Genomic DNA, 63,360 nt, shown 5'->3' on the forward strand with positions numbered 1-63,360 from the left:
TTTTACATGAAAATTGAAATATAAAATGTGATATAAGAACATTCAAGTCTAAAAATAGTTTAGTGGGACAGAGTGTAGTTTATCGATTGGTCTATGTGTAGATTATTCCTAGGTTAGGTTAGCTAACCTAACCTAACCGATCCTAGACGATTGTCATTAATATAATTGTACGTACAAAATTGTTTTTTTTTTATTTATTTTATAACCTTACCGGTTTTTTCTATTTTACTTTAAATTATTAATATATTTATTATTGGCATTTTTATAGTCTTGTTTTAATTCCCCCCCTAATTGAAATCCTAGCTGCGCCATCATGGTCGTTTGTATCACGCGTAGGTAGATTTTTACTTTTGAACGGTCTCATATAATATTATTATTGTGCCATGTGTACCTATTATGTGTGATGGCATAAAAAGGGTTCGTGGACCTTTGCTAGCAATAGTAAAACATATTTATCCGGCTATCCGCTAATCGTAATGTAGTATACCATTAAATGCTATGCATCATCATATAATAAGCGATTATTAATGTGTATGATGTAGCCTTTTAATGTCTGATTTTTCCATATTAGAAATGATAATTTTTAAATTTAATTAAAATTGATTAAAGCGTTTTGTGTGTCTTCGACGTAGTATATAGGTACTTATGCAACATATAATTTGAGCTTAAATGAGGGTATTTCAGTTAACTTATTTGATGTGATAGGACGGGAGAAACCATGATAAAAATTGTCTTCACCTTAACTTTATATTTTGGCTGTATGTAGCCTCCAAAGCTCCAAATATATATAGTACCTAATATAATATTTCATATCAATATCTCGATTCAATTCAAACATAAAAGGACTATATCACCATCACCCACGCGTTAAATTATTTGAAAATACAAACATTGTTAACTATTTTTGATATTGATTGTTTGCTTAAGCTAACACTTATATTTAAATTAATTACGCGTGAATAATACATTATAAGTGCATTCAATTATTTAATAAGTACATATATATCATGATTATCACCGTTTGTTTCGCAATTATTGTCTAATACAAAAATAATAAAAATAAACGGCTTTGTTCGATATTGCTTTGTTTAATATATTCCTATAAATATACTAAATAATATAACATATACTCTCATATAATTGCAACGTATATTAATGTATTATATTTGAAAACGACTCGTAGACCTGAAGACGACAACGAGAAAACGAACCGTCCACGAATATATATTTTTTATAGACCTGCAAGTACCTAATATAAATATAGATACTCAATACTCTACTCATTTGTATTTATTTTATAGTGTTATAGTTTTACCTAACTGCAGTTCCTAGCAGTGACATCGGTTATAGTGTATAGAGAGTATAAAGTTATATACGCAATCTTTGTGCATAGATTTTGACCGCGTCAATGTAGACATTCTGGCGTCTACCACTCTACCATACGCGTAATCGTCGATTTTGACTTTAGTCCTACCGAATACGCAAATTGCACTCCATGGTTATTTTTTAGGTTGAACAATATTGCGCTAAATAACAGCGTAATAGTATTTATTTTATTAAATATCACATAGCTCTATTTTTATTGTAATACAATGAACACGAATGTAGATATCAAAAATGATTATATTATAGTTTTATAAATTTGTTCTTCAATTTTTCATGCGAAACAACTATAATGCGGCGAATGAGACCGGCTTTCGGGTGGTGAAGTGCGCAACGAGCACAAAGCGAAAAGTACGAAGCTCGAAACATCTAATGCGCCCTTTAAATAATGTATAATTTTTGTCGTTTCACATCTGCCAGGCGTCCCGTGGCGGCTCACTTTTTTTCAATTATTATACAATGACCGTCAATAATGGTAAGTGCATTTTCTAACCTACTTAGTATGATGCAAATATATATTGTATAATATAAGCATCGCAGTATTGGTATATTGACCGGAAAATATGAGCAGCGCAGCGTAATAAATGGGTATACTCACCCTGGAATACAAATGTTGTTCTAGGCGCAATTGGTCCATGCCCCTATTGCAGGAATATATAAGTATCATCACGGGACAGTCGACTGGCCGTTGAATGAGTTTCCGTAGGAATAGTTACGTACAATGTAAATATACAATATAAACGAAACTGCTACAGCACAATAATACTTCTTTCAATATATTATATATATGTCTACCTATGTCAAACTAATAATCGTGTCATACGCCATTATTATTATTATTATTATTATAGTATATATTAATTTATTATTATAAAATTGTTATTCCATCCCATATGGTTACATAGGTAGGTATGCCTTTTGTAAATAGTTATATTGTTGTTCACATTAACACGGTATACAATATTTAAACGACAGATTCGATTATTTTGAAATATATTTTTATAAAGCACCTGGATGACGAATATGGGTACTTGTCGATTGAGAAAAGAGTTGAAAACAGAGGGGTGTACCTATATAGATGTTGGATAAAATGCTTTAGACAATTTTTTTTTATTATTATTATCATCGAGTCTATCACGTCACTGTGGGCGTCTTACAAAGTTACAACAATAACAAACATATACTACAATAGAATCCGTAATACAGACAGACGAGCATGTAAACATTAATCATATAATATTATTATCTAATATTTTTAATGAACTACCTAACACACACATATATATATATATATATATATATATTCTATCTTGTATGCGTTATGACGTCGATATTATTATTACACGCGTGTATAAAGAAACATAATATTTAAATTAAATAAAAGTCTGAATTAATAATAATAATAACATGTCACGACGAGCATATTATAGTGTGTAATAGGCATATTATAGAGTTCTCGTAGGTATACAAACCGATTAGCATTTCGTAGGTAAAATGATTTGTTCTATGTATTATATGGACACCGCTGCAACAGATTACGACGGGCATATATTATTATTATTTACGACAATGTAATAATAATAATGACGATTTATTGTATAAGACGATATTTTTGGAGCCACCCCACTACTAATAGGTACAAATATTATTATAAAAATCGCTAGCATTTCCATTACCTACTCTATTATTATTTGCTCTTGTATTTTTAATGTTCAAATTTCTGTTCAAATGTTCAATATAAAATAGCGTTTCCATCCAGGAGAGAACAGATCATTTATTATAAATAGCTAGATCCAGAATAGTTCACTCTCACATCATTAACTCTCATCTAATAACCAAGGAATCTCAACCCTCATGCGGCATATGCAAAACTCACCTTACAATTGCACACATCATTATGGATTGTCCTAAATTCTCAACTACACGTACCGCTCTCAATAATTCAAGTTCATTTGAAGAAGCCTTCAATCAACAAAACTCCGTCAACATTTAAAAATTTTTCAAACAAATATATTTAGATAAAAAAAAAACTGACATATTATTATACTTTTCATTGTATTCCAATAATAATAATGATAATGTCACCTTCTACATTGTAAACATATTTAATTTTGTAATTGTAGGCTAATAATCCTTGTAATTGAAGCCTTTATGTTAATAAAAAAATAAATAAAATAGGGCATGTACAAGTTGTTCCGTACAGGAATTGTTTGAGTGGACTGTATTGATGCTGGTTCAGTTGTTTAGAGGATTGTTACGGAGTATCTGTACCGTGTGAGTGTTTTATACCGCGCAAGTCTGCCCGTGGTGGGTCTTGCTACGGCGTGGATGTGTCGTGTCAGAAGGTCCCGAACCGCGCAAGTCTGCCTGGGTAGGTCTTGCTACGGTGAGGTAGGACTGACTACTGACTGATTTTGTGCTCCGCACTCCCTTTTATAATCTTGGTCTCGCCTGCTGCGGCGCTGTGTACTAACATGAACCGCCCATGATTGTCTGTGGTTGGTTATTGCGTACGGTCACGTGACGGCGCTGGGCAATGCATTGGTTGTTGCCACCTTCGAAACCACGCCCACAGCAGTCAGATTATAATGCCGTTGTGTGTATAACGGTGTTGTTGCTGTAGTTGCCTAAATGGTGGTCGGTGGCTGGTTGTTGCTGTCGTAGCCACGCCTACCGTGATCTTGTGATTCGTTAAAGCGCTTGAAGATATGCAAACGCCGGCCTGGGATTCGCTAAGGCGCGCTGGCGCGTCCGTTCCGTTACAGAACACGGGACCGGCCGTTTTGCATGTTATGGCACCGTAGCCGGCGTGCAGACCCGTGCTCCTGCAGAGCGCGCGGGTCGCCGTACGCCCTTTGTTATGGCACCGTAGCCGGCGTGCAGACCCGGGCTCCTTTAGAGCGCGCGGGTTGCCGAACGCTTCGTCTTTGCTCACCGTGAGCCCTCATACTGTTACCAGTGGAATGAGCATTTATGACATTATACATAAATAGTCTTCGCAGAATACACACGGGTCACCAAGAATAGTTCGATTGGGCAAGTTTGTAGCTATCGTGTACCTTATTGCGACCGGTGCTCTGTGGACCAGTCTGACCCGTGCTCTACATAATACATAGATCCGGCCGGTACAGTCGGTGGGAGGTTGGTAGCTCATGTACGCCTCCCGACGTCAAACGTGCCCGCCGTTGCAGCGTTTATTCGCGACGATCGACAGTCAGAGTGCCGACCGACTGTATTCCGAATCTCATGCTATTATGCAATCGTATTTTGGCCCCAACGGCCCCGTACAAATAACATACATATATTTAATAAAAGAAACTATATTTGATAATATTACCTGGGGAACAACACGACCCCGCGTGGCGTGAACACCAGTTGCTCCCAAAAAGTACCTTTTTTATACCAATTCCCCTCAAACTACCTAGAGAAAAATGCACCAGTTGCCCTCAACTAAATATACCAGTTGCCCTCACATGTTAATATATACACGATTACAATATATAACCCGTAAAATAGGGGAGGTGAATATACAAATAATAAATAAAATATAAAATTATTTATGAAAATAAAGTAAAATAGTATAAAATGATTGAATCAAATTCATATGATTGGAATTACATATAATATTATATTAAATATAATATAGTATACAAATAAGATGGATAAAATGAAAAATTTTTTAAAATAATAATAGCCTGCTTGGTGCAAAGCTGTGGATGAAATTTCCAAACGCTCATTAAAACTAATACGTGAAGAAGTTCAATCAAACGTCGTGGATATAACATTAAACGATGTATAAAGTCCATTCGCAGAAGCATTTATCGTGCGAGAAGAAAAACACTTCTACCACTACCAAAATCTATTTCTGAAGTTCACTCAGCATTAACACTGTTACAATTAAATACTTACAAAGGTATCATTTTATAGTTGTTTTTTATTTTTTTTGACAAATTATCACATTGAGTTTCATAATTTATTTATTATTTGTATATTCACCTCCCCTATTTTACATGCTATATATTGTATTCGTGTATATATTAACATGTGAGGGCAAATGGTACATTCGGTTGGGGGCTACTGGTATATTTGGTTGAGGACAACTGGTATATTATTGAAATTCCGATAACAGCAGTGGGGGGCAACTAGTCAACACCCATAAAATAGCGTTTCGTCTTGACATCATCGCTACAACGTTAATTGATAAAATAAAGTTTGTTGAAATTTTACATGCATGATGCCTATAATTTACCTGATATCTGCCATTATAATATATTGGCTAGATCGGCGCCTTTCACCACTCTCGGCAGAAACTTTTAATATACGCACGACTATAATATTGTAAAATATTTTGTGTTAAATTTATGATTTCCTGAACCAGCACAAAAATTGTTGCGAATAAGTAAAATATTATCATACCACAGTAAGTCATTTTTTATTTCAATGAGTAACAAAATAGCAATTTACGTAAGTAAATAATGTTTGCTTTATATTGTTTTATTTTGTAATCGCTCCGTTATTACTTATTACTTTATTAGGTATATTGTCATATAACAAACTGTAGAAAATTTAAATTATCTTACAATGCTGTTTATTTAATATACGTACAGAAATATTAAAAAGGAACACATGATATTAAATTATATTAAAAATTTATAATTATATTATAATATTAAGGTACAATAGGTAGGTAAACGTTTAAGATCTATATTATTTATGTTCGGAATAAAATCCGCATTACACAAGACAACGCATAGAATTCTAGACAAAAATATAATTTTGGTTACAAACCAACGTATATTATTTGATTATGAATTACACGATGATTGTCTTTAAATTAATTTTGCCTATTATAGTTATACATATGTATATATCAACGCATACATGCATAATATGTGTACGCACATACATTTAAATTGTAATATAATATAAAACTTTAATTGTATCATTCATCACGATTCGCTCAATAACGAGTGATATCTTCATATAAAATATTGTATATTAATCATAATCACTGTATGGTAGTACAATAGTAAAGTATATTGCAAAGACTTATATATTATAATATGATGTATTATGTGAATGTTTTGGCCTTTATCGGTAAACGAATATTACGTATTGTGTGCGAGCCGTTTAAACAATGTTAAAAATAAATAATTTTTTGCGTGTATTGTACAACATTATTGTTTAATATTTCGTCCGTCCAATAAGGTAATATCTGTTAATATAGGTACACACGACGAGATGAGTTAGCTGGAATTTGAAGATGGCTCACGCGTGAAAAAAAAATAGAAAAATAAGCACAAGCGCATCTTAAATATTATATTTTAATATATTATATATATAAACAATTTATCCGTGGCTCAATGCAAATATAGGGTTAATGTTATTTTTGAGCAAACGTTAAAAAAAATATCTTATCTGAATTTTTAACAGATTTGGTTCCAAATAAAAATTAAGTGTCCTAATATGTAACTGTTTGAAAATACTGATACATAAATAGGTTATATTATTAATAGACTACTACTGTGATTTTGCGACCAAAAAGTGGGCCAAAATTTCGTCTACTCCAAATCGAATGTTGTCGTTCATCGTTTGACGAAAAACTTGAACTACATTTCGGCCGTACAATTATATTTTTATTAATTGAAAAATAAATCCGACGTGAAACTCATATCCAATAAACAAAATAGGCAATCTTTAAAAGTCAAGAAGAACATATCTGATACAGAAAAGTTCATTACTGAGCAAATGAAAAAATTGAATGATTGACAAGACTGATGATGTACAGGTCGTCAAAATGCATGTCATAGGTAATATAAATGCTTAAACCACATTATTTTTGTTTTATCATTATGCGTTTCAATTGTTATCTTTGACTTGTTTGATATTGGGCAAGACTATTCCCATATTCGATTATTATGACAAATACGAATAATATACGAAATAACTCATAAGTTATACTATGGCACTGCACTGGTACACACATATTGCCTACCTAGCACTCCTCTAGTCTAAACTCCATTGTTGAAAACGTTAATTTCGACACAGTTTTAATATTACCTGCCCGTTTATAGGTGTATTACGATGAGAATAATTCGGAACCAATTCGTAAATAATGTGCAGTTATCTATAATAACAATTAATAATCCTGGAGGAACCAAAATTCGGTGACAGGCAGTGAATCGATTCACATTGGCGTCCTAATCGATGATTTACATGAATATATTATGACTCACGCATGTTTATGGGGTGGAAAAAAATCACACAATAATATTTTACGCCACGACGTGATGTGACACGCGTAACACTGGCGAAGTATAGGCTCAAGGCCGATAACAATATGTATGCTTGATTGAAATAAAATTAATTAACTTAATTTAAAATATGCTTATAGTTAAAAAATAATATTTATAATAAACACAATAATAATATAAATAATCGTATTGTACATTATACCATCCGTCATTTCATCATCAAGCGGGGCGATGAATCATCATCGTCTCTGCGTGTGGCGGAGGCGGCGACGGCGACGACGCGCGAGGGGTTCGTCGAACGGGTGCTGTCAAGGTGGATTAATCCACACCTAACAAGCAGCATAATAATATAAGAATATGATAATAATATGTACGCGCGCGCGTTCGACGATCGATGGCGATAATGTATAATAACGGATGGGCACAGTGTAACACTGCGGTGCGCGTATGTACAATATGAGTCACCGGGACGAGTCGGCGTGCGGCGAAGGGAATCTGTCCAGCTCCTTTCGTATGGCCTCGATGAGCGGCACGGCGGGATCCTGGGGGGGCAGGTTGGCGTCCGAGCTGATGAACTCGGTGCGCACGGCCGGCCGGTGGAACGGGCCCGCGCTCAACGGTCGCGGCACGAACACCGACTGGTCGGAACCGGCCCACGCCTCGCCCGGCGACAGCGCCCAGCACGGGCTGGCCGCCGCCGGTGCCGCGAATGGGTCGTCGTCCGCGGCCCGGCCGCTCGAGTCCGCCGACGTCTTTGGCCGGCCGGTCGGGTGGCCGCTGGATGTGGCGGAACACCTGCGCAGTATACGGTCACATTCATATTATCACATTAAACTGGTATTATTATTTTCGTATATTATTATATCTATTATTATGTACCACGGCGTGATCCACCTAACCTAACCACATGTTTTGGTACCATTAACGATGGATTTATTCAAATTTTGATTTTGTGATTTATAAGTATACCTATACTTGAAGACCATCATATAATTTCCGAAACACCTGGTTTTATTTTTATATGCACGATTAAAAGCGTGTGTCCCGTCGTCCGTCGAGGCGATACAAAATTACATTTTGACGAATATATATAATTATAGCGCCCCATAGTATAACTAGAAAACTGTTAATTAACATTGTGTGTCATTATAGGCGAAATAACTTAAAATTTTAAAGCATCTAAATCGAAATTCGAACGAGTAGATTTTGATTTTAAGGTATTTCACTTTGAGTGCTAACGATAATGGGTTTTGTATTACACATAACTACATAAGTACGTAGATTGGGGGCTATAATGATTTGAAAATTATAATCGATTAGATTGATCTATAGACATTTTTTAGTTTGTAAAAACTGTCCGCGAGTATTATACAAAAAAGAATTATTTTTTACCAATTTATTCTTAGATTGTTTACTTTTTTGACGGACGAATGTCATTTTTGATTTTCATATTTTGAAACAGAATATTTTCCAAGTATTTCTATGTATATGTTCTACTTTTACTAATACTAATAAGTAATATAGGTAAGTGAGTATAGTTTCAAAAATAGACAGCCCATAATCAAATATAAAGTTTTGTTGATAAATAGGTACATACTGTTAGGGAAGATAAAGTATATTACACTCTTTCGCACCACTTAATAATATAAACGAGAATGGTCTCAGAAATACTATATTTGGCGGCCCCCGTATATGTTGGCATAATATAAGAATATTCTCACCTAAATGGGGCCGATTTTGATCTCTGTTCATGGTTACTTATTGACGGGGTACTTTCACCGCTGTTCATACTCGAGTTTCGACTACCGAATAATGTGAATGCATCATCAAGTAGTTCGTGAAATTTTTGTCGCATCTTTGTGACGTTAGTGTCCATGGCGTTGAAAGCGTCAAAGCTCGAACACGAATCGCCATCCTGATCGTCTGCAATTGTTTAAAATATTATTATTTATTTATTATAATAGTACCTATACTGCTGACTGCGTCTCATTCGCTAATCATTTGTATACACAAGAATGATACACTATTTGTTTTTCATCGGAACTCACTAGTTTTTATTTTCATTTGTTTACAGTGTAAATCCCAAACTATAGGTCCGACCACTCCAGGATCTTGACCACCAATACTCTCGTGTCTTGTAACGGTACGTGCATTTTTATTTTCACTACAATCCAGTACATCTGTTAGTGGCCCAGGTATCGTATCTCTAAAAAAAAAAAAAAACATAATACGTACAAATTGATAAATATACTATACTAACACTTCACAAATTTAATTAAAAATTAGTATAAAACATTATTTAGATTGGTACGCCTATATAGTCTAGATATTTTTTTATGATTGTTCAATATTGTAGTTATATATATGTATGTATATATGTATATCTATAGTAGTATAGTTATATTTTATTGAAACTATTTTTCTACGGTTTTTATTGCTGCTATCAGCAACCCTTTATATGATACCCGCAGCTGTTGCAAATGAATTAATTTCTTTATGATTGTATTAAATTACTATTTAATTAAATTGAATAATAAATAGTTGCTGAGCAACTGTCTGGCACAGAATTATAATATAACGATAGGCGTACAACTTTAGTCATATCATGCAATTATGCCACATGTAACGTATATTATAAACCTTTTATATAAAAAAATAATTTTAAATATCGAAATACTTAAACATCTATTAAATTGATTTTTGTTTGATGAATTTTTCTTGTTGCGTGTATTTTACGTCTATTGTTTATATTATAACTCGAATTATTTTATTTTGAATGCCAATATGGGTCATATATAAATTTAAGTATAGAACTTTTTCAATCTTAATTCGATATAATTCATAATATTATACTATAGGTACCTAAGTTTACGAATTACAATACATGCAAAAATATAACTCCATTGCTAATTTGTGGTGCAGCTTGCATGTATTCTGATTGTAAATAAACTAAAAATATTAACTCTACAATATAGTTTCAATTGAACTATTATAAAAATACTTTTCATGATATTTAAATTCTACTGTAGTACAGCCTATTTTGTAAAATATAAATTCAAAAGGTTGCTGCAAATGCAAATTGTGTTACATAACCAAGTTGTAAACCAGATGTTTAAAACTTTGAACCCGACCAAGGGTAGTTGAATCGCGGCTAGCGTCTTACTATTGGATGCAAAACATCTTTGATAGCATAATATAATTATAGATATTATAATATGGAGTCAAAATTATCCCATACAAAATTTAATAATTTAACATTTTACAAATTGTATTACATTTGACATCTATTATCGTATTTACGATGGTCGAGAACCTTATTTTACCGCTCTTGGCTCTTACATATTTTTCACTTTATTATGCGGCTTACGACTCGTTTATCAGCTATCGCTGGACACCCTTGCTATATATATGTGCCGTGGTACCTATATAGACGTCTACTTTGGTTAATGTGTAGCTTAATATTCAATTGTAAATGTATTTCCATATGCTCTTATTTTTAAGAGCATGACTAAATAGGTACTTGATGTTTTAATGATTTGTACAGTTTTACAACGTTTTTATGATACGTCCGTGAAAAGAACCCGTCTAAGCTGTAATACAGTGGTAATGGTCTAATATAATAATATTATTAATACGGCGTGAATATGTGATCTCTATAAAACGATTATTACACCCGTATGTTGTGAAGTATAATTTATGATGTTCAATAAATTATAATTTAGGAAATTAAATCGACCAAATAGACTCGTAGCTTACAAAGGATTCGTAGTTGGACAAATAATAAGACTATCATATTATTATTAGCAGCATTATATCTAAAAATGGCCATATCTACGTTTGTATTTTATGTATGTGATACGAAGCTTACAATAAATCAAATTTAAGAACTGTAGTGATAAAATAACAAAATAGTGTAACCGTAACATAAGTAAATGTAGCATAATTTTTTACTAGAGATAAAACTTCATAAATAATAGTGTCATTCCATTCATTCGAACAAAGAAATTTTTAACCATAATGTGTTATAAATATCTTAAACGGAGTTGAAAGGAATACGAGTTTTTAATGTATTTTTTACAATGTGGGTACATTTTAATGACAAATTCCAAAACTAAATTAATGTAAATAACTGAAATACCAGCTATATGACATTATTGTTCGATAAATTGTATACTTACTTATGTATTGTAGTAATCATAGTTTAATCTAACTTGAAAATTTATATTATATTGTAATAATTTTAGATTTACTTGTTATAACTTATAATTATAAATATTAAATAAAAATAGATATTTGTGACTTGATTGAAATTAACATTATGACTGAACTATAATGCCAAACATTTTATAGTTGGATACTAATTTTAAGATCATAAAAAATACTAATTTTTACAGTTATGCCAATGTAAAAATATAATTTATGATATGAAATATTGTGTGTAAACTGATAAAATACTAAAATGAGTAATATGTGTCAGAATATTCGGATAATATAGGTTGTAATCGGATTATTATGTTTACATAAAAGATCTGGGATTCGGATATTGGTCATAAAAGATATCCAAGTAATATTAGTTACACTATAGTAATATTATCTCTAAAGTCGAAACTATATACAGCGTTAATTCTTTTTGAAATAACACATGACAGCATCATGTATATTTTAAATTCAAATAATATATCATATTTAACATACCTAAACATTTTTAAATAAATTAAATTTGTATTTATTATTTAAGTTAGACTTAAATGAAACAATTGATTAATATAATATATGCTAGTATGACAAAGGGACCTTATTTAAAAAAAAATTTGTTTGATATGATGATTGAGCGAGTTCATATTTTACAACAATAAAAAAATTATTATAATTACTATAACATATAACTTTAGTTCTTACTAGCATCATTTTATTAGTATAGGTACATTTATGTATTTTAAAAACCAATTTAATATATATATATGAGGTGAAGCATATAAGAATTATTGTAGTTATCTTTTACCTACTCATTTTATATGAAGATTATATATTATAGGTCTTTTTTTCATCAAGGAAGTGCATATCAAGAATTATCAACAAGTAAATAATAGTACGATATAATTATAAAATGTAAGTTTTGTCTATTTAAATAAAGCTATTAATAATTTAATTTAATTACAATAAAACAAACGTAGTTCTGAATGACTTAGTTTTTATACAGGAGGTACATACCTGTCATACCTATATCTAGTTAAAACTTTTATTCGTTCCTTATTATTTCATAAAAGAACGTGATCGTGCGATAATGTGCCGTGAAGTTATTAAATTGTGTGTGATCGCATTTGTTGTGAGTATTGTAACGTTTTATTTCTTTTTATGCGGTATAATATTCTATGGACAACGAGTATTCGTAATAATAATAATAATAAAAAAAAAAAACCACTCGTGAAATAAAACAATAAATTATCATCTGTTGTTATTAAATTATTACACTGTGTAATCCATCTATATTATAACGGTTGATCATATTAGTATAATATAATACTTCTGAGACGATTCACCCCGGGATACCAGGATGATTGTATCTATCGTGCAACCTACCTAACCGTTTAGTTTTTTTGTTTATCACGTTAGTATCATCTCAATGGCTACTTATTTCTCACTAAAATAAAACACCCCGTGAAATTGTTTACGTTAAGATAAAATCGCTCAACCAGTCTTTAAGGTGTTCGTTAAGTTTTAAATTATCGGATTTTCCTAATGAATAAATATTTTCAGTAAATATGATAATATATACAAATTACACTCGTATTATACTGGATTTTTGTTTCGTTTCGTTTTTTTTTTTTTTTTTTTTTTTTATATATACATTTATAATTTGTATTCACAAGAAAATATGTCGATTCTTCTTTTCTGTGGATAATTTTTATTTATGTACCTATACTATTATTTTTATTTAAATTTTTTTTTAGCGCAGAAACGTTTAATTCCATGCTAAATATTGACTTACTAACTTTTGAAATTTATTAACGGCTTGCATCGAAAGCAATGAATTTGAAATTTTATTTCTATTTCTCGGCTTTGGTTCGGGTGTGTGGAGAGCACCGATGTCTTCAGTAGACGTAGCCTCTGTTTTTACCTGAAAAATAATGAATATTTTTTAACAGTGCCGTCTGCTCGAATTCTTTAGCGATAAATTGTGAAGGAAATAAATATAGGTACGTACATCGTTGTGAGGCGTTTGATCTTCACAAAACGCCATGTTAGTCCTGTCGGAGCTGATGCTATTTTTTCTTCTTTTTTTCTTATGCGCCACGACAACGCCAGTTACGAGCACCAGTATAACTACACATGTGGCCGTGATGAAAATCCAAATCTCATTATAGCTTACACCACGAACTCTTTGAAACTGTAATCCGTCTAGGTAAGCTGCATGTACACGATAAAACCGATGATTTTAAAAACTAACAAAACATTATATTTCATGTTCAACCACATAATATGTTACATAACTCACGGCGGGCTTTGATTTTCACAGCGTATCCCAAATGATCTGCAACTTCCCGTGTCGTGACAAGGCTCATGTCACGTACTGCTGTTGCAGCAGACACAGGATGGCCGTTGACGCTGACGAAATAAACCAAATCCAATTTATTCAGTACGGATAGTACGTCTACTTTGACTTTAATTGGTTTTTCGTTCGTGTCCCATCTTCGATTCCGATCTGAGTTTACTTCATCCTCGGTCCAATTCGAGTTTAGTCCGAGATGCCGAGCCTGTTGTCTGATGGATAAACAACATTTATAGTGATTCAGTAAATAGTATTTATACGCAGTATTATAAGTGTAGGCACCTAAATTACGGATAAATCGAACTTAATCGCCTGTAATTCTATGGACAACTAATACGGATAATATGCGTATTTGAAGTATATACGATATTATTTTATTGATCAAACGTTTGCTTCGTAACGATGCATTATCGAAACTTCATTTCATATCTGGTGTCAATCGGCAATCAGCCACCACACATGACTTAAAATTTAATCTTTTTTTTTCAATATTTATTAGGTCATATTTACCTATATATAGTAATGACTTTGTAACTATTATTTATACGATTTGATGTAGGTACATCATCTGTAGATCACATAATATTTTAAACCCATGCTATATAGATAATAATAATTGTATTCAGTTATTTTTCGTATACATAGTTACGACCATTATGAAATATTACGTCGAATACATACGCTGCAACGTCATTGAATAAACAAATAATTAGGATTTATGTTGAAAATATTAAATACGTAACGAATAAAAACATAATACTGCCTCGACAAACAATAAGAGTCTAGATTATAATTTACTATATGAAATATTTATGTTTTTTTTTGTTTTTAAATTAATGTGTTTATAAATTGGAGTAGAAAACATAATTTTGTTTAAAAGTATTTCAATCACGTGTAACCACAAGTAAAACAAAAAAGAAATAATAATTATATTGCTTCAAAAATAACGATTAGTTTAATTAAATTCAATAACTAGTATTTGAATACCAAATACATTATCATATTGGCTTAAATTTTTTTTTAAACTATTTTGAGTTTCACCAACATTTATTTATTGTTGTACTGTACACAGTTCTTACATCACTACGGATAATATATTCGCCATCATACACGCTTGCACGTATAAAAACGGATGTTGTTTACGTACAACTTTCATATATATTAATAGGTATATGCTCTATGTAAAAAAAATATGTGTGTATATATTGGATTATTTAAATATGACGTATAATACCTAGTAAACGCAATCGTGTAGAGGATGGCCAATTTTTCTTTTATGACTGGTATGGAAATATGAACATCCGCTGGCGAGTCGAAATTTAATTCTGTTACTATCCAATATTCTTTCTCTGGTATTTCGGCTGTTTGTGGAATGTCAATAACCCCGTGATGTGGCGTAATAGACGTCGTAGGTTGAATGTTACAATCTTGCCCGCCTATACAATCCTCGGGATTTTCCTAAAATAACATTATGTTTTATCAATTTACGTTTTTATTCTATCACAACAATCACCATAAATCAATTAAGTTACTGAATAAGATGGAATTTTTTTAGTGCTGGATGTTTGTGTTGGTTCATTCGAACCATCTCCGGAACCGGACCATAAAAATATTTTCAAATTTGTATAGTTGTGCATGGAGTCGATTAGATTTTCTAAAATATAAATTTTATTTTTATTGCAAAAATTAATTATTGTTTATTTTTAACAACATCAAAGTATAAACAAAAAAATATAGACAATCGTTGTAATCTAATATTGTAACTATTACTAAAACACTAAAGTATTTTATAATATATCACACATTAAATAAACACAAATTTATCGTTTTACTTTAAGCGATAATAAGACAAAATATATGACACATAATATATCTATAATATTTAATTGGTGAATTCATATAATATATTTGTTTTGTTTTTTTTCGATCGTTCATAAATCAGTGACACAAAGTATATTACCAAAACATTGACTCACCTTCTTCTTGTTCGACGCTCTGTAAATTGCAGCTAGATAACATTATTATGTACACCAAACATAACCACCTTATATCCATGTATACATTCCAAGACAATTGTTTGCATTTGGACACGCAGTTCCATCAACCTCCATTGTATTGTCCGGGATTGAGTTTTTCGCTAGAAACGTTCGGTTTGATTGACATTTCATCCATTTATACATAGTAAAAATAAAGCATACAGTTTATGCGCGTGCGCGCATGTGTGTGCAATGCGTGAAGTAGAGTATCCATGGGCAACACACCCAAATAATAATAATTAATGTTCATATAGGAAATAGACTTCCGCACGACTGTATAGTGTAATAGTTCAGTCGCTAGACAGTATAATATGTTCTGTACACATAACACAATAAATGAAAACACTGTATAGATCAGCGGTCATTAAAACTTATACGTCATTTAATATATTATACATTATACAGGATGATTCATCAAATACGCTCATCCCCATATTTCCTTTAACAATGAATAATATTTTAAATTTTTATTTTGAGAAATTTTAAACTTATACTTAAGGAATATGTTAATTTCAAACACTTAGATTTTTTTTACAACATTTTTGATGTGTCTTTTGACAAAACAAAAACTACTTTTTTAAATGAGAACCACCCTTGATTTCTGAACATATATATTGTTAATCAAACTATATTTTGAAAAGTTTGATGCACCTGAATCGAAATTTGAACAAGTAGTTATTGAGTTATTTAATTTTGTGCACTAATAAATGTAGTCACTAATAATAGTATGCTCTAGAATAAATTCTTGCAAGCTGGTCATAAAGTAAAAAGTAAAAAAAAATAATAATAATATTATTATATTTATTGTATTTACAAATATTTTGATCGCACGATTTCAATAAATTTATTTTGTAAACAGAATTGATAAATTTGAAATTAAAATTAATATTGAAAAAAAAAAAAAACAAACATGAATGTTTATCTTTTAATGTTTAATTTTTTATGCATCAATTAACATGCAAAAAAATGTCTTCATTGACAATAGAAAAATCTATACAGTATTCTACGAATTTTCTAATTCTATTCCAAATTCTAATGTAATCAGAAAAAAATATTTTGCACTATGCCATCGGTCTTCGTTATTACCAATTATTTGTGATTTGTAATTTTATTGGAACTGCCATAGAAACTATTATAGTCAACACTTATATGAGGGGCTAAATTGTTATAGTTAGTTTTTTTCCTGGGACTCAATTTGGATGCAGCCATTGTTATCTCAGATATAATGTATCGTAAACATTTAATTTTGGTCCTATTTAGCATCGGCCGCTGTTCAGTTGCACATTTCATAAAATTCAAATTCGCGTACATAGTGATTAGCTGTTGTTACCTCTGATATCAAGTTTATTCGAATTCTGTTTTGCGAAATTTTTAAGTATCCTTACTCGAGGACTAAATTATTTTTAAATGCTTCGATTTTTTAACACTATTTATTTATATTAGTGACCCATTACATTACTAACTAATTTTTTTCAAACTCAAATCGCCCGTTTATGCATTTGAGTTTTGTTTTTGAAAATGTTGCGATATATAGGTAATATAAGTATCTACATCGAAATTCGAACCAATAGTTTTCGAGTGAATCTCTCAATCACCTATACATAACCTAATAATACATATAACATATTGCATACCCATATAAAATATTGAAATAACAATTATTCGTCAAGAGCAAATGTATGTATCTATACGTTAAGTATTAATATGTATATAAAGTATAATATAAATTATACAGCAAAGACGGCTGATGGGGGAGCTGATATTACGTACATGATTAATGATTAATAAAATAACGTCACGAAATGGATTCGTTTTGAGTGTACGGTTTTGACTTTAAGTGACTTTATATGTGCGCAGTAAATAATAGTTGTCTGTGATCTCGACGATCGATCTGCAGACTACCATATTCATGAGTTTTTGATGCATTTTTATAAAATATGATATATTACTATACACTATACCGTGTGATTCGCATAAAATTATAAAATTGTAAAATAATGAGGTAGTGGTACGATTTATTATGATATATTATACAATAATAATTTTGGATTAATATAACATTATTGCAATGCATGTACCTAAAACAAAGTGACAACGTACTATACCTGAATCTCCAACGACCTCATTGAGTTCAGATCGTAACAAAGAAAATGAAGAACATCTATTAACGAAAAATTATGGAGAAAACGTGTACGAGAACAGTGCATGGTATTCGGCTTGTGTTGGTTATATGACATATGTGTAGAACGCAGATATTTTTAAACGTTGATAAACGTGACAGAAAAATACTAACGGTACTGATCCAGTTATCAAATCGAAATTTGAAACAAATTCCGCCATCAATAGTGCAGAATGGAAAGCATACAACTGCCTTAGCCTTAGGTATATTACAATAACTATCGATGTAATAATTTTTTCAAACAAAATCATTTTGAACTTAATATAACTTTACATTTTATATTCCTATATTAACGAAAAATACTGAAAATAATTAATAATTTTAGCGCCATTAAATAAATTTTTATAAAAAATATTATTGAAAAATGCTTATTACGTAAATTATTATACAACAATATACACACGCGTAATTAAGATTTATACGGATTAATATATAAAAGTGTTATATACTTAAATAATGCAATTTCCTATGAACTAAAACATATAGGTATAATTTTAATTTAAATAAATAATAATTATGATTAAATTATTATAAAAACGTGTTATACTGCAGGTCAAAGTTTAAAAGAAATAATTACGTTCATGTAATATGGACATTCATTTCATATAACAGCACACAATTACCTATCGAGTTTTGATACGGAATTATCGATACCGATGATTTGTATTACAATATACTAATATTGAGTTTAATATTTGCTGGAGTTATCTTTTGTTTTGTAGACGCAAGTACGTAGTATGCTGCCCCATGCATTCGTGTATTTCAATACAAATCGAAATTAATTGCATTCGTTAAATAAAATAATGTACCTATATAAGTATATTATAATAGAATATGTTTTAAACACGCTGTACCGTACACGTTATTCGACTATCAAATTATCAAGCCTTGAGGTACTTGCCTATACAAATATACACAATAGTTGATAAACTTTGTATGTTTAAAAGGTCATACATATACTCATATGTTATTCTGATTACTGATACAATGTGGCTGCGATTAGGTCAAGTAAGAGATTTTAATGTTAATAAGGTTTGCCGTTTAGTATAATACACAATACAATATTGGGTATACTTAAATTATAAATTAAATTCTTAAACTATTATTTTATTTTTCTGTTATATTGATCATACAAAACTCTTTTCTAGAACTTCTTTATTAGGTTGTATTATATTATCGTACAAGATTAATGATGATGCGATTCATGTACTAAATACATCATACGAACGACGAATCCATCCTTTTACCACTTTTATCGCCAATCCCAATCTCCCTTAATATAGGATAGTAATATGTTAACAGAAAAATAAAAACCCACTAAATGGATTATCTAAAATCTATATCCATTTTAATAAATCTTTCCTTATGCTTTAAGTAGGTACCTCAAATGATTCATAGGTTTAGAAGTGTCTAGACACTCTAGACTCTATAGATAGTATAGCTACTTAATTCAGAAACCAAAAATGACAAGTTATACATATAATACAATAAAAGTTATTATTTCTAATAATTTATTAAGTTCATATTTCTCTTATTTGGATAAATTAAATATCAAAAGTAGATGCTATTACGATAGTATTCAGTTAATGCAATGTAATAAGTAATAACTAACCAATGTTATAATTCTTAATTAACATTTAAAAAAAAATTTTCGTTAATATTATTCTTAGAATTTCTATAATTTATAATTAGACGTCCAATCATAGAAATGTTTATTGAATAAGGAATGTTAATACAAGATAATAAATGAAGTTTTTAAGTATCACCTATTTACGAAGAATGAATAGACGGTCTTTTTTTTAGATTAAAACCATTTGGCATTCCTATATTACAATTATTGCAGTAGAGTAAGATTCATAAAGTCACGCGATGTCGAAACCGTGCCTGCTATTTTCAATAAATGTTTTCTACGATACTGGTATATATTTTATAAAACATAAAGCAATAAAATCGAAATCAATATTTCTTAAGTACTTTATCCTGTCAAACGTTTGTTGACGATGGCCTATTTTTTATTAGCCAGAGAAAAATAATAAACAAATTTAAAAATGTATTATTTAAAAGTAATATTTGGGACATGCAGAAATCATTTTATTGAAAACAATATTATTCGCTTCACAAATAACTAATACATGATTAGTTTATCGTTGTTCATTCAATCAATACCAAGATAGTTATTGGTTATGTTTGTTATGAACCTATTTGATAAGTAGTTCATAACTCCTAAATCCTGCAAGGAGACTGAAGTATCGACATTTTAGATGAGTAATATAAAAAAATATAGATTAATTACTATAGGTATCTACATACTATAAATATCCTAAATAATCTATGTTTTGGGCGTTCATAACTTATATAAAAAAATAAATTGTTTAACGAAAAACCGACATTTCTGAAGGTTTATAATGATTTTAGGAGCGATAAAAATAGCCTTATATAATCGATCTATACGCATATGTAGGTACTACTATACAGTGTTATAAATGGTTTGATTCATCTTAAATTAATAGCTAATATAAATTTGAAAAGTTATACTTGAAAACATTCTGTGAATAAATGGATAAGGATTTGGCATTCATTTCTTTTTAAATAAAATACCAACAAATTTATTTTGCTGTATAGACGATTTCAAGTGTATATATTATTTAGTTTCGTTCGTCGTTGAGTAAAGAGAATGTTATTTTAATTCAATAATAATTAATTTATAGTTCCACTCAGAATCTAATCTAATACATTGTCCATTATACTATAATTTGTATGGACTTACATTTTTTAAATTTAATCATAGGGGATAGACTAGTGAAGGACATTGTGTGTAGTGGTGAAATATATTTAGCTCAAAAGAAATCTATATTAAACTCGATATTAAATATTTTATTGTTATAGAATACTACATTTTTATACTTTAAAACTGAATTCCTCGTAGGTTATTATAATTAATTGATTCATAATTGTAATTGTACTGTATCAAAGTAACAACATGAAAAATAATCAAAGATACTAACCCCTTAATTGAAAATTGCGTTAAGTACTAAATACCTATAATAACGCTTAACGACCCTTATATATAGTACCTATAAAATTTATGTGTTTATTTAAAAATATATATCATTGGCTATATCCTTTTTAATGTTTGAAAAGAATTAAAAATATTTTATTAGAATATTGACAAATCAATTTGTTTGCCACTTAATATAAATATAAAATCGAAAAATAACCATTAATATAAATTATAGCAATTAGTGAGTCTTCAAATACAAAAATATTATAACAACATTATAAATTAATTTAGTTCGTTCATACGTTCATTTATTGAAAAAAATATTTATTACTTTGTTAATACTTTTTTAAGTATAGATAATTCATGATAATATTCTATTCATCAATTATCATTAGGTACTACATATATTGCCTTTGCCTATTGTGAATGAATATTCGTCGTTGCATATTTTCGTTAATTTTAATATATGAAAAAAGTAACCTCAATAATAATAACGCTCAATTAATGTTCATTGATCGTATAATTTTGCTGCCCAGCATAGCAATAGTTAATGTGACACTCGTGTATGATAATGAAATAACCTTTCAATCTATATATCTATATAGAATATAGATATATGTATGGAATAAAATAAATATCTATACCGCCTGAATTGATAGTTTATATAAATATCTACCAGAAAACGCGTATAGATTTGTGCACGCCACGAAAGAATCGCTTTTTTTTGGTTAAACTTTAGCATGCTGCCGTAATGAAATATCAGAATGGTTATAACGTCTATTTCGGTCTCAGTACGATCGACTATTATTATAATATAGGCGTATAGTTAAAATACTTTCATCGGATAGCAGAATGACATGAAATTATTCAATAAAAACCCAACTTCTATACAGGCAGGTATCTATTACATTGCGATTTATTATTAAAAACCTAAATCCTATATTCAATATACTGGCCATAAACAAGGGTTCAAGACTTAAAGCATATCGTGCTTTTAATTGTATTTTTGTTCATAATTATACGTTAGGTTATTTTTTGGATTTTGAGCAATGCGATGAATTTATTAGTTTTACAATAATTTCTGTTGATTGCTTAAACAATGGTAATTACATATTACCATAATGGATGAGTAGTTATTACATGTATTTAGGCTTATGTATACGATCGAGTATCGACTATTATATAATACTCCATAATCCAAATACTTTCATTGAATAGCGGAATGACATTATATAGAATTATTCAATAAATACCCAAATTCTAAATATAGATAATAATATTAACATTGCGATTCCTTATTAAAAATCTAAGGCCTATTTTAACACTTTTTTGGATTATAAATTATACCATATAGTTTTTCGATTTTAAAATTATAGTATAGATTATTAATACGGATTGTCTGCGAAGCGATAAATTGATTTATTCTCCAGTTTTGTGTGTCTTTGCTTGTCACATTATTATTATAATATAATATTACTAGCTACATGTCTCGTCCTACGTTGTCCGGGTCAAAGATTTGTATAGTTTTAATAAATATATCTATATAAAATAATGCAAATCAAGTGTGAACTGCCTTGGCTGCCTATATGAGTTGAAAAAATAAGATTTAAAGTCTAGTATAGTTTTTGAATCTATTAACTTCGGATGAACAAACATCCATTTTTCGCTATATAGCCCGACTTTCCTCGTGAAAAGATAAAAAATACAGCACCAATTGATATATCTTGGTTTTGTTGTACCACAGTTCACGGGCAATATTGCATCGGTTTACCTTGCTTATTGCCTCATTGGACTAATTCGATCGGAATGGATAATTCATCTTCGGTAATAGAACTTAATACACAAATTGAACGTAGTTAATTGTATTCTCTACATTTTCCTGATATCTCCAAAAACAATTTAAAATTTTAAAATTTTAAATATATGAAACTATTTTTGATTACCCTACTAAATTACAAACATGATTTTACCTCATCTGCCCTAGTATAACCATAAATAACCAATTGAAATAACTACTAATATCTACTACTATTATTATACAGTATTCTAATCTATACATAAGAAATAGGCATTTCTACAGTTATTTAACTTGAAATAATAATAGAAAAAAAGCAATTAGTTACCTGTACTCCTTTAAGACCACGGTATTCTACAAGTCATCATTGCCTAATATAGTAATATGGTTTTATACCTATAGAAATGTGAAAGTTGGTAATAAAATAATTATCATTAATAATTTATGTAACTATATTAGCTAAAGTATATTACCTTTATTTAATCTGGTCATGTGTTGGGTCAGAGGAAATCTGTTTCTCAAAATAAGTAGTATGTTGCACTGCCACAACCAACTTCAAATTTAGGTAGGTTTATTATGAAAATTTGAACGGGAAGTAAATATAAGTACATACTTAAGTTATATACAGGGACGGATTGGCAGAATTTTTCGGCCCGGGAAAATTATTGAGACCGGCCCTCTATACTATAATATCTAATGTTATACATAATATTACTCGTGTTTTTATAGGTGGTTCAACTCCCCCCCCCCCACAAATCACAATATAAAGTTTTAAAAATTACAATTTTGTTTACTGACATATTTATTAAAATAAAATTTGCACATTCATAATATAGCAAAATAATTTAATATGAGAGTTCAGAGTTCTTTATTGAGTAATGCACTTTTTTTTTTTAGACAATTTATAACAAAATTAAAAACTGTTTGCGTCCATAGCAGCCCTCAAGGATACCGGCCCTGGTTATATACAAATTCTAACGTTGCAGTATTACGATTTGAAACTATAATTCTTATGGACAAAGTTCATGAGAGCAGTACATCTTCTGTTATTATATCATTTATATACCTATTATAAGTTTATTATTATATTAAATTGTAACTCATCAATTTCAAATTGTATTATTATTATTTTTTTTTTTTATTTATATATTTAAGTAATTTACAATCCATACAACATTATGTACAATGGGCAAATTTGATAATTAATATAATATGAAATAACAGAATTTAGCATTTAGGGGCAGGCACTCAGCAGCACCGCCCGACCGAGAACATATTTTTAGATGTAGTGGGTTTTTTTTTTTTTTTTTAATTATTTTAGCAGGTCTCTAGGGCCACTGCCTTTTTAGTCTTCTGCGTACATTGCCAGGAAGTGAGGTGGAAGAAAGTTGCTTTATTAATGGATTACTGTGAGAGTTTAAGTTGGAGTGAAATTTAGAGTAATTTGCTTTTGCTAATTCATTAAGTGTAGGAATTTAATAGGTCTTTGTGAAGATTTTTGTTTGTGAAATACCAAGGAGAAGACGTTATTAATCGTAGGCAGATAGATTGAAAAGCTTGAAGAGTGTTGGTGTTAGAGTGCTTTGCAGAGTCCCATAACTGAATACCGTTTGTCCAAGCTGGTCGAATTATTGATTTGTATACTGTAAGTTTATTGGAAAGGGAAAGTTTGGACTTTAAGAGTGGTCTAAGGATATGAAGTCTTGAGTTAACAGTTTTGCGTTTAGCTTTAATGTGTGGGCTCCAAGTTAAGAGTTTGTCGAGAGTTAGTCCGAGGTATTTGACTTCGTTTGCCTTAGGAATTGGTATATTGTTTAACGTGACAGGTGGAGAATCGAGATTGCGTAGTGAAAAAGTTACTTGAACAGATTTAGTTTCGTTTATACTTTATTTTGATTTTCCATCTGTTTGCCCACAAGCTGATCATATTTAAATGGTTTTGGATTATTTCACTGGCTGTGACGTGGCTTTCGTGGGAGGCGGTTATTAGCGTGTCATCAGCGTATGTGCCTAAAGATGTATAAAATGTCTGTGCCTAAAGATGAATTGTATTATTTATTATTATTTTATTGATCTACACAGCAATGTAGCTAAATTGACTATACGGTGCGCCGGATAAGCTATAGTCAACCATTTTATTGTCATAAGCTCATAAATATTATCTCAAATGAAAAAGTACTAAAGTTTTTTATTTGATAATTTTTGCTCTACCTTGTAATTACAATGGTTGTAACATGATTAAATGCAGTATTATATAGGTATATTGGTTATTTTAAATAATAAGTATAGCATATATATTAACGTTTATTCTCAGTTATTTCATGATCGATTCGTAATTTTTAATGAATATTATTTGTACTAAATTCAAGATTATCTAAGCTCTATTATTTTCACGTAAGTTCTGCTTCTTCAAGTAAGGGGTGGAAGATGAGTATATTCGAACGTACGTGTATTCATTAAGTTGATTATATACTTTATTCTTTTATAGTTTATAATGTCCATAAAATATGTGTTCCCACGATCAGCCTATATCGCTATGAGTGACGAGATAGGTCTCGAGATGGCGAGGTGTTTGATCGCTTGAAATAAACACAAATTGAATCCGTGATGTTATTTAATAATACTCAATTGGGTCCACGGTAATATTATTTCTTTGTTTTATCATTTACACTCAACTAAAGTTTAATGACGTCCCAAGTGACAACCGAACAGTTATCGTCGGATAACATATTGAAACTTGCTAGTATAGTCAGTAAACTGACACGTGTTAAGGTCAGAAGTTTGAATTATAATGGTTTGTAGAGTTAATATTACATAAAAAGCATGGATTTAATTTCAAGTGAAAAAGGGCAAAATATTGATTATTGAGGATGGATTTAAATTTCTCTACCACAAAATGTTGCTAAATAATATACAACGTTGGAAGTGGTTTCAAAATAAGTGAAGGTATTTATTTTTTTTACCAATTGAGAACTCACCCTCTAACTTTCATGAAAGATATATTTGACACGTCGTGTGTTTTAAATTTGTCCCCAATCCAAACTATGTTATAAATAAACTGTTAACGATGAAAATTTAAAAAAAGATTATTAATCGAATAATAAGTTAATAAATAATTCACCTTTAAGTAACAAAAAACAAAATGTTTTGAAGATTTTGTGGCTAACCTCCACGTGAGGTCGGCTGGGTTACGCTAATAGACTGGACCTAACTCATGATGTTACTCGATAAAATATATCAAAAATTCAGAATCCAACTTATGTACTTGATAAAATATATCGGGACTCAACTCACGTACTCAATAAAATACGTCCAGACCCAATTCAGGCTATTCTTGAAATTTGGGACTTAACTCGAGATTATCTGTGATGACGATGAACACCGTCACTGGTTTGCGGAGTGTCTTTTTTCACGTATTTCCGTTTCCCGTTGTGGTTTTGAAATTTTTTAATTTATTTGTTCATTTCAGAGATTACTGATTTCGTTGGCCGTCTGTTATAGGTACGTCTAAATTGCGAATACATTTTTAGATTCTGAACGAAGTGATGAATGTATTGATTTTACAATGATGTGTTTTTTTTTGTTTTTGTGTCTGTGTACAGCATAACTAGTCGAAATAATGCTTCGATTTAAAACTTTGGGGGTGGTTTCCCATGTAAAAGTGAAGATCCTTGGTGCATTATAGAGGTCAAAAGTAAACATTTTCCAACATTTTTCAAAAAAATCGAGAAGTGAATCAAGAATTCGCATGAGTTATTATTATAGTGATTAAAAAATTATAAGAATACATAGGCACGATTTTTTTTTATTAGCATTTGAAGTTCAAATATTGACTTAATACGTAAAAATTACGGCAATTTTCAAATTATCTTAGATCGAAATTCATAAAAGTTTTTCTTTTTAATTCTAAGATTCGAGAATTTAATACAAGGCTCATAATATATTTTTACAATAGCAGTTGAAAAATAAAATAAATGTATAGCCACAATGTTTTTTTTACATGTATTCAAATTTTAATTTTGACAACATACGTAAAAATCACGAAAATTCGTAAATTATTTTATTCTAGAAATTCATAAAAAATTTTCCTTTTATACCTAAGATTTGAAAATTTAATACAAGGTTCCTTACAAGTTTTTCAATCTTTATCACAAAAAAAATGTTCACCGGAAATTCAAATTAAATTTTTATTAGCATTTGAATTTCAAATATTGACAAAAATTCGTCAAAACTATGAATATTTGCAAATTATTTTGTAGTTCAAAATTCATAATATTGTTTGTATTTATATCTAAGGTTAAAAAATTCGACCCTAAGTTTTCCATAAGTTTTGCTTCAAATAGCTATTATAGAGGAAATTTGAAGTGTCATTATAGGAAAAATGTTTTGAGCGTTTGAGTTTTAAATTTTTATGAAATCGCGTAATGATAACGATTTATCCTCAAACCAGGTATTCGTATATCTATGATAATATAAGGTATTATGAATTATGATAAGTATATGATAACTACACTAATTGATTAACCGTGACTTATGCAAAATGCGACTTAATTGAAAAATAAAATATTTGTTTCAAAATAGAATATATGACAATATTTAAATATAATATATCCTAGACTGACAAATCATCTCCGTTCAGAATCGTTTTTCGTATACAATAATACCTATCATTGCATTCAAATTTAATCCCATCCATTACAGTAACCTACTGTACAGCAGAGCGACATCCACGACTTACCCGCTTTTTTTTTATATATATATATATTAATGTTATTGAACTTAGATTACATATACATATATGTAATACACTAATAAATACCTACGTATAAAAGTTTATTGTTATTATAGTTTATAGTTCAGTGTTATTGAAAACTGATTAGTGATTATATATAAAAATTCCTGTATCCCTAATTTTTTTTTAAGGATTATGTATTTTGAAAAAAAAAAACTGTCATTTTAGAATTTGAGCAGAGCGATTAATGTATTGGTTTGACTACGATAATATATGGTTTTTTTTATTTCTGTTTGTTTACACGATAATTATTAGTCGAAATACTTCGATTCCAATTTGTATCTTTTCATATGGGAATGTGAATCTAGTTCGTACATTCCAGATTTCAAAGTTTAAAATTCCCAGTAGTTTCCAAAAGCATCGGGGGGGAAAAAAATAAGAAAAAACGGTACTTTTCACTCAAAATCGGTTTGACTAAATTCATTTTGATCATTGGTGTAACTCTAAAATAAATGACTGTTGATAGATGCAGTTTCACTTTATATTAGTAATTTATATATCATAAAAAATATGGCTCATGTTGAGCTATTTATAGGCATATGGAATTTCCGATAATTATTTGCTTTTTTTAAATTAATGTCGATAAAAACATTTTAGCTCGGTCAAAAAACTTTAAAATGTAATCCAAGGTTCCACGTAAGTTTTTGTCAGTGAAATAAAAAAAAAAAGTTGAGTTTAAATCCACAATAATTTTTATGAGCGTCTGAATTTGACAAAATATGTAAAAACCACAATAAAAATTCAATACAAGATCCCTGATAAATTGTTACAGTATCAGTGTAAAAATATAAAAAATACATAGGCACGAATTTTTTTTTAAGCATTTAAAGTTAAAATTTTGACAATATTTACAAATTGTTCAGTACATAAGAATTTATAAAACGATAAACTTTTATAGCTATAAGCAAGTCTCGGGACTTAAAGCATTTGCTTATTTTTATGAATTGACTTAAAATGTTGCATAGTGCTATGGAAGTATATGTCATGTTATAATACGTTTAATTATGAAGTTTGAAAGTGCTTTTTTCGATTGTTTCATCGATTTTTCAAAAAATGCATATTTCCAGTTTTTCTGATTATTTTTGCTTATTCGATCAGTATTTCTACGTTTTTATAATGTTTTCAACTATTATAAATATCGTTTACATTTCATTTTTCAGAAAATCCATAAAATCCTTATAAAGTCTCGAAAGTGAAGTTTAATTTATTTTATAATATAAAGATAAAGATTTATTTTTTGATTTTTCAGCTAGAATTTTTTAGCTTTTTGTTTTTTGATAATTATTTTTGCAAAAAATTAAGTTTTTTAAATGCTTATTTGAGTGCTTATAATCATGTTTTTAAGCTTTTTCAAGCGCTTATTTTAATGATTTTAAGTGCTATAAGTCCCGAGCCCTGGCTATAAGGAATAAAAATTTTTAGCAAGGTTCCACGCAATAGTAGTTCATTCTTTAACCAAAAAATCTAAAAAAAATTAAAGAGTTTCTTTGTATCGTCATTTTAAATTCAATTACTTCAAATTCAGATAAAACTACAAATTATACAATTTATTTTGAGTTATGTATCTAGACACTTTTTTTTTATTTTACAAAAAATAAGTAATCTGTATTATTTAATTATACTTGACATGATAAGAATATTAGATAAAAGTTGACAGGTCATGAGATTTTGATGAAAGGAGCCACCCGTTGACACTTTCTGTTAGGTTGATAATAAATTTGATTTATTTGATAATTTAATTTAATTTAAATTATAAGATCACGACACCACTTACGCTTCAAACGTCTCCGAGGAATCCCATGTATCGTGGTAGTGGACAAGTTTTTTATAAGTCGATTTGGGTGATTATTTAGATGGCATTGGAATCTTTTATAAAAGATTTTTGCTTCATCATTTATTGTTTTGTGTTTTAAGTCGGTATGTAGTGTATGATTTGACACGTACGGTGGAGCATTTCAGCATTCATCAGTATTTTAAGTGCAATATTTTGAAAGGTATGGCTTTTTGAGATATTTGTCTTTTTCGCACTGCCCCACAGTTGAAGGCCGTTGGTCCATAATGGTTTTAATAGCGTTTTGTATATAAGAAGCTTAGTTTTAGTGGAGGTGTATTTATTATTGCATAGCATAAAGGTTTAAGCAAGCGGATACGATGTTTCAAGTTAATCTTTTAGTTCTGATATGATGAGCCCACGTTAATCTTTCATCAAGAGTAAGGCCGAGGTATTTGATTTTTGGAGAGTAGGGAATCGAAAGGCCGTATAGAGCTACACCAGGACAAGGAGTGTGTCTGATGTCTGAAGTTAAAGGTTGTGGGAACTGATTTATTCTGTTTAACTTTAAACCGCCATTTTGTGAACCATTTTTCCACAGCGTTAAGGCGAGTTTGTAGGTTTATTGAAGTTATTATTGGATCTTTTTTATGGATATTAACGCTTTATCATCAGCGCAGTCAGCTATCAATGTATTGGAGTTAGTAAGTTGGTCAGAAGCAAAGATATTATAAAGAATTGGAGATAAGGTACCGACTTGAAGCAAGCCTGCATTTATAGAAGCTATGTCAGAGAGCAGAACTGTAGTGAACTTGAAAATTTCGATCTGTTAGATAGGATTTTATGAGTAGGTAGTAAGTGGGTGGAAGGAATTTCTTAGGTTTATATAAAAGGCCATCGTGCCACACCTTATATCGAAAGATTGTGAAATGTCTAGGAACACACAATTGCAATAAAGTTTTTTTTCCAGGGAATTTAGACACTTTTATTTGAAACTTTTAAAATATGATAATATGCAAGCAAATTAATTCAACTTATTGGCTAGAGCAGTAATAATAACAATCATATAAGTAAATACAATAATATAAAATATCCTAAACAAACAGTCTCTGATCAGAATTGTTTTTCGTAAAAAATAATATATAATAAATTCAAATTTAAATCTATCCATTACAGTGACCCATTTGTAACCTAACAGTCAACAGATGAGCGTCACCCATAGCTTCATAACGATGAAAAACTTTCAATTTAATTTAATCACTATAAATTAAGTAAAATATTACATTTTACTATTTTAAAACACATGAAATTATTTCCACAACACTGTCAACACAATGAAATTCGTTATATATTTTAATGAAACGTTAAATTTGAATTAGGTGCACACTATAGGCAACCCATCGTATCAATCAGCTATTAGCCTTATCAGAATTCTCTTATCAATGGTTGGAACGTTTGCTAACTTCACGCACGTAATGTATAATCAACGTCAACCAAATAGATTCAAAAAAATGTACAATACACTATTATTCGTACTGTGAACATTCTTTCGTTTTTGCTGATTAAATTTTTCGACTCAATTATCGGCTACCGAACGCTAAAATAAAATAAAATGGAAAATTTATCTATACCTACGTTAAGAGTATTATATAAACATTACGTGAACTGGGTCAGTGCACATCCTGAACGAACAACAGATCTAGAAGCTTCAATAAAGTGGATATCATACTTTTTAGCTGGTATTTTTATTCATAAATAATATAATCCAATTATTCACTATAGATTAGCGCGTATTTGCAGGTCGAATCAACAACTCGACATTACTATCTGAGCTCATATATTCCATGTCCAACTTCATGATGTTATTTAATGATCAAATTATCCTAAGTACTGCCAAAACTAACTCTGTAACTGTCAACGATAAAGAAAAGAAAAAAATATTTAGTTCTGAAAATATCAAGCGTTTCATTACTACGGTGGATTATGTTGAAGTATTTGTAGAAATATCTGCTAAAAAATTATGGGGCACCAAAGGACGATGGATTATTATTGTACTTTTGCAGACCGTTAAGTAATTATTCAATTATTAAGCTTTCTTTTATATTCTCCTCCTCGACATTGTTAAATAAGGTCTAAAATGAATTATAGGTATATGATTGCTAAGGTTTTCTGTAGATTTTGAGTTCCTAGCCATGTTGTTGAAATCATTTCATGTTTCTCAGCTATTAAATTTGTACACAAAAAATATTAAAGAATCAATCAATTTTATTAATAACATAGATGATAAGATTACAATTTCAACGTTCAAAGTTTTCCATATAAAGATATTATTATTAAATTCATATTAAAAAAGTCTATACATAGTATATAACGAGGTATATAATATTATAACCAAATAACAAATTATGTATAAAATAAACTTAGTTATTTCAATTTAATAACAAAATTATTCACCCCTAGGTGCATTAATATATATTTGAAATATGATTATTTTCATTTTTTACCACCGACACTTATATATGAAAGATATGTATTCCAAGCTAATGACACTATCTGTACTGTTAATACCCTGTATTGTTGTGGAACAATGGTGAAATTAAATGTCTGTACAGTTGGCCAAATCTATGAAAAAAATTGTTGAATTTAATATTAGATAATATTTAAAAAAAAATTATAATTAACGTATTTACCAAATAACTAGTGAACATAACTTTCACATAGTTGTTTTCTAGTTTCTTTTGTATTTGTGGCCATTCATCACCACTGAACACTCTACTCATAATCATTACAGATCCATTAATAATTGGCGATGCAACCAATTGGTCGACTAATATTTTTCTAGCTACTATTGGTATCGTGATTTTTGTTCCTAATCTGTCTAAAGTTTTGTACCACATAGTAAGTGTAGGTCCAACCGCACACCCAATAGATGTATAACGAACTGTACGTAACCAATCAATTTCATCAGGTTTGCGCTTTTCTACTACACTTTGAGCTATTAAATCACCGGCACCAAACAATACACCTAAAATATATAAAGACTATAAAAATTATATTTATATACAGTTCTAGATTGGTTACATACCTGTTTGAACAAGATTGGTGCGTATTGGATACGTGTGGCTGTAAAATCTGTACCATTTAATAAAAGATGACATTTTTAGTGTTTGTTGTAGGCTGTATGGTTTTTATTCTACCAAATCGTGACCGATTACTGTTGGTTTTCACTGCGTTATGTGTAGTTTGATCAACGTTCAATTTGCTTAAGATTTTAATGGCCTGTACAGATTAAAGTTAAACGTTTGTAGTTCACCAATTTTTTGTTTTAGTTTATTAAAACAATGAATGAATATGTAGTAGTTTATTACCACATGATCACCTCCTATTTTAATTCGATAACTTGCCTAAAACGCCTATTAATCATAATTCAGTATTCACTGTGTTAATTTAATAATTGTTTTCCAAACTGTTCTGATTGCAACTTATTAGTTAGCAAGTTTGTAACCGGTTGATTAAAATATTTTATCGTCTTATCTAAAACGTTGTCAGCGCGTATTGTGTACACTGTACAGAGCGTTCCCGATGAGATACTATATTACCGCTTTCAACAACTCTCAAAACAACACTGTTAAGACTGTGGTCTGTGATCTGACAAGTGACGTGGCCACGTGGGGGCGGTTATATTACATAATTTGATTTTTGTCGCAATATCTTATTTTGGTTAGAAAACAAATTATATATGAAAATCCGGTTCATGGCTTACCTACAAAGTACAAACATTCTATTAATTTCGCTCGGCAGTCGGCAATTGTAGGTGACCGTTTGTGTACTAAATCGTAACTATTGGTATTTTTAGTTATTCGTATTTACGTTATCTACCTATTCGATAATATTATTCGTTCGTGAACACGTCGTGCCTAGCTTATTATTCAATTTATGTACATATTATCTATACAATATAAACATAATACATATTACATTAATATGTCTTAGCATATTTAATTAACTTACAAAGAAATTTTGACGGTTGTTTAAAATTTGACTTAACCAATATTTAGTAAATGCCTTTGTACTTTATACCTATATAATTGTAATTTAGCTTGCATTTCGTAGTGTGTTATTGGGCAATGCGTGTAAAATGTTTCAATAGATATTTAATTGGAAATTTAAAAAAAAAAATGAGCGTAAATCTGCGGTAATTTTTATATGCATAGTAATATAGAACTATAGAAGTTATAGGCTGACGAAATGTCTTCGCTCAAAATTGTTTTTCTTATACGATAATTTTACAACATTAAATTCAAATTTAATATTAAGCACTTTTTCGGGTGGTAGGAGGGCTTAGTAGGATTTTTGGGGGGACTAAGCCCTCCTCCATTTCTGTCTATGCAGTTTAATAGTAGGTATTTAGTATTTGTTACAACATCAGTAGTTTGTAGTAAACTATTTTTAAATCATTCCGCTCTCCTATCGAGATTGAACTTAACCGGCTAATCCTTTATCATTATATTCATCCCCGTTCGCTGTTGATTTTATTATAGAGTACACGCAAAAGCACTAAGCTACAAGACTTTATAGGGAATTGTTGGAATTATCCACCTCCTCAAAAAAAAAAAAAAAAAAATGTTTTACGAAAAGCTGATATAATATTATATAACTTTAAATTTGTGATTTATTTATTTGTTATAACTCGTAAATACTCCCACTCTACTCGAAATGATTTTCTCACTTTCAATGTACCTAAGTGTGTGACGTGTGTCCCTCCCTATACTTGGTGGGCAAGTAGCAGGTTTGAGGATTTCAGCTCGTATTTCGCACCAAGAAAAAAACGGATATCCCAAAATCCAAATGCTTAATATTATGTTGAAATGAAACAGTAATAGTTACATAACTGAATATCTAATTAAACCATTTTTTTTTTTTTTTTATAATATATAAATACGAACTTCATCTGAACATTATATATATTGTCTTTGCAAATTGTGTTGTGCATGATAAATACATATAATAATTACTAAAAAGTAGGTAATAAACTAATAAACATTATTATTTTTTAATTGAATACCTACGTTTTACTAACGCTTATCTCACGACGAATAATTTTACAGATGCATGGCGCGTCTTTACCTGTTGCATGTGCACAAGCTCCACATACTCGAATCACCCCCAATACAGCCTTTGGACCGGAAATCTGTGGGCCTCAATTGTAACGACGCTTTCAACGGAGTCATAACGCTACCGTCAGGACGAACCATACGCAAAATGGACCATGGTAATACAAAAATATAAGCTTTGTAAAATTAAATTATTTATATTTCTCTCATTCTTAGTACCTACCTAACCATTTTATAATTGTGTTTTTAGCCCCTCCGATGAACCAGCGCACGTGGAAAGCCCCCCCAAGGGCAGACATACTCGGCGGCGGCATTCCAGGCAGAACTCTGAGTGACATACACATTGTGGCAGAGGTTCGATGAACATAATATTATTATATTATTATATATATATTCATCAATGTTCATTATGACTGTCTGTCATTGATGATGTACTAGGGTGTAAGAAATCGGAGAGAGGCTTTTATCTAGTACAAATTTTAAAAATTTTACCTATTTCAATACTCTGCGAGTCTTGTTAAAATTAGTATTAGAACTGTGATTTTAATACACTAAAAAGACCATGAAATATGCATACACTTATATATTAAAAGAATAGAAAATTATGAACCAAAACATGCAAAATTATACAAAATAAATAAAAAAATTTATTTATGACTCAAAATAAGGTGCGATGAACTAATAATAATTGAAAATATTAAAAATGTATTTAAAAAAGTATATTGTGATAAGAAGGATGTGCACCTTTGGAAAATGTTAGTTCAATAAGAGCACCCAAAAAGTTTGGAAGCCGCTGTAATACATCATTATATTATATCTGTTGAAATTATTATATTTCCACTGTTAGAAATACTAGTCCATATTAGTCTATTAACCATCATAAATACTTCACTGACGCCTGACGGGATTAAATATAAAATAATTATGAACCATTATTCTACAGTCTACACCAATATAATAATATAAAAAACCTGAAATAATAATAATAACATTCAAACTAATTTTGTGTGTATGAATAATGAATATTAATTTGGTACACAAAAGTGAATATTAAAAAATTATAATAATCGCACATAAATAATTTTTGTACACGCTCATATTCATAATTATACAAGTACCTACTTAGTATGTGAAATTTTTTTTTGAAGATTTCTATTTAAAATATTCACAATTAGCATACACTTTTAATAGTTGATAAAATGTAACAAATAATGTTATTGATTAACAAAAAATTGTTTTTGATATTTTCAAAAATAGATAATATCCGAATTGGTAATAAACATTGTTGGTAAATTTTTAGTGCAGCTTAGTGAAGGATAACGCTCAAATAAATTAATATGTATGATTCAAATGAAATCATACTTTAAGTTAAATAAAGTTCAAGCCATGTATCGAATACCTAATAATACTCATTTTCATATCCTTCAATTTTACTATTTTATATTTTCTATATTCAACCACGAAATTGTTTATTTCATATTATATCACAATTGTTTTTTTTATAAACTATTAACTAATAACTACCTATTAAGTTAACTTAAGTTTAAAAAAAAATTCTTAAAAACCTTTGCTCGAAGAAGGTAAACATTTTAAACGTTTCACTATTTGTTATTACAGACAATGTACATAATGAAACCAATTGTTCACTTGGGCAGTATGTGCATATTCGGAGAGAAATCATGGAAGCCTTGGTTGATTTCCATAACAATTGAATACATTAGGTAATAATTGTGTAAACTGAACAATACTTGCAAATATTTGCATTAAGTATGATGATTTTATTGTATTTTTTTTTGTTTTCAGTCTGCAGCGATTAAAATCTTTAAAAAACCTTTCACCTCAGCAACGTTTGGTGTTGTCAAAACGATCACTACATTTGGCCATGTATATAGTGAGATCACCATTCTTTGAGAACTATTCAGAAAAACATATCCGTTCATTCTTACACTGGTTTGTTAACTCTGTGCCGTTGGTTGGCCCACTCATGCGACCTTTCCTAGAATACATGAAACAATGGCAGGAAACATATTTTTACCTTTGGTCAGTCTAACACATTTTAGGGCATTTATGTTATTTGATTTTATACATTATTATAAATTAAAAAAAAAAAGATTGTTTAAGGGGTTACTATTAAATTATTGATCTTTTTTTATCGGTATAATTATTATGGTATGTGTTGTTGTATATGGTGATTTTTTTTTACATACTACAATTTAAATGTTTTGTAGTAAATGCTCAATTACGATGTAATTTATCCATTTAAGTTTTGTAATTATTTACTATATAAATTATATACCTACTATTCACATTGACAGGGTTCAAGTGCTTTAAATAATATTTTACCTATTTAAAAATGTAAAATTAAAAGAACAATGTATTAGTTAAGATAATTTATTGAAATTCTTCACTCTTCGTTTACAAGGTGAGAATAATAAATCCCAATATAGTTTTACGATTTTATATTATATAAACGTTCAATTTAGCAACATTGTACCTTAGTTGTTTTAAAGATGTATTGTAGCAAAGTATGAATTAAAATATGTATTGAAATAATCTTAATAAATATTTAATGGTGGGCAATCATTAAACATTTTATATGAGTTAGTACTGTTGTCTAGATAATAAAATAATATAATTAGGTAGATAAATTAGATGTTAGTGTACTTTTTGATCAAAATATAGTTCTATAAGTTGACCAAGACCATTGCATGAATCATGTGTATGCTGTATGCATATAGATAGCACTCCTAATCAATAAGACATTAAAATATTTATATATGCACACTTAAATTCTAAATTTTTTTCCAAATCATTTAAAATCTATCTTTGGTATGCATTGGGTGGTTGGGTTTAAAAGTAAAAGAATAATGTTAATTTATTTTAAATAATTATTTTTACCTCTGAATTTATTTCTGTATGAGCTTGACTTATCAGAAAATTTAAATTTAGAACTGATTAAATTATTATGGTATTATTATTTAATATTTATTATAATAGAGCATCAATACAAGAGAAGTAGGGGCAAATATACAATTGTATTTAATTGTTAATAATTGTTGTACCTGACATAATAGTCCTCGTGTTATCTATGTACAAATGAGAACGTTTGTTCATTTGAGGCTTTTTGACACATTTTTAAAAATTATTGGTGAAACGTAGGTACATGCTTTAATCAATAAAATACAAAGATGTATAAAAAAAACTGTATTATTAATTATAACTCTGAATATTTATCACTGTATCTCTGTATTGGTCAGCTCAAAACTTAAGCATATCAACTGAATTGTTGGTGCTGTTTTAAAATATAATTATTATAATTTATAATTCATTATTTGTTTGACTTAACTTGCGGTATATGTGTATAATAGTAATGCAATTTTGGTCATAACTTTTACAGAATCTAAATTATACTACAGACAGATAATAAGAAAAAAGTAACAATTAATTTATATTGAATACTGTTCGTTCATAGTCAATCTACCTTGACCACGGAATAAAACAGAAATTTCTGATTTAATTTTAGGAGATAATCTAGTATGTTACATTTTTTGTCATATGTGCACATGACAAATGTACCAGTATACTTCCCATGGTAATCATGAATTTTTAAAATTAAGAGAATATTATCATGACCGTATGTACTGTGGATGCCCATAAAGTTGGCAAGTTTATGAAGACAATTATTAAATGAACACAAGACAATTAAGTTAGAAGTAATAGTTAAAAAATAATAAATTTAACACAGTTAAGAAAAAGTCAATTAGTTTGTGGATCACACAAAGAGTATTTTGGGCTTCTCTAAACATAAACAGATTTTTACAACAGTTTATTTATTATTAATATTAAAACAAATTTACTTATTATTGAAGGTATAGAGAAGATCGACTGTATCCGAGCAAAGAGTTTAATTTTATATATTTATTTAAAATAAGATAAGCATTTTTGGCTTTTGCAAATTTATATAACTTGTAAATATATAGAATAAAACTCTTCGCTCAGGCAATTTAATCTTTCCTTTACATACTTGATGATAATTAATATGTACTTAAGTACATTTTTGACACTAGTATTAACACAATTAACTATGAATAAACTATAGTAAGAATCCTGTACGTAGATTTGTTATATTATTTGCGCAGTGGCGTATCTAGGATTTTGGGGGCCGTAGCATAACATTTTCTGAGGCCTCTTGAACTTTTAAAAATAAACAAAATATAATCTCTTCAATATTTAAAGTTGAAATTTATTTTAAATACCAAAATAATATTATTTTGTTGCGAAATCTAATATTAAAAAAAAAAAACCGGTATTTTTGATTAGGCTAGGACCCTCATCAGTTTTGGGCTCTTGGCATTTGGCCCCCTTGCTTAACCGATTTTTATGCTACTGTATTCATGTGCGGGATATTACAAGTGATGTGCCCTTAAAAACTGTTGACAATCGTTTAATGAATTTATACCTATAAAATTAATGGGTTTTAGTAAATATTATAGAATTATCAATAATGTGTACACGTATTTTCTCTAAGAAGGGTAGAATAACAGTTTAAAATAATGTATAGCTGTCATTTAATCAAGCTAATAAGAATATATTCAAACCAATGAACCAAAAAAAACTATAACACATAATATTAAAATTAATTAAAGAGTTTAATGGTGTATAGAAACATTATCAAAAGATAAAATATAATGTGTCTATATTTAATCAAATAAATATGTGCATAGTTAATAATTTTCATTTAGTTATGTAATTTCTCAAATGTATGTGTTTTTACTTTTTATTGTTTATGTAACACTCCATTAATGGTATTTATTATTTAGTTATATGTCAGTATACAATATTTTCAAAAACAGGACATCAAGTTATCTTAATAATCTTCAACAATAATTTTTAAATAGTCAGTTACATGCACTTTATTACAATAATTATTCATCATTGATGAGTAATCAATGTCAAACGAATTGGTAGTTGATGACACCAACACACCTATAATTGTTATTACAAATCATTTGACATAGTGAAAGTAGCCAGGAGAGGGTATTTAAACCAAAGACATGTCTATGATTTAAGCCCTCAGTCCTCCCCTTAATAAATATAGAAATAAGGATTTTGAGTGTGATTATCTAAAATAAGCAGTTTCAATAGTTTATTGTTGGCTGGGAGCATAGTCACGAATGCCAGTTAATGTGATGTTCAATAATATCATGAAACTTAAAATGTCAGTAGGTTTTTTCAATATTTATTTTTATTACATTTTGTCTTTGATCTTGACACTTACTCAAATCATCTTTAGTATTTCTTTTAATTAATTTAAAATGAATACATGCAACAAAATATAATCAATTAGAATTAAATAGATCATACATGAACCAATGCTAATAATATTATATTATATGTACAAAACATAACTAAAAAAATATTAAATAGTTAACAGAGTATTTTTTTTTTTACAATCTAATGGCAAATTAATATTTGTATAATAATAATAAATAAGTATTATTTATTATTAGTAAATGTTTTAAAAAAAAAAATACAATTAACAACAATTTATTACTAATAATGCATTTCCATTCAGAAAATAACAATAGCTTACCATTGTTGTAGTATCAGATACTATTGTATTATAATTAGTAACATAAAAAAAAATGAAAGTAAATAATTTAAATGAAAATCAAGTTAATTATTAACTAATGTTTTATCTGGCTCAATAATAAAATAATTAAAAATGTTTAATTGTTTAATTGTCCCTTATGTGTTAAACTAAAAAGTATCAAGTAAAATTGTTTGTCATATCCAAGTTATTCATTGTATTGATTAAGATTTGGATTTTATCTATAAAATCATGATTTGGAGCGTACTTGGACACTCAATATGTTGATCATTCCTTTGTGAAAATAATAATAATATTTAATAACTAATTTAATGAAATATTGTTAAAATATATACGAAACTATCTACACATTTCTTTGATATATATATATGATAGAGTAGATAATGCCAGTAAATTATTTATCAATAAAATTAATGGAGTATTAAGAAAAAAAATATCTTTCTATTTACCAATTGTTCCCTCAATATAACAATAAGCTTTATTTTTTCAATAAATAAATATAAATTAACAAACAATTTAAATAAAACAACCAATACTCCAAAAATATTAATTGGATCACAACATCTTTTTTTGGCAGAGGAACAGACAGTACATAGTCGATATACGTCATTATTGTTTCTTCTTTAAATATATTATACATACTATTTTATATTTTAAACTAATCAATGTATTTATGATACTGATTCTACATAATTAGCTGGATATAATCCAACTCGACCATCTTTACGTCCCTTGCACCAGCCTTGTTCATCTTCATCTTCTAATTTTTCAAACAACTCACCTAAAATAAAAATTTAATTTTAATTATAACTAACTTATTTAGATGAAGTTATATATTCAAAATTCAAATTGTTATCAATATTATTAATTTTTACCTTGTTTAAAACTGAGTTCATCAGCTTCGGCACCCTCATAATCATAAAGTGCTTTTACAGGTACACCGGGCTCACCGTTGTCCACAAGCGCACCATCGGGACCAATTCCTTCTTCCTCATCCCATTCCTCCTCTTCAAATGGGTTTGAATCTGGCGTTTGGCTATTGGATGCTCCATTGCTATTCAATATATAAAAAAACAAATATAAATAAGAATAATCAGGAATATTGTCAGTGTTAATCACACAAAAATAGAATTGTATCAATTACATAAAATATTAGGTTTTACAATTTTATCTAATGACACTATAAATTTAAAGGAATTTCTAAATACAAAGGGAATATGGAACATGTGTAATCGATCTTACCGATTAACACAGGTATGTAAGGTCCGGTGCACGGCCCCTTCATTAGGAATCTAAATGACACGACATTTAGGTGTCATTTATAAAGAATAATAATTGCTTAGCTGAACTAAAATTTATTTTTTATTTTGGTAACTCACGTTATTGGATGCGATTTTGTTCCATTTGATTTTTCTGTTGATTGCTTATGGTTGTCAGTACTATCATTTGATCGTGACAATGGAACAGTTGGCTTTTTGCTATTTATCTTTGGATGAGTTGTATGCAAATCCTAAAAATGTCATAAAAAATAAAAATGTGAATAAATTAAATATTAAGAAAAAATAACTAAATGAGTTAATAATCTAAACAAAGATTTAAATGCTATAAGATAGTCTCATATACTAATAACGACTTTTCTAACTAACATGTAAGAACTAAGAAGTTAACTAAAAATATAAAAAATGCACACTAACATTTACATGCAAATCTTCGCCAACTGCTCGTTGATTGATTAATGTTATTGTTCCAGCAGGTATAGATTCTTTGGTTTTTCCCTTGGATATATCCCGGAATTCTTCTATATAATCCTATAGAAGAATAACACGACAACACACATGCACACAAATTAGTTTTTTGACTTAACTACAATTATTATTAAAAATTTAATCAAGCCAAAACCAAAAAAAGAAATTGTATACACATCTAGTAAATAAATCACAAAATGGCTTTCTACGGTTAAAATAACGAAACAATAATACTAATTATTATATAAATAATTTACAAACCTCAAATAAGGGCCAGTTCATGGCCATATTGACACCGTGATTATTTGACCACCACCGTAAATCTTTCTCATGATCGGCATTATTGATAGTATGATAAAACTCTTCATAAATTTGAGGCAATCTAATAAATAAAAACAAATTTACTAGGTTTTCAATAAAAATAAATACACTTTTAAAATCTTACACAGGATCTTGAGAAATATTTAAACACTTATGTATTGTAAACAGAGTGTCTTTAAAAAACTGTAATCTTCTAGCTTCCGTTTCTTGGCATCGGTCAAATACAACTGTCATATCTTCCATGTATTTTGGATTGTATGCATTTAGTTCTTGTAGAGCCATTTCATACTTTTCTTTGGCTTTCTGAACTTCTTCTTTCGATTTGGCTACGCGATCTTGCATTTTTTTAACCTAATCAATTATTAGGGAAGGTTTTAAGTTTTAATTAAATACAATAACTAATCAAGTAATGCACTATTAATAGTTATATGTTATATTTTTACTTGATCCATAGATAAGGAACTGTCAGCAGATGCATTTCGTTCTTGATTTGATGCTGATTTCTCTGCCTTACATGCAATATGGTACTCATTTTTTGTTTTGTTAACCTTAGTCAATAGTTTACACCAAGGTTTTTGAGCTTTTTTAAATGATTCTTCCATTTCTTTTCGTTCTTTTATGTGTAAAACAGTCTGATGCAAACAATATAAGTATTAATAAAAGCACATTAAAACTACAATCATATTTTTGTATTAAAAGGATGTCATTATGTCATCATATTTTTTTCTCTCTATGACCCACGGGCAACATCCCAAATTTATACGTTCAGGATAATGATTATAATCATAATAATTTCTTATATTATAGTGAAATTACTTCTTGTAATACTTAAAAGTAAGATTATTATCATAAGGAATCTTATAGGTTTTTATTACATTTAAATTTTGAAGCAAATCATGAACATTTTAAAATTTAAAATTGTTTGTTCACCTTAAGATACTCATAACTTGCTTTAAAATTAAAATATAATAAAATACATAGAATCCCTAGATAATAATATTACCTACAAAAGGATATTTCATTTAAATATTAAAAATTATTATGATTATAGTTATTATTGTGATCGTTAAGTTAGAATGTTGTGCGTGGGCAAGAGAAAAAAAAAGTACAGCTATCCTCTTAAATCAATATTACTAATATCATCAAATAGAAAAACTACATAATGAGTATAATAGATAAAAATATATTGAAGTGCATACCTTATGATAATTGTCTTTTTGCCACGTCTTCACTTGTTGCATTATATCGTTACACAAGTCATCTTTCACTCTTATGTGCAAATCACATAGTCTATCCGCTTCAACTAGTACACCCTTCCAAGCTGCTTCTGTCGTTCCATATTCTGGACCTTTTTCAATAATTTCATTCCATTTCTTGGACCATCCTTTTAAGCTCTTGGAATATGCTTTTTCAATATCTGATCGTTCTTGTATGAGAGTAATAAGATCATTACATAATCTATAGCCATCTTCGATACGTTTAGTGGTGCGTTTGTGATTGCCAGGTTCCCAAAACGAATCACTGCTTGCTATTAACATATTGTCATCACTGTGATGTGACATTGTTACTGATGTTTACCTAGACACAATAATAATTTTAATTAAATCATTATCTAAATAACATATGATTCGGGGTACTTGAAACTGATAGAAGTCATTAATAGTTACATCATTATAAAATTAATTCTTTCCAAAAAACATACCACACATGTATACAACAATGGATAAATAATTATGCAATTAATAACCAGTAACCACTTATAATGATAAATTTTATAAACATATTAAATTTAAATACAATGTTTTAGTAAGGGAAATATATATTTTAGATGTCACCTGTTTTGTTCAAAGTGAAATTATTAATTTTTAATTTTTAATCATTTAAAAAATTTAACCACACATCTTACAGTTATTAAGAGGTGGTTTACGTGAGTTTTTTCATTCGAGATTATTTTTTTATTGTTGGTGTTTAAATTGTAATGCTATTTTTTTATGAACGATGATAAAAAAAAATAAAAATAAAACCCGAAATAAAATATTAACCGAAGAGGTAGGTAGATAACTGTTATAATATACAACATGTATCACTATAGTCACTACTGTTCGAGGTTTACTGTGTACCTATGCTTAACAATAACAGCGCGCATAATAACATATTATAATAGTTTTGTTTCAACGAACACCTTAAATGAATCAGTATTATTCAATATTAATACACGTGTGTTAAAATATTCTTGGCCGTGCGGCTAGCTAAAGTAACAAATCGCTTTTCCCTCCACCATGTATGGTAAATGGTAATACATAAGTACAATACAATATCATCATTATCATCGTCATCATGACGAATGATGTCATTTGGCAATTATTGGACCGTTTATATTATTATGCCATACGGGCATGGATGGACTGGACGGTACGGTACTAGGTCTCCGCACGAAATCCATCCAACAAAATATTGTGATCGCGTATATTCCATTCTATTCATTCGTCCCCCGGTCCCCGTCACGCGCAAAAACGACGACGTCCGAGACATTGCGGTAGGACGAACACAATTGTATAATAATAACGTTAGTAACTCGACGATATTACTGATACGTTTTTAATATAATGTTGAATGACGCGAGAATATTAAGTTATTTTTTTATTACCTAATATTTAACACTATTAGATACGAATATACGATATCAACATTCACAACCGGACAAACGGGAGGTTAGCTACCTAATCTATATGACATCGCGTAATACACCATACACGTATACTCGGCATTAGCACATACTATAAACATTATGTAGTACATACGCACGTTTAAACACATCAAATAGATATCACGTTGCAATTAGAACGCCAGAACGCAGGTTTAAATAAACAAAAAAGTATTTAAAATATTATGACCATATTATAATAACGTACGGTCGTACGAGCATTTAGCACCTACACCTAGGTATCCACGACGAATGTATCAAAAATAAACCCAAAAGACAAAACTATCTCTTAATATAATAATATAATAATTTAAGGTCTAATTTAGATAGGCTGCATGATATGACATAGGTACTTGTTTACGTATTATGAAGTACTCATCGTAGTACTGCAGCACTAAAGATATAGGACAATATAGTAATGTACTAAAAAAATGTGTATTTTACAGACAGTACGTGACGCCACCTATTACTGGTACTTAATGCTTACATACAAATACGATTATTACAGTAACCGCATCTATATTTTACATAATTTTCATTTCATGAATAAATTAAAATGTTGTCCTAGTTAAAAAATCATCATCCTACATATCATTCCTATTTAATATTTTTTTTTATATATATAGACAACAAAATCCTCGGCAACATGGGTCTTATTGCGCTTACAAATAATTTAATCGATTACTTAATATATTTGTACTTATTCTAAATATTGAATTTAAATTTTAGTTTGAAGATTGGTGGCTAAGATGAATTAGATGTTGTTGGCTTTGGGTTAAAGGTGATTGTTGGGAATTTCACCTAGTGATTCGGGCAGGTTGTGACTTATTCTGATGTTGCATACTTAATACTACTAGGGTAGCTACAACCAAAGACATTAGAGAATAGATAGGCCATGGCTATATTAATAAAATAGAGGTAAGTGTGCCGGAATGGGGAAGAGCTGATTTTTATCATTACATATCATTCTGGCAGAGGTCTTATCATAAATTATTTATAATAATTACATATATATTTGTGTTAAGACTTCTATAACTCAAAAATAATTTCATGTTCGTTTCCGTATGATAAGCATAAATTGCCTATCAATTCTTTAATATCTATGGTTATAAGTTTATAACACATTAATGCGATAACAGCTATTTAAATTACAAGTTTATTAAAAATTACTTTATTTGTGTATTTACTAGTGTAAATTAGCATACAGAGAACTGCCCAGTAAGTCATAATATATTACCATACCCACTAAGAGGGAGGTATTATTTATATTCCGGTTCATTTACGTAGGTCAGTGTTAAATATTAATAGAATGTTCTATGTACACAAACATATAACTCTTGCGAAAACTGTGTTATTAAATATTATGTAAATATGTAATACATAACATTACATATACATTATAGTTTAATACATACATATATGTATGATTATATTATATATTTAATATAGGTTAATGTAAATACCAAAAAGGATTCAATTTATTGTCAATACATAACAAAAAATATGACGACACAAGGACCAACGCTTTTCAATATTTTTTAAACGGAGTTTACAGACAATGATGCCGTTTAAGTTTTTCATAAATTATTTTTTAACTATAGGTAAGTCATAACATAATAGAAATAACAATAAATTAGACTCCATGATTATTATAATAATTCAGAAAATATATGTATCTACAAAATATTAGTAGGTACTTATATTGAATTGCGGAAAAAAAATCCGCAACCCTAAGAAAAAAAATATCCAGACCGCAATATTCCTCAAAACCTCATGAAAATGGTTAGGTTAGCCACCTACTCACAGTAAAAACATAGCATATAAAAATATTTCGAATAATTAATGCGTCAATAATACAAAATATAGATAATAATAATAAAATTAATAATTATATAATAATTATCAAACAATAATCATTAAACGTAGGCACCTATTCACAGTAAAAATATATAATAATATAATTTTTTGTAATTTTTTGAAATTTTCAACAAATGTTTATATTATGATGTTTTCTATGTATGAATGTATGATAAAATTTTCAAAATATTTTAAATATTTTATAGCTATTTATAAATCAAACGTTATGATTATGACTTTATATATTAGACAAAAAACTGCTGACATTTTTAAATGTAATTATAACGAAAAACCAAAATAATTAATACCAAAAATTACAAACATTTTCTAAAAATGCAAAAAATTTTCAATTTCTATAGCTAAGTATTGCAAATTTAAAACAAGGTTTCTCATAAGTGTTTGAAAAAAATCTAAAATACTCTATGGGACATACTAGGTACTCGGTATTTTTTATAGATATTTTTAGTTAAAATTATTAGGATAAAAATATTTAAAAAAATATTTTTTTAATAAAAACTTTATTTTTCTAACAACTTTATTAATTTATTGAATGATATAATATAATAATATGGTATAATATAATATAATATACGTATTTGTAATTAAATATTAATAATGTGGTAATTATAGATACCAATTAATGTTTAAAAAATATTTGTGAATGAGGTTGTGAGTAATATCGTAGTAGCCTGGGGATTTTTTCCGATTACCCTTATATTATACATTTATACATTATAGGAATATAATCAAGTTATGAAGAATAAACAATTTAATTTCGTAACATAACAAAAACTCAATATCTCCCTCCCCTCCGCGAATTCATATAGATTAGCTACATCGTTAACTCATCGGATAGACATTTAGGAAACTCAACGGAATGGAATGCACCGTGTGAAAACAAACATACCGTTGAAAAATATAATACGAAAAGGTAAAAAGGATACCGGTAGTATATAAATATAATATACCTTTATCATAATTCATAATACGTAAAATATAAATAATAACAGAAATGTAAACGTAGTACGATAGAATAAATTATACCATCAGTGTAAACATAGATTTTTAGATTTATAATTAATGCTCACCTTTAATAGTAGGATTCATAATAACTACTTTAAAATTTAAAAAAACAACCTAAATTAACATCATAAATTCATAATTAGGTAAATGTTGACTAAAACCTGTTACTAAAACATAGTTCAATGTTCAATGTAATAAGTAAATTATGAGAATTAAAAAAAATGACATTACTTATTAATTATAATAAGTAATGTATTATAATTCATGTGAAGACTATCGTCTATCAACGTATTTAGAAGTATTTTTTCTGATTTTACAAATAAAGATTACATTTCTACGAAAGATAAACCATTTGTTTATGGAAATCTAAAGATGGTAAAATATATCATGGCAATAATGAAATTAGATAAGTAGAACTAGCATAATATTGTCGTAAACTGTAAGAATCAAAAACGTAAAAAATAATACGATCCTATATAGCTATACCCGATATTACATAAATTATTAATAAATTTAATCTAATGTATTATGTTATGTAACAACGCGTACTTTTCGGTTTTCACGATAACAAAAGTAGGGGGGTTGAAATCGTAATTCGTAATAGACGGGAGTAAAAGTGATGATTAGTGATACCCTACAAATTATAGTAACCCTAATTGAAATACGTTTTCAGAAACAAACCATGTTGTAATATAATAATGAACAGTTATAAATATAAAAACTCTGCAATTTGTAAGTTTAATTACGAAAACTATTGATTTAAAAAAAATAATTATATTTTTGGGTCTAGGGATCACCGAAAATTTATAAAATAATTCTATACATATCAGCCCATAATTCATACATAAGTCATGACGTTATGTATTTATAAAATAATTCTATACATATCAGCCCATAATTCATACATAAGTCATGACGTTATGTATTTATACAAATACATTATATATACCTACTATTATAACTAACCTTAATCATAAAATATCAGTTTTTTAGAGTTGAAAATTTGAACTTTTATTTTTATTGAATTTAAATCTAGTAGGTTAATAATTAAAAACAATTTATGTAATTACATACAACCTCTGTAATCTAAAATTTAAATAATTATTTTGGGTGATTACTTAATAGTGGTCATGAATATTAACTAAAAACAAATAAATAGTGTTTTCCTAAATAAATGTAATAAATAATTAATACTATTGATTAATGCAGTAAATGTTTAATTTAATAGGTACTGGATGGCATCAATAGTATTTTAGGAAGAATATTATCATATATGATCCTTGGTGGAATGTTGATTAGCTTGCAGCATATTTGGTCCTTGACCCTCTAGGCCACACCCAGTCTAGTGTGTATGAAGAGGCCTCTTCTTATATCAATGTATGAAAAAAATGTGCTAATACAGATCAAATTTATTGATGATATTGCATGAGTGTTAATAGCTATATTGGTACCAATATACTTATTACCTACTGATAACAATTTTCCATTTTGTTTCAATGACTGACTGCCTATAATATTTAGAGTGAGACAATAAGCCATCAGTAATGGCTAGTACAAATAATTAGGGTTAATGTGATATGGCAATGTATACATTTTTTTTTTATCAGTCAAGGAACTTTAAGTATGGTCTTACACAAGTTAACTGTTATTATTGGATACCTTTTCAAATGGCAAAAATTTTGTAGGTCTTCTTTTTAACAATCCAGTGTTTGACCTTATTGATTGTATTCAAAAGCATACACATAACTAATAATGATGACTTAAATTTTAAATATATGTAAAATAAAACAAACATAATACATTTACTAGGTTAGGTTAGCTTACAATGTTTTATAGGTAGGTTGATTTTTAACTAATTAATATGAAATTAAACTGTTAAGTATGTACTTACCTAATTTAATTTATTTGTAACTTACTACCTAGGTAAAAGTTTTTAAAATTGAATAACTAAAAATTGGTTTAATCTTTCATTATTTTATTTAATATTCAAGCAATGTATTAATTATCATGATTATACGGGAAATTAATCTTAATAGATTCATAAATCATAAATATAATAATTTTAGTTAGGTATATAATGTTTGTTTTAAACAATATAATATTTTCTAGATAAATAATAGGTAATAAATTATGTATAATTTCTAGTATTTAAATTTAACATAAATTATATTTACCTTTAAAATGTTAATAAATGATTACCTACAAATTTTGTTTAATAAAATAAAATAATTTATTTATTTATTAACCATCGAGTTCACTATTAATATTTATTTATTTTATTTACACAAATTACATATATTATTATTTACATTAATCAAGGTTTACCATAGTAATAATCATAAATAAATAAATGCAATGAATAGGAAAACAGCCTGTTTTCTCCAATAAAATTCCAAAATAGTGTGTAAAGTGTGTATCCCACACTATGTAGGTACAATACTATACAAAAGAGGTACTGAAAAAATTACAAGATTAAATATTAAAAACAAATATTAAATGATCATCAATGATCAATATTATATTATCTACCTACATACAAACAAAGCACATCATTTTCTTTACACAATCCTATTTAGTTAAACTTCAATTATTTGTTTACAGTACACCTGTACATACATTGTGATGTAATTAAAGTTAAATTTGATTTTTAGGTAGGTACGTAAATCATAAATATATTCCTCACAAAAAAAAAAGAATTATTTATCTACTTCATTCCAATCTAAATTTAACTAAGTTAAGGCCGGATACTTAATATTATTATTAATTAATAATGCACAATATTACAACAAGTTAAATTGTCAAATTATATCATATTCTAGGAAGTAAAATGGTAAAGGTTATTTTCCAAAATAAATTCGTCACAAAAGCACATGCATAATATTAATATTAATGTAATTAAAACTTACATATACCTCTAATCATATAGGTAATGAATAACATTATAGAATACACAAATAAATACTTATGATCTTTTAATTTTATTGCTGAACACAGTTTTCTTTTACAAGTCAAGAAGTATTTTCATTTACAAAATGAAGTAACAATGTAAATAAAATAGTGCATATGTTTTCAGATAAAAAAAAATTAGGGATTCATAATCAAACTAGAAATCTAATTTCTAACAGTTGCACCTACTAAAACATATTTATTTTTTTTATTGATCTTAAGCCTGGCAACTTAGGCCAGCTGTTGTAAAGAACAAAGGTTATGAACTGTGATAGGGGTAAGGTTTTGGTACGGTAAGTTGTTTTTACAGTTGTTACGGTAGGTAATAAACACATGTATGTATGGCAAGGTTTTTAACTACTATGAACCTGGGTGGTCACCCATTCGGGATCTAGTAGTTGTGGCCGTTACTTAATCCCAGTCGCATTCTGCGATTGGTAGCAGCCAACGCACCACGCCAAGCCACAAATATACTTGAAAAGGGCAATACATAATATTGTATTTCAAGGTTCTAAATAGATTTTCTGCAGTTATCTTTAACATGCCAAATAGAAAAATGTTTTGGATAAAATTTTTCAGTTCATACCTCAATAAGATTATGTACAGATAAAAATGACAAGGACTAAAACATATTGTTAATACTATTGATCTTATTTTTATATGTTACCTCAGTGGAGTGTCGAAGGACTTTCTTGAGACACGTGCCTCAATTTGAGGGGTGGTGGGTGTCCTCAAAGTTCATCTGATGTGTTAAAAAAAGCATTATTATTTAAATGAATAAATATATATTTTATCTTAAAAAAATTTTTTAATGTTTTTTGTGATGGGTGAGGTGGGTGGTGGGTCTAACAATATAACTGTGCCTCATAACTTAATAAAGTTTGCCACGCCACTGTGTTACCTAGTACCTACCTACTAACATTTAATTTTTAAATGTTTAATTTGTTTAAGCAGTACTTTACCTATTGTGTTTCTATAAATGCTTTTTCAATAAGATCTGTGATTTACCTAATCTGAATTCGCAACATATTGATGTGAAATGTATTCATAGATTAAAAAAATAAAATCTCTGGTATTTATTGATGGGATACTTTTTGTTAATTAGATACAAGCAATAATTAATATTCTTTCATAACAATTAGATACTACTGTTCAGTAGTTTTGAGCCTATTTCACTCTTATAACGATTTATAAGTTTTCCTGTCATAAATCAGTAGCCAAGTATTTTCGATAATAATTCGTTATCTCTTTGTCAGGTCGCAAAATAAAATAAAAAAACAACCTACATCCAATATTAATAGCAGACTGTTCGCACAAGGCGCTTTGAAATCGTGTTTCGGCTCACGTTACTAAATTACATTAATATCGTGTTGTATACAATAAATTATAACGAAATAGATATCTAGCTGGTTTCTGGGCGGCAGATAATTACATAGCTGAATATTATCATTATTACCTGGTGCGCAAAGCGTCGTTGGGCGATGACCGTGGTAGCTGATGTGCAGACGGGTCGACTGTACAGGTTCAGGGATCCAGGACGGTCAATCGGTGATTTTTATTTTACTCGGCAACAACGCGACACTCCGCACGGCAATAAAACGGTCATAAAAATATTTTGACGTTCCGATAGACTCTCTTCTTTATCAATCCGTTATCAATATTATTGACATGGCACAGGTGTGGGGTACCTCCTCACGGTGTCGCGGCATATCATGTTATTTTATGGCATTGTTATTAACATTACCTGCTGTAACTTTTAACACATTCCTATTATTTTCACTGTAAAAAAAAATGGAGAAAACCGGCAACCAACACGATCGGTGCGAAAAAAACCGTCGGGAGTTAAAATTATTAATAATAATTATAACAATAATATGAATTTGACACTTGCAACACGATCACGATGACGGCCGTACCGGTCCGACTGAGGTGACGCCGAGCAGTACCGAAACTGAACGAACGAGCGGCGGCGACGGCGGCCAGATGATGATGCGTGGACACGTTCGCGCGATACGGAGGTATTTTTTAAAACATTTTCATTTCCTTCATTCCTCGTTCTGGTCTACGTCTTTGCCAATCGTGCGCGCCATCTACCGCCGGACATGTGAAAATATGAACTACGCTGTATATTTTGTCTATATCTAGCAGAGGAATCTATGTATTTATCCAGTATTCATAAGTCATAACTATATCTTAGGAAATTATCCTTTGGACCCGAACCTAGAAAATTCCTTAGGAATATTCTACCTTTATAGTAGAATTATAGTTTTAGAGTTTTATTACAATAAAAGATCATAGATAACGCCACTCTCAATTCAAATTGCAAACAATAAAAATATTTAGATATAATAAACTAGCTGATCCCCGTACACTTCGTTACCCGAAATAACCACTCTATATAATTCAAAATTGTTGGTTAATTCATCTTTTGCAACCGGCTAGTCCCTTGACAAATTCCCGTGGATTTACCCTATTTTAATCTCCAAAAAAGATTTTTAACATCACAGTCGTTTAAAATACAGGACAGTATATTATTCAATCATAATATATTATATTATTATCGCATTTTTAGCTTTGTAAAGATGAAACAATTTTTTTAATTAGTACCTAGTAACAAATTGCTAATTTCTTATTGTTCCATACTAAATTGTATAACCAATAGCAACCATATTATACAAAAAAATATATTTAATAATACTATTATTTCTATAAAAAGTCTTAAATTTGGTATAAAAAAATTAAGGGCAACTTATTATATTATATTATTTATTATAACCAAAAACAGGTTGCAGGTAGCTTGAGACCCGCTGGCCACCTCGCGTATACATGCAGTATACAATTTACACGTTTATTTTAATAATTATTATAACTTTATCGAACTAAATGTAAGACACTCACAATGAATGTGGCTTTCAATTGATCAATGAATTTTCGAAATTAGTTAAGTAGTTCAAGAGATTACCTTTAACAACGTCAATTAATAACTCCTCTTTATATAATAAAAAATAAGTATAGACTCTACAACTTTATCCTAATATAACTATAGTATTAATAAAAGTTACTTTTAAAAAGTATACCTATACTATAGAATATCATTGATACCATATGTATTTTTAGAATTCCGAATAAATAACTAAAATCGAATTCGTTAAAAACTCAAATTTAAAATGACTTCGTAATTATTTATTTATCCTTTATGTGTATTGTCTGTGTTCAATAGTATTTTCTTACCCTTACGGGAAATTAATCAAAAGATATTGTGTTTGAAATACCAACCAGATAACATTATATAGTTCTAATTGATACATAAATACATTACCTAAGTAATTTAAAACTTTTTAAGCAAATCTTTCGGTCTCTTGTAGGTACCAGAAATATATATTTTTTTAAACAATCTCATTGTTGTTTAACAATACACTCTTCAGTTCGCCTATAAAGAACTTGATAATAATTTTTAACGAATCTTATTCTTCTTTCTAATTAATTTAATTCAAACTAGTTTTAAGATAACTTTACCAGCCTTGGAAACCGAAGTAGATGGATATACGTGGGTGTACTATCCTATATGGCTATATGTATAGTAATATAGTATATAGACAATATATGTATAGTATTGTACTATTGTTTATATTTTGTAGTAATGTAGTATGTTTATATTTGGACCTCCTATATAGGAAATGTTAAGGTCCAACGAGTAGCGCTAAACGTACCAAACCCATTGGAAATACTTTTACGAAACAATTTTATTTAAATTATAAAATTTGCTTACTTCCTCTATTTAGTAGCAGTTCTGTATAACGTACAGGTAAAATCGGCAGCTGCCAGTGAAACATTTTTTAATGCATATTGTATATAGCAATATAGCATATATAATAGAATACAAATTAAATATTTTTGTGCAACAATATAGGTATAAAATACACTTTATTTTTAAATAAATAATATTGTTTTACTACATACCTAATGTTTATTTACTGTTCGTCTGCTCTTCAAAGTTTATATAACCTTAAATATATATTACATAGAAAAAAACATTACAAATGAACAAAATTGTATTTAATTATAATGTTTATTTTTAGGTCTAAAAAAAAATTGTACATCTGCAGTAAGAATAAATGTTATTTTAAAATTGTAGACTTATATAGTTATACTTAAATTCGTTTGTTATATTTATGTAGGTATACTATTATTAAAAGTTCATAATAATTAACTACTCGAACGAAAAATATTTTGCTTTGTAGCATGAAAATATGAAATTATGAATGCATGTTGTCAATAGTTAAATGAAAAAAAAAAAAAGCGGGTAAGTCGTGTATGTCGCTCTACTGTACAGTAGGTTACAAGTGGGTTACTGTAATGGATGGAATTAAATTTGAATCCAATGATATTATATCATTGTATACAAAAAACGATTCTGAGCGAAGACGGTTTATCTTTCTAGGATATATTATAGATAATTAAAAATTTTCAAATCTTAGATTTAAAAAGAAAATTTTTTATGAATTTCTAGTTTGAAATAATTTGCGAATTTTCGTGATTTTTACATATGTTGCCAAAATTCAAACTTTGAATGCTTGTAAAAAAAAATTGTGACTACGCATTTCTTTTATTTTTCAATTTTTATTGTAAAAATATATTATGAGCCTTGTATTAAATTTTTAAATCTTAGATATAAAAAGAAAATTTTTTATGAATTTCTAGCTTAAAATAATTTCTGTATTTTCGTGATTTTTACATAATATGTTGTCAAAACTCAAACTTTGAATGCTTAAAAAAAAAATTGTGACTATATATTCCTTTTATTTTGCAACTGCTATTGTAAAAATATGTTAGGAGCCTTGTATTAAATTTTCAAATCATCTTAGAATTAAAAAGGAAAACTTTTATGAATTTCTATCTAAGATAATTTGAACATTGCCGTAATTTTTACGTATTTAGTCCAAATTTGAACTTTAAATGCTTATAAAAAAAAATTGTGACTATATATTTCTTTTATTTTTCAATTGCTATTGTAAAAATATATAATGAGCCTTGTATTAAATTTTCAAATCTTAAATATAAAAGGAAAATTTTTTATGAATTTCTAGCATAAAATAATTTACGAATTTTTGTGATTTTTACATAATATGTTGTAAAAATTCAAACTTTGAATGCTTATAAAAAAAAATTGTGACTATGTATTTCTTTTATTTTTCAACTTCTATTGTAAAAATATGTTAGGAGCCTTGTATTAAATTTTCAAATCTTAGAATTAAAAAGAAAAACTTTTATGAATTTCTATCTAAGATAATTTGAACATTGCAGTAATTTTTACGTATTTAGTCAAAATTTGAACTTTAAATGCTTATAAAAAAAAAATCGTGGCTACGAATTTTTAATATTTTTTAACTTCTATTGTTACAATGTGTTAGAAGCCTTGTATTAAATTTTCAAGTTTTTCTACCCAACAAATAAATTTTTATCGATATTTTTAGAAAAATAACTAAAAAAGTTGAAAAATTAAAATGTCAGTAAACAGCTCAAAACAAATCTAAATATTTTGAAAATTTTATCAAATATATAAAACGCCTATATAAACATTCAGTCAAAATTTCAAGTATCTGCGGTAATTTGTTTTAGAGTTACACCAAAATAAGGAAATCGCTAAAAGTGAAAATCTAATTTAAATTTCAAATGCTCATAAAAATTTAATTTGAATTTCCGGTGGAATTTTTATTTGTGATTAAGATTGAAAAACTTGTAAGGAATCTTGTATTAAATTTTTAAATCTTAGATTTAAAAAGAAAATTTTTTATGAATTTCTAGCTTAAAATAATTTGTGAATTTTCGTGATTTTTACGTATTTTGTCAAAATTCAAACTTTGAATGCTTGTAAAAAAAAATTGTGCCAATATATTTATTTTATTTTCACCTGCTATTGTAAAAATATGTTTTGAGCCTCATATAAAATTTTAAATTCTAAGATATAAAAGGAAAATTTTTAATGAATTTCTAGCATAAAATAATTTATGAATTTTCGTAATTTTTACGCATGTTGTCAAAAATTTAAATTTTGAATGCTTGTAAAAAAAAATTGTGACTAAGCATTTCTTTTATTTTTCAACTGCAATTGTTACAAGCTATTCTGCCTAACAAATAAATTGTTATCGATATTAATTTAAATAAAACTAATAATTATGAATAATTGCATGGTGGATAGAATATACTTATATACACATTCGGTGAAAAATGCATGTATCTATGGTCATTTGTTTTAAAGTTACATCAAAAACCAAAATCGATTTTGTCGAAAAATGAGTGTGCGTAAAATTTCCCGTTTTTCCCTTATTTTTTAGTTTGTTTTTCTCGATTATTTAGAAAAGTATTAAGAATTTTTTACTTTTGACCCCCCAAAGTACCAACTAGATTCACTTTCTGATCGAACGAGGTACTGAAGTCAAAAATCGAAGCATTTTTACTGCCCCAAAATGTGATGACAGACACAAAAAAAAAAACACATCACATCATGGTAAAATCAATACATTCATCGCTCCGCTCAGAATCTAAAATATTGATAATGAACAGAACTTTTTTTCAAAAATGTTTAAAAATGTTATAAAATAAATTTCAATAAGATGTTAATATTTTTAGAGATACTGCAGGTTTATGACAGTTAAAAGCATCTTAGAATTAGAATTATATAGGTATCTATTAACATTCAGTTAGAGAATATATTATTTTCTTTGAGTTAAACATTGTAATTATACATTTTTTAATTGTAAGTTTGGAATTTGGTTTATTATTAAGGATTAAGAATTTATAGAATTATACTTTGGTATACTGTCACCTCATAAATATTGAATATAAATATGTCCTCATATCGGTTATAAATAGTATAGTATAGTACAAACTTGATATATGTACCTCTACAACAGTATAAATAATATTAATAATAATATTGGTTGGTGCCATAAATATGTTAGAAAATATACAATTATACGTCCGTAAATGTATAGCTGTACTTAAGTACCTAATACTGCAAGTCTGCAACTATAACTATTATCATTTATCGCTCATATAAACTTGAAGGTATTTGATAATTAGAGCAATAATTGCTGTGAAACTTAGATTGTTATATAGTATTTACCTAGTAATATGATATTTATGACCTGGTTATTGTTTTAATTGTTCTAACAACCTAAGACATTTAGATTTTTATTTTACAAAATTATACAAGTGTTAATATTTATAGCATGTAAACATCAATGATGATCTTATCTATACTGTATGATTTGTATGTTCTAAGTTTTAATACCAAACTATATAGCTTGGCGTATAATTAAAATTAATAGGTATATACTTACTATATATGGCCGTTGGGTCGTTGGATGCAGGGTTCCTAGGTTCTTATTTGGAGACTATTGGAGACTGGAGTAGGTATACCTAAACAATTAAAATGTATATATGTACCTAAAAATATTGGCGATTATTATGTAGTCAAAATCAAACGATATCAATTAACAATTTACAAAATATATACGGTTTAGATGATTACTATTATAAGAATTTAAGGTTTATACTTATTATTAGTCATTCACTTAAAAAGAGTAGTCATAAAGTTAAGATATTATTATGTAATCACTCATTAAAAAATCGCATACAATAAACTACGGTAGAATACCTATATCGGCTATATCTACTTATTCGACGCGTTTATTGACTTTTTATCTTTAAGACGCACACGTTATTTTCTTGCGAGAAAAAGATTGCGAGTATACTTATATTATTAACTATTAAGTAATGTGACCAGATTATAAAGAATTAAATCCACTGTATACCTAGTACCTATATTAAGTCGGTTGGTCAAATTGTTAAGGGAATACTATTTGGGGTCTTGGGGACTAAACTCTCAAGCTATTATGCGAATAATAACTACTCTCATTTGCGCCTATAATAGTATAATATGCTATGAAGACATATCCGTATTACAAACGATCATTGAATGTGACAAATGTGACATACATGTGAATAAAATATATCTATATTATAGTACCTTCCTACCTTATGTTTAAATATTTTATGTGCTTGTGTATAAAACATGTATATGAATATGATGGTATTATTATTTATTATTGTAAAAGGTACCTATATTTATAAAACATATTAACAGAGGAAGTACATACGATGGTTAAACTAGTTGTCAGAAGGACACTCACACATAACTATTAAGTATATAATATAATATAATATAAATATTTTGTATTTTACATTTTTAAATGTTTGAACTTATCAATGTTTTAGTTATGATTGAGAAATAGTTATTCTTTATATTCATCTATTGAGACTTATTTTGAGAAGGACCCGTTCGGAATCTAAGAAATCAACAAAACATGGCTCTTTTAGTCTTTTAAGCTTTTAAAGTTTTTTTTTTTTTTTATTACTTTATTTATATTTTTAAAGTTTAAATTACAAACATTGAAATGTCTACTTTTAACTTTTGCAAAATTTAATATTATTCTAAAACAATACCAATTTTATATTAAATACCATTCTGTTTATCAGTGGATGTTTAAATGGCAATAAGAAATTATTCTTATTAATTCCCCTATAAAAGAACTAAAATTTATTTTGATTTTCGATTTTCGACAGAGATAGCGCTAAATCATGGACGTACCCAGGCATTTTTCAAAGGGGAGAGTTCAAATTTTTTTAATATGTAAAAAATACGAGTTTATTAGAGCAGATGGACTTATAAAGAGGGAATATTGTATAATAGTGAGTACTTAGTAGTGATCGGAGTCTACAGTAGTCAGTAGTACTGCCACATTCTGCAGTTTGGCGACCATATTGATATTATAGAATCAGTGGTTTTCACCTTAAGCAAAGTTTTAAATTTTCTCAGTCAATGGAGAGGCGGGAGTCTAGACCGCGACCTCCCCTTGTGTATATGCCACTGCTATAAATAAACTATTTAATTCAAATTAATTTAGTACAGTGACTAATGTGATTAGTGGCTATGCTATTAAATACGGGTATAGTACACATAACATATATCCATGCAGAATATAGCCTCAACGTCCTTTGAATATTCAGTTATGGAACACGTGTCACGTCAATTTAATTAAAAATACTAAATTATAAACAATAATATGTAGGTATATTAATTAAATAATGAAAAATTGTAATATAGAGCGTAACAAATGGTTTTCGAATATTAAAACTTATATTTTTATATAATTTCGTTTGATATATGAAGAAAACACTATAATACTATATCACTGTATATATCTAATAATAATATGTGCATTATCATGCAGTGGCGTATTTGGGATTTTGTCAAGGGGCCACATTCGTTAGCAAAAATTAAATTTCCTCAAGGAGAGGGGGTAGTTCACTTATACCATCGACATCACAATATTATAAATAAGCAACAAATAAAAGACTAAGGGGGATCTACCCCTCCTCCCCCCCCCCCGTAAATACAACACTGAACATTATAATAAAATTGTAAAATATTTTTAAAAAAAAATATTACATTATATAAGATATAGATTGTAAAATTAATTTTAATTTTGTAATTTTAAACGATTACATTGTGGTAATCATACATTTATAACAATTTATTCTTTTGCATATTATATTATTATATACATTTATACACATAAGGATCGATGAAACATCCTTGATTTAGAAACGTGATAATGTATAATTTGTAGGCGTTGAGTTACGATCAGGTATTGCATTCAGCTTGTTATGAAATATTAATGCTTTTTCAGTATAATTACTGTCAACTGAGTATGTGTCAATGGATATAAATATGTATAAATGTATATGAAGTATGTACTACTGTACTATATTAATATACTATACTATATGTTTTTAAAACCAGCATAGTCACGTATACCTATAATATTAAACGAAAAGACTTTAGAAAGTCTAGAAACTCGACTAGAGAAGTCTCAAATGTATGTAAAGAAATATAATTTAGCATCCTATTCTATACTTCAATCGATACACAATAACTGAATATAAAAATTCTCGTCGTAATCATTATTTATTCGTATATCTTTTCCACGTCCCTGAGATATTCTACCCATATATTATGTATATTTAATACTTATCAATTATTATATTATGCACATTTATAAAAATATATTATCATATCCTTTTATATAATATCTTATAATTAAAGCTTGGCAGATTGCAAATGGACTACGCATGGCATCCTGTACATCACTATACATTAGTCCTTTTTATTGGCTAAATTAACATTAGGTCTCAGATCAATAATTATTATTTATTGGATCACTTCACTACAGCAACTTTTCACTTTTTCACCTAATCTCTCCGGCTATTGCCATCGTTGGGTTCGTAAATTACTTTTAGATTAAGTATATCAAATTAAAAATTATACGGAAAGACAGTGCCACTATAAATACGCCACTGCAGCAAAAATGCATACAATAATGTATATCTCAAAGATGATATATATGTATATCAAATACATCAGCCTATGCAGCGGAAGCGAGTTCTCTGATTTGTTGTTGAATGAGCTACGTTGTTAAGTAATAGAAATAAAATGAAATAAGATACAAAAATTGAAAAATACGTGCAGATTAATTTATAGCAGTATATTATATGTTAATTATATTGTAAAATTGGTAAATATTTACGCTCTTAAAACTCAATATAAAATACAAAGATACCTATGCTTTATAAAACCAATTACATTAAAATTAGATTATATGAGTGAACTGCGTTTTTGTTTGAAACATGCAATAATAACATTGCACTTAACGTGATAGGTATTACATAGCCAAATTGGTATTATTTTAGAATTTAAATAAAAATATTATTATGCTTTACATTTCACAATAATACCAAAATAAATGTTTACCAACAATTTCTTATTACATTATTTAAAAAATAAAAGAGTGGTATCATTTTCTGAAGAAAATGAATGAATAAATAAATAAAATAATGGCAGAGAAAATAATAAATTCATGTGAATTATTGGGATTATTGTAGTGTTTTAATAATGCGCTTTCAAGTGGCGATGGCGCGGACAATCTATAATATTCGCATAATATTATAATATATACCTAACTGATAATATTATGGAATAGGCATATATAACTTATAATCGCTTATTTCAATACAATTGAAATACTATTGCTTAAAATAACTATTTCATACTCGAATAACTGCAGAATATCATTCACACGTGTGTATATAAACATTAAGTTTAAGTGGTACCTAAATGTGCACATGCACTAGTTAATATAATTATATAAGCACGTTATTCTGTACCTATATCTGAATAGATATTGGAGAGTGGATAATAAATAACAAAGTTTGATAATTGTTGGTTCATATTTTTAAGCCGTTTTCCTAGAAAATTCTCAAACAAATAACGTGTAAATTTCGCATTGCACGAGTGCAGAAAAACTATTTAATAATAACTTAAGTTTACCTAAATGACTGCATAAAATACAATTTTCAAGAATTTAAAATATGATCTGTTTATGAATCAATCTACTTAATTTAGTCACACAAATATAAAGCACAACATAATAATGTTAGTATAATAATAATATATATATATATATATTCCTATGCAAATCTTATGTACAGAGTGATTTTTACAAAAATCAAAAGATACGACGTCGTCTCAGGTGGTGTCTCGCTCCTAACCTAACCTAACCTAGTCATTAACTGCTATCAAGAAATCCATCTGGGTAGCTACATTTTCTGTACGAATGGGTTCGTTTACACACTGCAAGTATTTTTTATTACACAACTTAGATTTATTATACAATTATATCCCGTCTTATAAGAGCTACTATTTTAAAGTATTCGAGTAGGTTACAAATAGGTTTTTTGAAGGTGTAGTTGGCCCAAACTAGATCCTTAGGGAAAATTTTGACGAAAGGGATCCTAATTTAAGTTTTGTTTAACATCATGATTGCCATGCATTGCCCAGTTCAATTGGTAAGGCTTAGAGCATAGTAACATTACGGGGCCTAAAATTTCACTGTTGTCAGTTCCACAAATATACATAAAAAATTTCTCTTGTACTTTTATAATACAATGTTCTTTCTGTGGCTTGGTGTGGTCCAGTGTCTAGTGTCCACACTAACTTGCATACGCCCAGGGCGGGTGTACACACCATCCAGCTGTTCTCTTGTGGATTAGAGTATAACGATCATTATAACTTATTTCCTCATATTCTACAATAATATTTTAATATAAATAACATGCAGCTACAAGCCTACAAAATACCTACAAAATATGGCATG

At 28.6% G+C, this 63,360-nt stretch overlaps 4 protein-coding genes across 10 annotated transcripts; 1 reads left to right on the forward strand and 3 right to left on the reverse strand.

Annotated features, from left to right (window-relative positions):
- Nucleotides 1–5,948: 5,948 nt before the first annotated feature.
- LOC107165977 (uncharacterized) lies at nucleotides 5,949–16,517 on the reverse strand. Of its 3 annotated transcripts, none has more exons than XM_089224066.1 (9): nucleotides 16,164–16,517; nucleotides 15,720–15,841; nucleotides 15,422–15,645; nucleotides 14,134–14,399; nucleotides 13,843–14,045; nucleotides 13,631–13,755; nucleotides 9,686–9,843; nucleotides 9,359–9,563; nucleotides 5,949–8,432 (listed from the first exon to the last, which is right to left on the reverse strand). In XM_089224066.1, the coding sequence occupies exons 1-9, from the start codon at nucleotides 16,240–16,242 to the stop codon at nucleotides 8,099–8,101; spliced, it is 1,716 nt and encodes a 571-aa protein (XP_089080192.1). In that variant the 5' UTR covers nucleotides 16,243–16,517; the 3' UTR covers nucleotides 5,949–8,098. The 3 variants fall into 3 exon arrangements, with proteins under 3 accessions (XP_089080192.1, XP_089080193.1, XP_089080194.1); XM_089224067.1 differs by having other exon boundaries at nucleotides 9,359–9,560; nucleotides 16,164–16,514; XM_089224068.1 differs by lacking the exon at nucleotides 16,164–16,517 and having other exon boundaries at nucleotides 15,701–15,841.
- A 14,715-nt stretch (nucleotides 16,518–31,232) lies between these two features.
- On the forward strand, nucleotides 31,233–37,470 carry Pex16 (peroxisomal biogenesis factor 16). The gene is made up of 6 exons (XM_015515184.2): nucleotides 31,233–31,500; nucleotides 31,562–31,832; nucleotides 34,870–35,033; nucleotides 35,126–35,229; nucleotides 36,493–36,596; nucleotides 36,679–37,470. Exons 1-6 carry the CDS (start codon nucleotides 31,374–31,376, stop codon nucleotides 36,923–36,925), a joined length of 1,017 nt encoding a protein of 338 aa, XP_015370670.1. The 5' UTR covers nucleotides 31,233–31,373; the 3' UTR covers nucleotides 36,926–37,470.
- Nucleotides 32,007–33,370, reverse strand: LOC107166505 (mpv17-like protein 2). Of its 3 annotated transcripts, none has more exons than XM_089223576.1 (4): nucleotides 33,166–33,370; nucleotides 32,847–33,040; nucleotides 32,452–32,786; nucleotides 32,007–32,383 (listed from the first exon to the last, which is right to left on the reverse strand). In XM_089223576.1, exons 2-4 carry the CDS (start codon nucleotides 32,917–32,919, stop codon nucleotides 32,255–32,257), a joined length of 537 nt encoding a protein of 178 aa, XP_089079702.1. In that variant the 5' UTR covers nucleotides 32,920–33,040; nucleotides 33,166–33,370; the 3' UTR covers nucleotides 32,007–32,254. The 3 variants fall into 3 exon arrangements, with proteins under 3 accessions (XP_089079702.1, XP_015370682.1, XP_089079701.1); XM_015515196.2 differs by having other exon boundaries at nucleotides 33,130–33,370; XM_089223575.1 differs by having other exon boundaries at nucleotides 32,847–33,370.
- Nucleotides 37,471–40,094: 2,624 nt separating the features above from the next.
- On the reverse strand, nucleotides 40,095–53,062 carry Synd (protein kinase C and casein kinase substrate in neurons protein Synd). 3 transcript variants are annotated; one of them, XM_015514598.2, is made up of 10 exons: nucleotides 52,539–53,060; nucleotides 51,750–51,824; nucleotides 43,752–44,130; nucleotides 42,996–43,184; nucleotides 42,677–42,903; nucleotides 42,493–42,613; nucleotides 42,181–42,294; nucleotides 41,866–41,996; nucleotides 41,362–41,540; nucleotides 40,095–41,267 (listed from the first exon to the last, which is right to left on the reverse strand). In XM_015514598.2, the coding sequence occupies exons 3-10, from the start codon at nucleotides 44,112–44,114 to the stop codon at nucleotides 41,158–41,160; spliced, it is 1,434 nt and encodes a 477-aa protein (XP_015370084.1). In that variant the 5' UTR covers nucleotides 44,115–44,130; nucleotides 51,750–51,824; nucleotides 52,539–53,060; the 3' UTR covers nucleotides 40,095–41,157. The 3 variants fall into 3 exon arrangements, with proteins under 3 accessions (XP_015370084.1, XP_015370075.1, XP_015370094.1); XM_015514589.2 differs by lacking the exon at nucleotides 51,750–51,824 and having other exon boundaries at nucleotides 52,539–53,059; XM_015514608.2 differs by lacking the exons at nucleotides 42,181–42,294; nucleotides 51,750–51,824 and having other exon boundaries at nucleotides 52,539–53,062.
- Between the last annotated feature and the right edge of the window lie 10,298 nt (nucleotides 53,063–63,360).

The sequence above is a fragment of the Diuraphis noxia genome, unplaced genomic scaffold (assembly GCF_037042655.1).
Source record: "Diuraphis noxia isolate RWA-SAM2 unplaced genomic scaffold, SU_Dnox_SAM2 contig0003, whole genome shotgun sequence".
Classification (NCBI taxonomy): Eukaryota; Metazoa; Arthropoda; class Insecta; order Hemiptera; family Aphididae; genus Diuraphis; species Diuraphis noxia.

Bases quoted from the DNA above. Each gene is read 5' to 3' on its own strand.
- LOC107165977 (XM_089224066.1), bottom strand. From the start codon at position 16,242: ATGGATATAAGGTGGTTATGTTTGGTGTACATAATAATGTTATCTAGC. The intron at 14,046-14,133 runs GTGAGTTATGTA...GTGTACATGCAG, and splicing joins TGTGAAAATCAAAGCCCGCC to CTTACCTAGACGGATTACAG. The intron at 9,564-9,685 runs GTGAGTTCCGAT...TTTAAACAATTG, and splicing joins ACAAATGAAAATAAAAACTA to CAGACGATCAGGATGGCGAT.
- Pex16 (XM_015515184.2), top strand. From the start codon at position 31,374: ATGGAAAATTTATCTATACCTACGTTAAGAGTATTATATAAACATTAC. The intron at 31,501-31,561 runs GTATTTTTATTC...GCGTATTTGCAG, and splicing joins GATATCATACTTTTTAGCTG to GTCGAATCAACAACTCGACA. The intron at 35,230-36,492 runs GTTCGATGAACA...TTGTTATTACAG, and splicing joins ACATACACATTGTGGCAGAG to ACAATGTACATAATGAAACC.
- LOC107166505 (XM_089223576.1), bottom strand. From the start codon at position 32,919: ATGTCATCTTTTATTAAATGGTACAGATTTTACAGCCACACGTATCCA. The intron at 32,787-32,846 runs GTATGTAACCAA...TATATATTTTAG, and splicing joins CACCAATCTTGTTCAAACAG to GTGTATTGTTTGGTGCCGGT. The intron at 32,384-32,451 runs GTAAATACGTTA...TTTTTTTCATAG, and splicing joins TTATGTTCACTAGTTATTTG to ATTTGGCCAACTGTACAGAC.
- Synd (XM_015514598.2), bottom strand. From the start codon at position 44,114: ATGTCACATCACAGTGATGACAATATGTTAATAGCAAGCAGTGATTCG. The intron at 43,185-43,751 runs GTATGCACTTCA...TGTTTGCATCAG, and splicing joins AAAAAGACAATTATCATAAG to ACTGTTTTACACATAAAAGA. The intron at 42,904-42,995 runs GTAAAAATATAA...ATAATTGATTAG, and splicing joins GTTCCTTATCTATGGATCAA to GTTAAAAAAATGCAAGATCG.